This window comes from Apodemus sylvaticus, chromosome 9 (genome assembly GCF_947179515.1).
Source record: "Apodemus sylvaticus chromosome 9, mApoSyl1.1, whole genome shotgun sequence".
Taxonomy (NCBI): domain Eukaryota; kingdom Metazoa; phylum Chordata; class Mammalia; order Rodentia; family Muridae; genus Apodemus; species Apodemus sylvaticus.
The window spans coordinates 93,108,392-93,180,480 of record NC_067480.1 but is presented as its reverse complement, the minus strand read 5'-3'; positions in this window follow the sequence as shown (position 1 = coordinate 93,180,480).

The window sequence follows — 72,089 nt, the reverse complement described above, 5'->3', positions numbered from 1 at the left end:
CACGGGAGAAAATGAAAGGGAGCGGCTGTGCGCGCACGAGCGAGCTGTCTTTCAAACCTGGCTTCCCTGGAGGTCCTTCCGGGCTTGGAGGAACAGTGGGTTCCCTTTTGCAAGGCTCACTGTGTCCCTAGCAACAGTGAAAGCAAGCCTGCCTGTTTATATGAAACTTGAGACATGCAAGGGAAAGGGAGAAGTTGAGTCTGACCCCTACAGATTATTTTCTCCTTAACCGACCTTGTGTAACACTGATACAGCTAATAGCAGGATGGTTAACTTCACTTATATTTATACCTATATATTTCTAGATATAATTTGATTATACAATGGAGGTGATACAATGAGATTTGGGGGACTTGCTGTTAGACTTCTGAATACGATGTGAATTGTAAGTACATAAGTGAATTAAAAACCTTGTGAAATATGAACTCCATAGACTCCTGTGTTAGAATGCTTGGTGGGACCACACTTGGAAATCTCTGGAGTTCTTAGGAGGCAGAGGGTCCCTACAGGAAGGGAGTGATGGAACCACCCTGAGATTTACTAGCTGGATCCACTTCCGGTCCACTGTACTTCCTGCGCTACCAAGATTGAGATGAGGAGTCCCAGTTGTACGTCCCTGTCTCCATGGAGCAGTGACGTCTACTCTTTGGTGATGGACTGTCTCCCAGTTTCGAGACAAAATATGCACCCCGTCCTTTAAGTTGTTTCTCATTTTGGTCACACACAGTTAAAGAAATAAATATACTCTGTAAGATGTTGAATTATTATTTTCTAGGTTTCAAACTCTTGGGTATCTGTGCCATAGCGATATTCACATGTTTTTTTTTTCTTCAAAGGTCAACAAACACAGGAAAAAGAAATATAACTTTGGCATTTCATCTTATACGAATTTAGATTTTCACGCGGTGTCATTCTTAAAATAATAAAAAGGCATTAAGAATTATGGTCTGGTTTTTGCTTGTGCATCTTGAGTGTCTGTGGATTTGTTGCCCGTGTGGGGTCCATGGACGCTGAGGAATGACTGCATTTTCAGGGGTCAACAGAGAAAGATTTTAGCTGTGTCTTCTATTCAATGTCTCATAGGGCTGTGATAAAGAAGCACTACATCCAGCCCCATCTTGAGCTTTATTTAAGAGCAGGCATTGTAGTGGCCAATAAATATTTGGGGAAGGGATACATTATTTTAGACTCCTACCTAAGTAGCAGCTGGCCTGGTAGAAGGGGAACCAGAATTAGACCCATAATCCAGCTGCCACCAGCTCCTGCTTCCCCAGAGGCCTTTCTCCTGTGGGCTGCTATTCTCTTGTGTGAAAAACAAGATGGTTGCCCTGTTCTCTTCCTGTCCTTAAGTGCGTTATTGGGACTAGTCAAAGGAACACTGACGCAGTTCAACAATGCTTTGTTAGACCTGCTTCAACAGGTTAGCTACTCAAAAGCTAGACTTTTAGTGCATAATGTGGGTATGTTTCTGTGTTGGTGAGCATGCACTGAGTGTGTGTGTGTGTGTATGTGTGTGTGTGTATGTGTGTGTGCTTGTGTAAATGTGTGTGGTGTGTGCGACTGTGTGTGTGTAGTATATGAGTGTATATATGAGATATTTGTGTGTTATGTGTGTGTGTGTGAGTGTGTGGGATGTGTGGTGTGCATATATGTGAATGTGTGTGTGGTGTGTGTGAGTGTATATGTGTGTCTTATGTTTATATGAGTATATATGTATGTATGAGGTGGGTGTGGGTGTGTTCATATAAAACGGTGTGTGTGTGATATATGTGTTGTGAGTGTGTGGGGTGTGTATGTGTGAAGTGCATGTATGTGAATGTGTGTGTGGTATGTGTGAGTGTGTATGTGTGTGGTATGTATGTGTGAGTATATATGTGTGTATGTGGTGTATGTGTGTGAGTGTGTATGTATGTGTGAATGTGTGGAATGTGTGGTGGTGGGCATGTATGTGAATGTGTGTGTGGTATGTGTGAGTATGTATGTGTGTGTGGTATGTGTGTATGAATAAATATGTGTATATGAGGTGTGTGCATGTAAATGTGTGTGATATATGTGTGTGTGAGTGTGTGGAGTGTGTATCTGTGAGTGTGTGGGATGTGTGGTGTGCATGTATGTGAATGTGTGTGTGGTGTGTGTGAGTGTGTATATGTGTGTGAGTATATATGTGAGCATGTATGTGTGTGGTGTGTGAGTGTGGTGTGTGTAAGTATGTGTGTGTCCAGGTTGACTCATGACATTTTTGACAAACTTTGCTCATGTGTGAAAGCTATCAAAAGCACCCCGTTAAACAAATAAGCAAAAGTCTTTTATTCTTTTCCTTGCAAAGCTGATCTTTCTCCACCAAGAATCATTTTCAAGGCCATTTCTGGTCATGGGAACATGGATTAGTGTGAGCGTGTGCGAATATTTGAGCGTGTGCTATCAAACCTCTAATCGTGTTAAATTTATGATCAAGAGAATAATCAGCCATTGAACAGTTCAGTCTCGGGGCCTTCCCCTTTTGTGTTTCATGTCTGAGAAGGAGGGCTGTACTAGAGTGGAATTGCCTTCGATTTCCAGCTGCTTTTGTCCTCGGGTAGAAAGCATAACAGGCCTGGAGAGCAAAGGAGGGATGTGAAGGTTCAGAGTGAGAACGAAGAACTCTTTGAAAACTAATAGCAAGTGATGAAAATCAGCTACCGAAAAAGACAGAGCACCTTCGGATTCGGAGCAAGCTTTGATTCTGACAGCTCTGGCTCGCGCTGGAGCAAGAACAGAGAACTGGGAGCTTTGGCTATTTCAGTCCTTACATACCTGCCCAGAAATCCTGTCGGAACCAATTCCCAGGCCTCCTACAAATCTCTGCCATGGGCTCTGCCAAAAATGCCATCTGTTCCTCCCATGTAGCTGCGGTCTGCTGGCTTCCTGACCTGCACAGATACTGGTAGGATGCAGCTGTCTCAGCCAGCCCACCCGCCCACACCCCACGCTTCGGGTTTATCCTGCGATGAGCCGGTTTAGATAGTTAATGGGCTAGATGCATCGTAGTACATCCTGTAAATGAGGTCGTGCAAGTTGCCAGCACTCCAGCCTCTCTTGGGTAATGAGCTGCTGGGAAATTCACTGGATGGGTCCGCCATTAAGGAAAACACAGGCAAATAGATCATCTATTTACATCCGTGGCTGGTGTCTGACCGGGGAGAGAAGCTATCAAAATGAAAAATTATACAACACGATGCTGGTAAAACAGAGCGACAGTTCTTGTGCCATTTGGAATCAGGTCACTGAAGAGAGAGCCCAAGTTACTTCTTAGATAAATTGCTTGAAGGTAAAGGGGTGTTACAAGCTTGGATATTCTAGTCTCAGATCATTTCTCAAATGCAATACATCGATTCTCGTGAAGCCTTTTTTTTTTTCTGAAGAGGACGAGACTGTCTCCTTTAAGAAACTATCTGGGGCCTGGCAGGATTACTCAATGCGTAAAGCACTTGCCATTTAAGTGGGAACACCATAAAAGTCAAAGAGAAAACCAATCTACAGTGCTGTCTTCCGACCTTGGTACACATGCAGCACTGTGTGCACACAAACATGACACATAGATGAATAACAGACTTAAAACAAAAGAAATTATCTGGGAAGGGCTAGAGAAAAAGACATTGGAGTTTTTAAAAAAATGAGTGACTTGTGTGGGCTTAGGACCTATCTGCTTCCAGCCCAGTCACGTGTTGTTAGGTATCAATCTCTATACATCCTTACCTATGAAACGAAGATGAAGGAAAATTTCTTGTCTGCACCGTGGTTTTGGAAATGGAAGAGATCAGATATGTAAAGGCCCTTGAGCATCCTTCCTCAGTGTACTGGAAAGCAAGCCATTAGTCTCGCAGAGCCGTGTGTTCTGTTATGTCTACATCTGTACATTGCCCATGAAAGACTCACGGAACAGTCCCAAGGAACTGACCCAGACTCTACCAGCACCCTGAGAGACAGTCTTGATATGAATGGAAGTCTAGATGAAGCCAAGGAACCCTTGTGCTTCCCTTCACACCTCCTGGCAGCATCTGAGGCACATCCTGTCCTGAGCTCTGAGTGGTGCATTCATTACACCCCCTGCCTTTGAGAAGGTATTTAAAGTTTTTTCTTCAAATGTCCACATTTGGAGATATACAGTATCTTAATGACCTGAGCAGGGAAATATTCTCTTCAACCCAGCCAGTAGTTCAACATTCCAGCCTTTAAGTTCTCCTGAAGTCCTTTTTAATGCTTGTTTTTAAATTACAATCTCTGGTCTCATTACACATTTTTTGAGACAGAATTACCTACATGTTTTGTAACATTGGAGTGTTACAAATATACAGTCCAAATGGGCATTTTGGGGAGGAATAGAATGAAATATGTAGTGGTATAAGTTAAAGTATTTTAGAGACATACTAATGCTTAGATCCCTGTGAGCTAAATTAAGGTTTTCTCCAAGTTAGATTCAGACACTAAGTGAAGAAATTTTACCTTGCAACAGGGAGGACATTAAAAGTCAGAGACACAGTTTGAAGACAGTAAGATTCGGGTGACAGTTTAAAAACCCAAACTCCAAACTGGTTCGAGAGAATGGTCATCTTTGTAGATAATTCTCGTGAAAATAAAATCTTATTTTTTTCAGTAACAATTGAAAACAAGGCTTACCTTATGAAGCTATAGAGTGAGAATATGTCACTCCCCAGGGATGAGCTTAGGAATATATGCCAGGAAAATTGTTGCTTTTGTTTTATGACAGAGTCTAAGGCTGGGTATAATCAACATTTGTTTTATCTACACTTGGTGAGTTTAATGGCTTACAGGAGTTGCTCTCCCCAGAATAGGCAGTGGGCCTTCGGTGTTATTAAAGTGGCTAATCTGCATCATGGCTTTATCACCCATCCCTTCTTGCCAATATGTTTAATGCCATTTCCCCCTGAAGAAACATTTGCATACTCTGAGTACGAAATACAGGCCTTGGCCTATGAAGCTGCAACTGAGGAAAAATATGACTCTGCTCTTCTGCTTTGGAAGTTCACATTTGAGAGGAGCTTGGGTTATTCTCTCGAATTGTCCCCTAGTTGTCCTCCATGCCATCTGGAAAGTGGGATACCCCGCTTCTCAATATGCTCACTGATAGATGTAGAGTCTTGGAAATGATCAGTCTGAGATAATTGCCGAGTTCCCGTTTGGTCCTTTTTCTCATCTGAAAGGATAGAGCTTAGTTACCACTTCCAGGACCCAAGCAGCCCATAAGCGCTCATAAGCACATGTTACCCAGCCCCTGTGCACAGCAAAGGAAGGATGGTGTCCTAGAGACAGGAAATGAGAAATCAGAGTTATGGAAGAAGACACATCTGCTTTCAGGGCTTTCAACAGCAACGAGCCCATCACCAATAAGAAGCGTTATCTATCAGAGAGCTAGAGAGCTCAAGGGAAACATCACAAAGTCCAATGTCTCTTCTTCAACAAGGTGACTGAGGCCCAAAGAACTTAGGTGGAGAACTTGAAGCCAATGGAAGGGTGTCTAGCATTGGCGAGTCTTCCACTTTTAAATTTTCCATAATAATGGCTTACATTACCTGCCTCACAGACTGTATTTGTAAGTTTCTGTGGGGGTAGGAAAGCATTCTATTTAAAACTCATCAGCCAGCCAAACAGCCTAAATGAATCTAAATCCATCTTAATCTTGGTGGACTTGTGAGTATAATACAATGTGTCTCTGGCCTCACTTTTGCTTAGGGATGGGAGAGGCCATGCCTAAGAATCTGTGTGCATCATCACTGCATTGAGTAGGGTCTTGAGCATCTTGTTAAGTGAAGGGTATTTACTACTTCAGACTCCCTGAGCAGTGTAAGTGCAGACAGCTAGAGGGGGTAATCCTTCCAATAATCACGGGATTAGCGATGTGTATTCATAGCTATCCTTCAAGCCTCGGCATCACTGATAACTTTACAGTTATAGAAAATTGTACATTTGTAAAGTTCAACTGGGTCTTGTGATATAACTGATCCCTTATAAAAGAGCTCATGAGACTGAGGCAACCTCTCTAAGAAACTGTCTTTTTGAGTTAAGGATTATATACATACTCACTGTCCTGAGTTAGAAAGTACTGAAATTATTTTTCTTATGGTGCCATACACATCCCAAACTACTTAGTGAAAACGAGCACCATGAGTACTTTTGTGAACAGTGTATCTTAGGCATCTTTTTCTGGCATTTTTGAACTGTCTTGACTGGTGACGATTCATACATAATTTATATACTGTGGGAAAAGCCTTAGGAAAAAAGAACGTCTCTTGCTCCCTCTTTTGCCTCCTTCTCTACCTCCCCCCTTGTTTGTCTGTCTGTATATACTCAGATCAACAGTTAAACTGTCTCAGGAGAGAATATTGATAGGAGAATTTGATCTGATTTACTACCTTCTAGTTGCAAGGTGATTAAGTTTTGAAGAACTCCATAAAGCCACAATTGTGTGTCTTGAACAGCTGTCTGAACAGATGTGTGAATAAGAGAGAATATTCTGCTGGGGGCTGGGGGCTGAAGGGAGGGGGCAGGAGCATCCTAGAAGGAATTTATAACTCGTTAATTCCAATAGGGATTCTGTGATTCTTCCTTTCACACTTCCGGTTTCCCACAAACACTTTTGCTTCTTCCTTTCGCACTTCCGGTTTCCTACAGACACTCTTGATTCTTCCTTTCGCACTTCCGGTTCCCACAAAAACTCTTTTCTCCTTTCTTCGTTCTTCCCCTGAGTTGGAATATTCATTGTGCCAAAGCTTCCTCTCTGTGTAAAGGCAGCTCACATGGTGTAGTTGAATGCCATGTAAGACCCGAGACTGGAAGCAGACATTGCTCGGTGCCTCCAGAATCCTCAGTTTCTTTGTGTTCCCTCAAGAGGAAATGCTGCTTCCTGCTGAAGAGATGTCTGTTCAGGGGTGGGGACGACAATAACGGACATTCTGTTTTAGGGCTCATCTCTAGCCTGCTGGGGAAGCTGACTGGGATGGGGTTGAAGTTGCTCGAGATGCTGAGGACTTCGTCTGACTCAGACACATTCCATCGGAGGAAAGACGGATGGGGGCTGCTGGGGAGGAAGGGGAACAGGGAGATAAACACATTTACTCTCAAGAATTATGATAAAATGTACATTTACTCAGGGGCTATGGCTTCAGCCACAGTGAGACTATCGACCTCCAGCTATTAGGAAGTAAAATAACCAGTCAATTTTCCTCAGCTTGAATCTTAATCTTTCATATGACACTATGTTGTGACAAATGGCAGTGGAAAGGACTCAACTTTGTGTCTGGCTTATTGTATATTTATTACTCCTAAATCATTGGTGAAATGTACTCTTACCCCCCCTCAACTGAAGCACACTTAATATTTCATATATTCTACATTTGAAAATGGGAGGGCTCACACAAGTTCTATGAAAACAAACCCTGGATCATTTCCAAAAGTTGGATAATAACAACATTATGCGATCATTATGGTCATTTGTGAATACAAGTGTGATAAATGCGCAGCTGCCTGCATGGGCTGCAGACTCCGTCTTTTTATTAACCAGGCAAATGGCTCATGGCAGCACTTGTAATAATATAAGCTCTGCCTGGTCATGATCTGTTAATTGATGACAAAATGTAAGTGGAGTAAATCTAAATAACATCTTCCTCCCCTCTAACTTAAGAACAGCTTGATTACCTCTCCTATGAAGTCACCAGTTAATTGACTCCAAGGCAGAAGTGTACGAGACTCATTGGAAAGATGCTCCTTCAGGAATCATTAGTGTCACACCAGGTGCGCATGTTCAACTGGAAACCTCATTCTCCGGAGAGGATTTTGATGCTTCAAGTGTAAAACAGTACACTCCCAAATGGCACTCAGACCTTTTCTTTCTCGAAGCTTGTTTTGGGATTTGTTTTCATCTACTCATTCCCATGCACCTATCATTGTTCTTGGTATTATAACAAAAAATTCAATGTAATTATTTTGCTGGTCCTTATCTCAACATTGTGTTTTAGGTTTGTGAATATTAGTAGGAAACATGAGGCTGGAAACATTTGTCTGTATTGGAAGGCTCCAGAAAAGAGAGTTTCCCATTTTCCCCCAACAGTAGTACTTTGAAATGCTAATAACTGCAAAGGTCTGCAAAAGGTGTTTCTCTTATGCCTGCTTCACAGATGAGAAAGGAGAGGCGGGCAATTTTCTCCTGGAGCATCGATATCTGTCTTCTCTCTTTAGATCCCAAATTGAAAGTTGTCCTCAGCCCTCTTTGAGATGCTTCCTTGCCCGGCCTGGGTGCTGAGGTAAAGGATGGATACAGTGTTTTTCTGGGTCACCATGGTGCTAGGGATTCTGCTGTGAATGATCAACAAGGGCTGTGAGAATCGTACACCTGGTGGAGAAGACAAGGCTGCTTCAGGAAAACAAATCGTTTATCTTTAAATCAGATTGAAGAGGTCAGCTCAGAAACTTTGGAAAATTCCACCAGGTCCCTCCCCTCCTGGAAGAGATAGGTTATAGAGCACATAGGCACCCCTCCCCTCTGGAAGGCAGTTGGCCACCTACAGACAAGGTAAGTCCTTTTCACTTCATTCCCTAAAGACCAATCAGTTTACAAGTCACACTATTCTGCCAATCACATTGTGCGTAATGGCTGCTGCTTTGAGAACTGTATAAAAACGTGCAGAACGGGCTGTGCAGGACCATTCTCTCTCTCCTTCATGTGCAGGTAGACCCCAGCATGCTGGAACAATAAAATTCTGCTTGCTTTTGTACTGATTCCCAGCTCCATGTTGTTCACTTGGGGCTCTCCAGTAAGTTAAGGCTCACCAGAGTCTTATAAGATAGTATGTATATGACTGTATCTTTTCATGAAATTGGGAAATGTATTGCCCACAGATACAGTGATGGTTACTTTTTGTCCACTTGACACAAGTTAGTATCACCTGGGAGTCAGGAAACTCAATAAAAGAATTGCCTTCACCAGATTGGCCTGTGGCATGTCTGTGGGGCACCTTCTTGGCTGATGATTGAAGTGTGAAGGCCTGGCCCACTGTGGGTATTGCCAGCCCCACAGACCGGTTTTGGCTAGCTGAGCAAGCCATGGAAAGAGAGCATGGGAGAGGTGTTTTCATGTGGTCTGGGCTTCTGTTCTTGTCCTGACTTCCCTCAGTAATGAACTGTGACATGGAAGTATAAGTCAAATAAACCCTTTCCTACCCCAACTAGTCATGGTGTTTGCTACAACCTCGTTAAAGAAAGTAGGATGAGAACCTTAAGCAAACCCATCCATCTCTTCAGTACCAAGTCTCCTTGATCCTGGTTATGCCAGTTCTTCATGTGAAGCTGTCAATGGTCCTGTTCAACACAGAAGAGTTTATCGTATCTTCCAGTGTGAAAGGGCTCCTGTAAGTGTGGTAAGCATACTACAGACCGAATCCTAGTAGCAACTTATTGAGGTCTAGTATCCTGACTCCTGTGATATGTGTGAGGAAACCAATGCCAAAGAGTAACATCATCTGTCAAAGGAAACATAACTTGTAGAAACTGAAGTCAGGTGTTCCACCTTAAGCATTATGAAGTCTAAATTCTTTAACATAATATAAAGCCTCTTTCACATTGTGTTAGTCCCACAAAACAAGATAAAAAAACAAAACAAAACAAACCCATAAAAGGCTTTAACCATGAGGTATGAGAGAAGACTGATGCCCACTGTACCCCGATACTGAATTTGTAAGTGTACTTAGACACATTCGGAATATCCAGAGATCCTTTAAGGAATGCCATATGTTTTGTTTCTAATCACATCACCCATGAGTGATTCACTAGAGTCTATGTGATGCTGTTTTATGTACCTTTCCTGGGATGATATCAGCTGGTATCTTCTCACTCCTAATAGGTGATGAAAAGGAGGCTATCCCCAAAGTCCACCTTGGTGAACCAGTGAGTTTTATTTGGGTTTTTTATAGGAATATGGATGAAATATTGTTCATAGGAGCAAAAAAAAAATTCTCAAAGAAAGCTCAGTCACCAAAAATTAACTCTACCATAGGTAATGGTTCACACACACTGGGAACATGGAGTAAGGGGAGTCAGGCTAGCACAAGACTCTCAGAGGCCCTGACCAAAGGACAAAGGGAACTTTATTTGTCCAGGGTTAGATGTGACAAGGCCAGTCGAGCCAGTGCCTCCTCAGAAGAGTCTAGGCTGCAGTGTCTAGAGACCCAACTGTTCCCCCTGGGCTGTGGTTATCAGTCCTAAGCCAGCTCTGTCTGAGATATTCCATGATCTCTTTGGCAGTGTTGTCTATCTTTGCTCTCTGTAGACCTTAGCTATCTGTTCCATCACACTCCACCCAAACGCCGCCCTGTGAATAGTATAATTGATTCTGTACTTTAAAAACAAAATATTTATTTATTTATTGTATGTATATGAATAACACCAGAAGAGGGCATTGGATCCCATCACAGATGGTTGTGAGCCACCATGTGGTTGCTGGGAATTGAACACAGGACCTTTGGAAGAGCAGTCAGTGCTCTTAACCACTGAGCCATCTCTTCAGTCTGATACTGTACTTCTTAATAAACTTGCTGGGCCTAAGTAAGTCTTCAGCTTGGGAAGATCTCTTAGTTCCAGCTATTGATTTTCTCTTCCTTATTTCTTGTCTTCTTCATTTCTCATTCTTCCATTCAGCACATCGCCGTTCCCTTATTCTCACAACATCTTATTCGTGTTGGTGTGGGACTCCAGAGAGAACTGCCCACCCGCGGGCTGTACAAAGTGTCCTCTGTAGACAGCACAGTTGGTCTGAGCCTCTTCCAGGCAGCTTGACCAGTCCGAGAGTGCCTCTCAACAATTGTTATGGCTCAGATAAGCTTCGAGAGAGAGCTGCCTAATGCATCTAGTCAGTTTTAGGGACTTTATATAGCTTCAGAGTTGCTTGCTTCTTGAGTTTTGACAACCTGTCTTAAGATTTCCTTGGGGTAGGATAGGTCACCTCCTTCTAGAAAATCCTATGTTGTCACAAGCTTTCGTGCAAAATGGAATGTTTCCTCTCAGAGAAAAATTGCCACACAACAAACGCACAATCACAAACCTTAATTCAGATCCTTAGTGAGTTCCAACTTAAATCTTCAACCTCTAATCTTATCATAGAGGAACGTGGGGTGGCTTCCTCGCTGCGGCGGCTTCTCATTGTGTTGCTAGCTCCTTTGCCTGGTTCTGTTCTTCTCGCAAGGCAGCTAATCTGAACCACAGCCTTTCCTTTAGTTGCCATCTAAACTGAGCAAGATGGAGAAAGCGAGCTGAGCACAGACATTCATCTCTTTCTCCTTCTTGTACAGTGTGAGCAGCTACCTCACACTTCTACCACCATGTCTTCTCTCCAGTGATGGGTTGTAGCCCCAGACTGTGCTGTATCCTCAGTCTGAGATGTATCTCAGATTGTGTGCTCTCAAACACTGTCTTCTCTAAGTTAGTATCGTCAGACATTTTGTCACAGCCACAAGAATAGCAACAACACACTATCTTAGGCTCTCAGCTAAGAGCCCTATAATAAAGAAAGGACAGTGGAAGAAAACAATTTACATTTCTTTAGCAAAACTTTGACGTGTTGCAGGAGATGGGTCAGTGGTTAAAAGCACGTACTGCTCTTGCACAGGAGCTAAATTCTGTTCCCAAGAACCTGCATTGGTTTGTTACAAACACATCTAACTCCAGTAGCTACATTGGATCGGATACCCTCACCTGACCCTGCAGACACCTTCACTCATGTACAATATACCCACAAATGACCATACACACACATCATTAAAAACACAAATAAATCTTTTTTTAAAAAGCCCAAATGAGGGCCGACCTGGATATGGTACCATGTAACTATAACCTCTCCGACCCCCACATTTGAGAGGTAGAGGCGGGAGGTTTGAGGTCTTCCACAACCTTTCTAGAATAAATGAATGGTTAAGCAAGCAAGTAAACAAACAAACAAACAAACAAACAAATAAATAATAAAACTGAAAAAAAATCAGGTAAATCTGAGCATTATCTTTAAGGGGATTCAATGGAGAGTTGACAGTTCTAGACAAACTAGCCGGAACAAAACAAGTTTGACGTTCTCCTTGCAGAGGAGGACTGTCCTCCATTTCTAGTACAGGGGAGCAAACTCATATGAAAACCAGGGATCTTTCCCAGGCTTTATAACCTGGTTCTGGACAGAAGGGAAGGAGGAAGGTCTGGCTTTGCTCTTTCCTCAAGTTCCTTCAGTTCAAAATATTCTGTCTCCCAGTGTGCTGTACTTCACTGGATAGAATGTCCTGTACTGTCAGTGTTCATAGGATGGTCCCAGTCTCCACCTCCACAGCTGATGTGCATGGCGACAGCATCTCTGTTCTTCCTCATGCATGTTCTGTAACTGATCTCTTGCACTTTTGACAGTAGCTAGAATGACAGTTGATAAATCAACTAAGTTTGCATGTCTCTTCACGTTAAGAGCTATCTTTTGGTAAATAGTCCATTCAGATCCTTTGCCCATTTTTCTATCACAATAATTTTTTTCTCCCTAAATTTGGGACAATTATGAATATAATAGCAAAATGATGTTATTTTATCATTATTATGTAAATGGCAAACATATTTCTTCTTTTTGTCTTTGTGTGTGTAGCATATGCAGATGCAGGACACTCGAGGCCAGAGATTGACATTGAAATATTCTCCCTTTTCACTCTTCTCTTTGTGTTTTGACAGGGCCCCTCCATGCACCTGGAGTTCACTGTTTCATCTACACTGTCTGCCTCTGAGCTCCTTGGATCCACCTTGTGCCAGCGCTGGGATTATAGATGTCACTATGACCTGCCTACTCTTCTTGTTTGTTCAGTTTTACATCTTAGGGATGTCTCAGTTTGTAGCTCAGGCTACCCCTAGAATTTATTGTATAGAGCAGGCAGGCTTTGAACACCTAGCAACCCTTGTACCTCCCTGTGGTGTTTGAATATGCTTGGCCCATAGGGAATGGCATTGTAAGAAGGTGTGGCCTTATTGGAGGAGGCGTGTCACTGTGGGGGTGGGCTTTGCTAAGCATAGGTCTCCTCCTATGCTTATGCTCCACCCAGTGCAGAAGAGTTGGTTTCCTTCTGGCTGCCTTTGGATCAAGATGTAGAACTCTCAGCTCCTCCTGCAGCACCATGTCTGCCTGCACGCTGCCATGGTTCCTGCCATGATGTTAATGGACTGAACCCATGAAACTGTAAGCCAGCTCCAATTAAATATTGTCCCTTATAAGAGTTGCCTTGGTCATGGTGTGTCTTCACAACAATGAAACCGTAAGTAAGACACTCACCGTGAAGCCTCGGATTAAACTGTAACCATAACCTGTACTAGTCTTTGATTCATAGCACTACAGCCTTTCTTAAATGCAAAGTTTGAATGGTGTGTGTGTGTGTGTGTGTGTGTGTGTTGGGGGGTGGGGTGGGCAATCCAAAAACCTGGGGAGAGTACACATAAAACCTGATTTAGTGTGTGATATATTTTCCCCAGAGAGATCGATTTCTGCACAGTGTGGCACCTGGAACTGCCAAGAAAGTTAGTGGCCTGGGCCTGGCTACACAGTAGGATTTAAACCTGTGGAGTTGTATAGACAAGGGATATTTATCACAGGTTTTGGGAAGGTACTTCCTCATCTTGGGAACTATGCTGTATTCTGGCTAAGCTTTCTTCCAAATGTTCATTTTGGGAGAGTAAGAGATGAAGGAGAAAATAAACCAACACAGCTTAGACAGCGATCTGCCAGCAGAAGGCACCCCACTTGATGCAAGAAAAGACTTTGCAAAAGGTTTCAAACAGGGTGGTTTGATTGTTCAAAACCCAAGGTTGCACCCGCCCCCAGATAGCAATCATCATAATAATGATAAAATGCTTTGCCTATATTTAAAATTAAACCCTCATAGCACGTCTGTATTATCAAATTTTCATTCTGTACCCTTGCCGGGCCTGGAAATATATACTCACCCAGGATGATGGGAGAGGGAGGAACATGGTGAAGTCTGTCAGCCCCTTCTGAGTTAAGACCAGGCTCTTTGTCCAATCAGAGCTGTCCCTTCAGTGATAAGAATTAACGGCGTTTCATTTTGCAAAACCACATGCCTTAACCAAGCAATTAACCTCTGAGCAGAAAACAGCAATGCTTCCAAATCCACTGATGATGTCAAAATACCCCGACTGTTTTGTATATTGATTTACAAATAGAAATAAAGAGTCTACTCAGTATGTTTTCTGTCCACATTTGAGTCACACAATGACAAGCTTGTGTCTCTCCATGCTTAGTAGAACACAGGGCATATATAAACAGCCCTTCTTAACCTCAGCCTCCACACTTAGATCTGACAAGGCCATTTTGTTTTTTCTTTGTTTTTAAAGAGAAGCAGGGAACATAAAGTCGGGTGGGTAGGAAGATGAGGAGGACCTGGGGGGAACTGGGAGGACCTGGGGGGAACTGGGGAGGAGGAAAGGGCATCAAAATATATCGTATGGAAATCTTTTCATTCAATAAAAGAAAAGAATCTGAAAAATGATTTTGTACTGACAATTGTAAATCTTTCCTTCTTCCTCCTCTTCTTTCTTCTTCCCCAAATAACAAGCCATGACATTATTTGTAAGCATTTCTACTATATCAGCTATTATATACTACCTAGAGAGGTTTTAGCGCATATGTGGAAGTTATGAATAAATACTATGTCATCCTACACACGAGTTGAACATCCCCGGGTTTTTATAATTATGGGGCCCCATGCCCCTACATGGAGGGGTGCCTCTCGAATAATGAAAGTATAGATATCTGTCTAACATGCAACTTTTATTTCCTTCTGTGTAAACCCTGTAGAGAGATTGCTGGATCATACCACACTGTGGTTCCACGTTGCTTTCGAGGGGGGGGCAGTCAAGCTGTTTCCTCTAAGTGCTGGACTAATTTATATCCTGACAAACAGTGTGGAAGGATTTCCTTCCCCACTCCTTGAAGACACTTCCTATCTTCTCACTTTTTAAGGAGAGTATATTGAGACCTCAAATGGTTTAGGTTCATACTTCCTCTACGTTGGTATTTTTCCATGTATCTATTGATCATTCAGATGACCTAACACAATATTCTAGAGTGGTCTCATTACCAAGCTGTTCTACTACCTTAAATATATAGAGCCATATATCGTGGTGTATTGTCTGAGGTTGGGGTAGTATTCGTTAAGGTCCCTTGGTCACCTAGGCTTATGCTAAACTTAGATCCAATCTCTCCTCTCTCTCTCTCTCTCTCTCTCTCTCTCTCTCTCTCTCTCTCTCTCTGTGTGTGTGTGTGTGTGTATGTGTGTATGTATACAGTGAATGTGTCTCTCTGTATATCTTTACTCATATACGTACTTCTGATACAATTATTTTATTTTTATTATAATTAGAGTCAGTTAATTATCATTCCCATCAATTTTGGGGTGGCTCACTTTAGGACTAGAATTAAAATCCATTCTTGTATAGTCAGAAAAGTGTCCAGGTTGTGGGACTTTAAACACAGTTGTAGAAATACAGACTTAAAGTGGGTAGACAAGGTAGGCAGCAGCCCGGATACATTTAGTTTGGGGACAGCAGAATCATGTCTGGCCACGCCACAAGTGAGGCTGCCACTTCTGAGGTCCTGTGTAGTAAGACTTCTCTTCTAAGTTTCCAGCTTCGATAAATCGAAACTAATATGCTCGGCAGAAAGAGCAAGGTATACTTCTTACTGGAAGTCAACATGTGGAAGATACCCGGGCAGCAAATGCCCAAGAAGGATGTGTAAGCTAATTGCTCTCAACCTCCTAGCCATGGTCCCCAGTCCCCTTGGAACGCTGTTACTGCTGATTTATCTCTATCACATTAGATTAGCAGTAGAGTGAAGGCTGGGAGCCTGTAGGCCTTATTAAAGTGGCTGGCACACAACAAATGACCATCCGGCATTTGTTGACGACATTTCTATGTTTTAAATGAACTAACGTGTGTGTGAAGAGAAGGGGTGGATATCTGTGCAGGAAACCCCTGCACGTGGGAGTCTTTCTGCCTTACCCTCTGTTTTCTGTCCTCTGATTCTTTTGAAATGAGATTCTTTGGGGGCTCCTGTGTGAGTGCCTGAAATTAATTCACTCTGCTCCAATTACCTCTGGAAGGTCAATGTTTCCAAGGAACAGAGTTAATTGCATCACTACCACCCCTGGCAGTCCGGACCCTCTGCCCTGTATCTCCCACCTCCCCCATTTTCCCACCATCTCAGTCCTCTCTGCCTTACCCACAGTTCCACTTTCCTTGGGTTTAGCTCCCCATGGTCCACTGTGATCTGAAAATGTCAAATGGAAAGAGCACAGAAACAATTCACACATCTTAAATATGCTTTATGAAAGTGTGCTATTTGTTGACTACTGTGCTTAACTCACAAGTTTTTTTTTTTCAGAAACAAGTATGAACAGAAAAAAGAAACTATAGTCCACCCAGGGTTCAGTACTATCTGCAGCCTCAGACATCTCTTGAGGTGTTGGAACATATCCACTGTGGAAAGGGACTCCATTTTCATGTCAAAATTGTATTCTGTAGTTGCATTGGACTGGACATGTATTTCCCAAGCAAATATCCCACATTTCCTATCATCACCTGCTGCTGTCTATACTTACTTGATGAAATCCCACAGCCTCTGCCACCTGGAATCCATAAATCATAACTCCACATGGATTGCCTTCCTTCCCACAATAGATACTCTCTCCCTCCTCGGTCTGGCATGTCCCTTCTATGTCTGCCATTCTCCTCTCATGATTCCGAGGTCACTGGATGAAGGGGTCTTGGCTATGCTCACCTCCCTGTATTCTGCAGCAGCACCTTCCAATTTGCCTGGAGGTAGGAATAACATGGGTCTTTGTTACTACCAACTTTCTGACCCAGCCAAGTCTAGAATGGGGCCCAGGTGTTTTACTTTTGAAAATTGTTAATTAGCATGCATACGTTTTGTTCTGGCATTTAAAAATCTGTTTTGTTGATTTTTCCTTTCTTCCTTTCTTCCCCCATCTCCCTGAGCTCCTCCTGGACTCTTCCACACTCCCCACAGACTCCCTCCACTTCTTCATTGTTTGTGTCCTGGTTCTCATCACATCTTTCCATTTCTCATGGCCTCCTTTCTAGTTCTGTAACCCATGTCCTAGATCATCACCCTGTATTTATTATATAGTATGCATTGTATGCTGAGACTCCTATGTGTGAGAACACATTTTTGTCTTTCTGAGTAACCTCATTTAATGACTTCCAACTCCATCCATCTCCCTACAGACATTCCTTTTTCTTTACAGTGGAGTAAAAGCTACTACACATACGTTTATATAGTATCTTTATTCAACTCTTGATGGACATTGGCATGGTTTTTAGCACCATAAGAGTCTGTAAAACCTCCACAGCACTAAGGATACCTCACACATGTGAATGCTCAAGGCAATTTGTTACATAAATCTAGTTCACTGAGTGAGAATCTGTGGCTGGAAAGAGGAGCCAGTGCTTCCATAGTTATAAGGAAGTAGAGCTAGGCTTATGTTGATTTTAGCAACCAGGTACACAGCAGAGATTGTTGTGTGCTAAGAGTCAGGAAGAAGGTAATGACTTGAATGTAGGTCCAGTGAGTCCATTTTAGACAAGCATTTTTATCCCATGTAGAATACGGACACAGTCAGGGAAATTAGAGCAGATACAACACATTCTACTTTTTAACTTTTAACCATTCTTCTCATCTTCTAAAGGCAAGTTTTAAACTAACATAATTTTATAGTCTTATAATGCATAACCTAAAATGCACAAACACTTTATCACATAGAGAGACCTGTCAACAGTGTGTGTCAGAAGGAATGGAAGACAGGACTGAAGGGAAGACTCACCAGAGCTTTCATTTTGTTCCATCCGATTTTACTCATTCTTCTTTGCATATCTCTGACCTTTCCTTTGGATATCTTTTCTTTAGCAGGAATCTGATTTTTGCCTCTGGTTCTCATATGCTTTGACTGCCCCCCACCCCTATTAACTGTCCACCTTCTGTCTGCTAGTTTAGTGCAAATGAGAACTTTTACAGAGAACTTTTTTTAACTGTTGCCTTGTTTATAGTATATGAGGACAGCTTAGACAAGCTCCCTGTACCACATTACTCTGGACTGAACATCATGACCTAGACACTAGGTCATATGGCTTGAATCAGCCTTACCTATGGGTCAGGTGGCCAAAATCTATCATCTTTCTCAAGAATGTGTAAGGAAACAGTTAGAAGGTTATTTAGAGAGAGAGCCTTGACTATTCTGGGATATCTCTTTGTTATACCCTCCGAGTCTTCATTTCTTAAGCTTAATTGTGCAGATGTGTGAGTCTACCTGCGAGCCCCATAGTCTTTCTGCTTAGTTTTTTGGGTAACCCTTTACATGCATCTTCACCCACACGTGCATTATCTCCATCTTAACCTTGTAAATTTGGGTGCAAAGTTCAGTCCTCTCCTCACTTTTCTTTTGTCACGAAACTCGAGACTTTTTTTTTAATTCGATATATTTTTTATTTACATTTCAAATGATTTCCCCTTTCCTAGCCCCCCCACTCCCAAAAAGTCCCGTAAGCCCCCTTCTCTCCCCCTGTCCTCCCACCCACCCCTTCCCACTTCCCTGTTCTGGTTTTGCTGAATACTGCTTCATTGAGTCTTTCCAGAACAAGGGGCCACTCTTCCTTTCTTCTTGTACCTCATTTGATGTGTAGATTATGTTTTGGGTAATCCAGGTTTCTAGGTTAATATCCACTTATTAGTGAGTGCATACCATGATTCATCTTTTGAGTCTGGGTTACCTCACTTAGTATGATGTTCTCTAGCTCCATCCATTTGCCTAAGAATTTCATGAATTCATTGTTTCTAATGGCTGAATAGTACTCCATTGTGTAGATATACCACATTTTTTGCATCCACTCTTCTGTTGAGGGATACCTGGGTTCTTTCCAGCACCTGGCAATTATAAATAGGGCTGCTATGAACATAGTAGAGCATGTATCCTTATTACATGGTGGGGAATCCTCTGGGTATATGCCCAGGAGTGGTATAGCAGGATCTTCTGGAAGTGAGGTGCCCAGTTTTCGGAGGAAACGCCAGACTGATTTCCAGAGTGGCTGTACCAATTTGCAACCCCATTAGCAGTGGAGGAGTGTTCCTCTTTCTCCACACCCTCTCCAACACCTGCTATCTCCTGAATTTTTAATCTTAGCCATTCTGACTGGTGTAAGGTGAAATCTCAGGGTTGTTTTGATTTGCATTTCCCTAATGACTAATGAAGTTGAGCATTTTTTAAGATGCTTCTCTGCCATCTGAAGTTCTTCAGGTGAGAATTCTTTGTTTAACTCTGTACCCCATTTTTTAATAGGGTTGTTTGGTTTTCTGGAGTCTAACTTCTTGAGTTCTTTATATATATTGGATATTAGCCCTCTATCTGATGTAGGATTGGTGAAGATCTTTTCCCAATTTGTTGGTTGCCGATTTGTCCTCTTGATGGTGTCCTTTGCCTTACAGAAACTTTGTAATTTTATGAGGTCCCATTTTAATGATTTGAAGCATTGGATAAATCTTACTAGTTCTTCTGAGAGCCTTGATTATGCATAGTGATCAAATCCGGGTATTGATGGCTCTTCTTCCCGCCCATCTTTGATGCAACCAGGGCATTTCTTCTTCAGTTTTTTCCACCTTCCCTACATTTAACTTAGTCTGACTTGTGCTGCAAAAAAATCACAACTTTCTTCCATTGTTATCTTTCAACCTTCAAAAATTTCTTTTTTTAATTTATAAAATTGCAAGCTTTTTCAGAGATAAATTAAAATTCATACATATTTTCTTTTGGGGAGTTAAAATATAATTACATTGCCTCATCCTTTCCCATTTCTGTCTCTCACATGTATCCTCCACCCCTCCCTTAATCTCTCTCAAATTCATGGCCTGTTTTACTTTAGTTGTTGGTCTATATGTACACACACATTTAGATTTCTAAATATATAAATATAGTTTGCTCAGTGTGTATGCTATTACTTGTGTAGATATGATTTCAAGGCTGACTACTTGGTAGTGATTAACCAACTAGGGATCTTCTTCCTGGGGAGATTATTTCCTGCTCTAGCATTAATTACTTGTCTATTGTTGTAGAAAATATTTAATCTCAATTGGGGTTTCTACCCTGCCTTTAATCATTCAGTTCTCAGATAAAAGACACTCAACTTTTATTATTATATTAAGCCTTAAACAGCACTACAGCTGGGCAGGTATCTACCCTCTATGCTATTAAAATCGATTTCCCCATCACTAACTCTAAATTATAATTTTACCATGTTCAGCCTGGGCTACTGTTAACTTCAATTGGCCATCCCTTATGACCATGATTTCGTGACTCTCCTAATCCATGGCATCCTTCTCTCCATCTTCTCTCCCTCCTTCCTCATTGTTCTCCTCAGACACCAAGCCTGGGAACCCCAGACTTGTCTCTTCTGCCCAGTTATAGGCTGTGAGCATCTTTATTCACCAATCACTGATAGCTTGGGTGGGGGCCATCAAAGCCACATAGTGTCACTTGGGTCTATGTGCAGATTCTCTGGTAATTGAGGGCAACCAGGCATTGGGGGCCAGTATTTAACATTACAACAGACAGCAAAAGTCTATAATTATCCTATGAAATTTTCTATGCTAGCATGTATATTGATATTAGCCTATTTCATGTCATGTTCAGGCAGCCATGTTGATGAGACTTCATGGGTGTGGTTTCTCTGCCATTTCTAAGACGCACAGTCTCACAATAAACTTTCTGTTATTCTGGCTCTTGCAATCTTTCTGCTTCTTCTTCTAATATCATCCCAAGCCTTCTCTGCAGTAGTCGTTTAGATGTATCAGTTGGGAATTAAGCTTTGTATTTCATGATTATCTCTCTGATGCATTTTGATCAGTTATGGTTTGAGTTTTAATTATCTCGGTTGCAAACAAAATTTTTCTTAATGAGGAGTGGGGACTGATGTTATCTGTGCATAAGGGTAAGCATTTAGAATGCAGTTAGTAAAACTATTTAGAATGCTAGTTTAGTAAAGTGGAAGATCCAGGGTGTCCTCCAAGATTCCCAACTTCACTAATTCCAGGAATGTTGCCTGGTTTTCCTGGGACATCATTGGTTTCCCTCTTCTTGAGGGTGTCTTAGTCAAATTATGGAGCTGTGAGTTACTGCCAAGGTATGTGTGCTACAAATTCACCTTTAGGGATGGATATCATGTCGGACTGGTCATTATTGTAGTTCATTTGCATCATAGCTAGAGTGGACTATTCATTGCTTCCATCTCTTGGAAGCTTGCAAGGCACCAATAAATATTTTCTTATATTATGACCTTGGCAGAGACTTTTTATCAGTAGGATAATGAATTTATATAGATATTGACATGCAATACAATCCAGGCATTAAAGAAGATGTGTTCTTGAAATATAAATTGAGCAGAACTGCTAACAGATGGCTTAACAACAGTTGAAGGGATTCAATGCATATTTAATAGGTATTAAATACCTCCCTTGGAGCTGGAGAGATGGCTCAACAGTTAAGAGCACTGGCTGCTCCTGCAGAGGACCCACATTCAGTTCCCAGCATTCACATGGCAGCCCACACAACCCATGACACCAGTTCTAGGCGATCTAGCAGCCTCTCCTGTCTCCTGCTGGTAAGAGATATACAAGTGGTGCGTGTACACACGTGCAAAAAAGCAATCTTACAAATAAAATAAAACAACCTCACCTCCCTCTTATGCAGAGAGTTAAAGAGAAAGGATAACCATAGACACTGAACTGACTCGATTCTCTGAGTATAGTTACTGTGCACTTTTATTTATTGGCTGTCCACTAGATTGTATTGAAATCTGTAAGAGTTCATGCCTGCCCCAAACTGGGACATGGACATAAAAAACACAATATCTCAGAGTCCACCTTCATTTTCTCATCTTTCTTCCACTGATAGTATGATTTTAAGTTCTCATTTGTCACCCTCAAAGGTGTTGTAAGTTTTACCAATGCACAGGTGTAAAACCTGGAGCAGATAACCATAGATCAGTTCCTTGCTCAAGTTTCTTGTTGTAATAGATAGGACATAACACAGAGACCCACAACTGGATCAAGTACAGAGAGCACTAAATGGGATGTCTTCATCAAACTCCTCCCATCAAGGGATGGGGAATCTATGTGGAAGAGGAGGCAGAAAGATTGTAAGAGCCAGAGGTGGTAGGTCATGCCATATAAAGGATGTCTCTCAGACACAATAGGACTGATGCTCATATGAACTTATGGAGACTGTGACAGCATGCATAGTGCCTGGATATACTCAAGCCAGACAGGGTCAGGACTGAGATGGGGATGGGTCCCATCCCTAGCCAAGACGCTCTTGCAATTATTAGCACTGGGGAATGTAAAACTCAGTTTTCTCCATGGAACATCGCCATGCTTATCAACCACATTCCAGGGTAGGCCCTGCAGTCAGGAGATGTTGGCCAACACAAAGTAAACTCCATGGAACCATGTTGTTGTTATCATTGGTGTTTTTGTTTTCTCTTTTTTTGTGGGTTTTCTTTCATGTTGGCATTTTATTTTTGTCTTATTGAATTTTTTGTTTGTTTGATTTCTTTTGATTGGGAGGGAGAGACAGATAGTTAGGCAGACAGATAGGTAGGTAGATGGATAGGTAGGCAGATGGATAGGCAGGTAGATGGATAGGTAGGTAGATGTAGAATGACGTTGAGCAGGAAGCAAGGAGGGGGAGGATCTAGGTGGAGATGGGAGGGAGACAAACCCTGATCAAAGAATACCGTATGAAAACAAACCAAAACCCTAGAGTAGGAAGAGCAAGTGTACTGATCAAAGACCAAGTAGAAGCCACTCTACAAAACCATCTTCCTAGACAGTGATTGAGGGATCTTTGATGTAACTGGCAAACTGAGTCCTGGAAAGTAAAGCCCCAACCTTATTATTGCACATTAATATGAAAAGGATAGTGTACTGGCTGGTTTTGTGTGTCAACTTGACATAGACTGGAGTTATCAGTTGGAAAGGAGCTTCAGTTGGAAAAATGCCTCCATGAGATCCAGCTGTGGGGCATTTTCTCTATTAGCAATCAAGTGGGTAGGGCCCCTTGTGGGTGGTGCCATCGCTGGGCTGGTATTCTTGGGTTCTATAAGAGAGCAGGCTGAGCAAGCCAGGGGAAGCAATCCAGTAAGAAACATTCCTCCATGGTCTCTGCATCAGCTTCTGCTTCCTGACCTGCTTGAGTTCCAGTCCTGACTTCCTTTGGTGATGAACAGCAATGTGGAAGTGTAAGCTGAATAAACCCTTTCCTCCCCAACTTGCTTCTTGTTCATGATGTTTGTGCAGGAATAAAAACCCTGACTAAGACAGATAGGTTTTGGGTTTTAGCTACAAAACATTTGAAAGTACATTATAGTTATACATTTAAGATCAAATAGAAGATTTTGGAAATAAAATGAACAAGAATTTTTAGGCTCTCGGTCTCTTCATTTACCTTTTCAGTTAACTCCTTATTCAGTTCTGCACTTCAGCTAGAGTCTTGCCCTAAAAGTCGCCTTTCCCTGTGTAAGGCAACTCTGGCAGTTGACCATGGGCTGCGAAGGTTCAATGTTTGCCAGGGGAGTATGATTTGGATCTTGTTGCTTTGCTACAACAAATCTCAGATTAAATAGATTGAATCACTATTATAATCATCCTAAGAGGTCTAGAGCACTGAAAAAAGTTTAATTAAATAAAATGCTTTAACTAAAAGAAAATCAGATAATATATTTTCAGGGAAGAAATTCTCAGTAGAAGGACTTTAATTTAAGTAACAGGAACATTAATCTATAGGAAGCAAATGGCAAAAATAATTAACTTATTTTTAACGATTATGTTTTTGAGCTCTTAAGATAATTACTGAGCAAGAAGTGGAATTTGCTTTTGCTAAAGAACAGACATAATCCACCTTTTATTATTTAATGTTGCGCTTGATAGTGTATTTAGAAATAAGCAATCTGTCATCGAACAGGTGCTGGCAGCAAAATTGCATTTCTGCTAGTTTGCAAATATTAAACTATGGATTAGAAAATGATCTGCAACATTATTTTCTCATAAAGATCATTTGAAGGAATAAATGAGCATTCTATTTAAATACAAACCAATGGGCTCTAGGAACACCTGCCTAGACATGAGATTACCAAGGGAAGTACCACTTAGGGGTTTATTACCTTGCTCTGCAGAAACCCGCCTCATCTGCCACCTCTAACGTTCAGGGAGAGACTTTCAACAAAGTCAAGTGAAATATGAGATATATAGAAGCACACAGTAGGTGAGACAGAAGGTGTAGTAACCCCCTTCTCCACCCAGATTTAGAGATATCAAGGAACAGTGGACAGAAACAATCTAAGCCAGGGAGATAAGCAGGAGTGCTGGGAAATTCTGTCTCCTGGGTCCAATATGGCTGTAAGACTCAGGAAATCAGAGTAGCTGTGTATACCGAACAAGGTCCATGCAAGATCTGGCCAGCCCACATCTTAGCAAAGATGAGGCAGACAATCTCAATGTCCCACTCCTGAGGAGCTATTTGCAGTTTCTCATCAGGGAGGAGACAGAATCATTCTCTTTTGAGAGCGGGGCTACAGGTAGGTGGTCCATGTTCTTCTGGGTCCCCTAGAACCATGTTTGTCTACAACACTCACTGGACTTAATTTAATAATGCATAAAGTTGCGAGGGTGTCATTTTGGTGGAGACATGGAGGGAGTTGGATTGGGTAATGGAGGTGCTAAATACGACATTTCATTACATACTTGTACAAAATTCTAAAAAATAGAGAAAAATGTTAAAAGCAACACCCAGAAGCAGCTGAACAATAATAGAAAGAGAATGAAGAGTTCTTACCAAAATAGAAGCAAACATTTGGGCTTTGGACCGTTTGGTCCTTCATTATCTAACTCTATAATGAAGGTAGCATTTAGTTTATGGATTCCCTTCAGTTCCTATGTAAGTGCACATAAAGAACAGCCGTCAAGTCACAGAGCACCAGACACAGGAGACCATGGAGAATTTAAATACCACCATTAAGCTACAAACGGATTTGGAAGCAATTTTTCAGGTGAATATTTTCATTGAAGTTTTTTTTTGAAAGATTTGTTTATTTTTATTTAAATGAGAACACTATAGCTGTTTTCAAACACACACTGGAAGAGTGCATCGGATCCCATTACAGATGATTGTGAACCACCATTTGGTTGCTGCACGTTAAACTCAGGACCTCTGGAAGAGCAGTCACTGCCTTAACTGCTGAGCCATCTCTTCAGCCATTCATTGAAGTTTCAATCTCTCCCTCTCCCTCTCTCCCTTTCCCTCTCCCTCTCTCCCTCTCTCCCTCTCTCCCTCACTTTCCCTTCCCCCTCTCCCTCTCTCTCTCCCTTTCTCTATCCCTCTTCCCCCCTCCCCCACGAACAAACTGTATCAGCAGGAGCACAGTATGCCCTGTAAGAGATGAACCATTTGCATGTAATAGTCTTTGACATAGGCTCAAAAATATTAGAAAATTACACTGGTATTTCTTTAATTAATTTGTAAGGAACATAGGCCCTGTGAGTGGAATCTCACGTAATAGATCAAATATTTGTGATTTATAATTTGTATTTTTTGGTAGCTTTTTGGAAAGCTAAAAGCTAAATACAGACAACCATTAGTGGGACTTCTCACAACCTTTGGTTGGATAAAAATTGAATGCTAAAGCACTAGGATATATTTGGGATTATTCAGGGCAAATTTCTCCTCTGTTCACGCTCTGCTTTTTCTTTTCCCCAAAGTGAATACACCAAGACTCAAAGGGATTAAAGAGCCAACAACTTTATCAAGATTACAGGAGCTATTGATGCAGGGCAGAATCTAAGGCTATGGCATTCTGGGGGCGGGCTCATCTTTATGGTCTCTGCCTCAGTAATGTAGGTCACAGAGCGCAGGGCAAGGATGCTCAGCAGGGTTTCTGCATGCATCGCCCACATTCATTTGTACCATTCCCCAGAGTGTGCAGAGCCATTTCAGGAAAAGCTCTGTTTTCTCTTTTCATGGACCGTAGCTCAGATGTGGGTAGGCATATGTGATCATAAGAGGATAAGGGAACTGTGGTATCTTCCATCATCTTATTCTTTTTTTATTCTTAACCAGGACCTCTCCAGCTATCTACAAAGAGGTGTCAGTTCTTAAAACTCTTGTTTAAATTTATGATGTTCTTGTATGTCCTGGTTCTATACTGATTGAGCTTATCTGTATTGATTTAAGGGAAGTCTCTTCTTTGCTACCATCAGTTTGCTCTAAAACAGTCTAAATGTTGATTCTCAAATCTGTCCTTAGGTCAGGAAGAGGCAACTCACGTCAGCCCTCATTTATGGACCCATACTGACAGTCAGATCTAAGACACAGAGATGTCCCCATAAAACAGTAGCGACTCCGGCATGTTGGTCGTGTGCCCTTCACTGTGTCTGTTGCTATGTTCTGTTTTTCTGTGCTCCTGACACAATAGATAACATTGAGAGCTAGAAAGAGGGCAAAGACATGTACTCTCTTCCCTTTCCCTTCACCCCTAGATAATCTTTTGGAGAAACACCCTCCCTTCTGAGCTATGCAGGCAGATATCTCCTTAGAGCCAGTTTCCTTAAGGGCAGCAGGCTTAGACCACTTTCTTGAGAGACAAGACTGCCTAGATTTAGGTCATGACTTTTCAATTACAAATAGTTTAAAGCAATTCTTCTGTGTAATCTTGTGCCTTTGTTTCTTCATTTACAAAGACCTTAAAATATCACTCGGTTTAGAGGAAGCAGTGGCTTTTATGACTGAGCTCTTGGTCTGTTCCCTCCCCCACCCTAAGGGACATGACATCATCACCTCTAGCCTTGTTCTTGCTAAGTTCAATCTTCTGGACTGAATGTCTCACATTTATTCTTAATACTCTTTCATCCTTTATAACCCCCTGCCCAATTTGGAAGAGAGAACCTACACTACGTGCCTCTGTTTTCCCGCCACCCACGTCTCTCCTGCTCATTTATATAATTCAGTGTAATAAAGGAGTAACATGGTTCTATAGGGGGACTTTATGGGATCCAAAGCAGATTAGGAGTTCTGTGGAAAACTTCCTGGAGCAGACAAAAGTCAAAAGTCCAGGCTCTGAGTACAAGGATTCTTCAGACCGATGAAACTATGGAGTTTTTGAGGAGTCAAAAGGCAACTGAGTATAGATAAGACATAGAGGACAGTTAGTGGAGAAACCAAGATAGGCCAAGGGTCAATTCTGGAAGGGAAAGTAGGAGTGTGTGTGGCAAAAAACTGCACCTTAACCTGGGGTCCTGGGAGGGCAGGTACTGAGTGGCGTCTGGGTCCATTGAGATGCTGGCTTAAGGAAGAGCAACCCGGAAAGCTTTCAGGTCAATGAAAACATATCATTTGCCTTAAAGAAAGATCACTAGAGTATCGTAGCAAACAAAGTGTCAAGTTGTAGGGATCTGGGCAGGGGGCACTGAGAGTATTTTTAAGTGTCAGCGCAGTATTTGTAAGGTCGAAGACTAATATTATAAGGGTGTGGGTGAGATGGCAGGTCCCTAGGAGCACACCCAGCTGTGTCACACAGTCTTTTGTCAGATCTCAAAATCTCGTATGACTTCAAGGTCTGACTTGAGCAAATGGGTTATCTCCAGGCTCAGCAGATCAGTGCAGCCTGGGACAAGGAATGTTCTAAATTCTGGGAAGAAGCCTATAGGTGTGGGGGAAGCTTGTGACAAACCCTTAGCCACAGGGATGGTCTCTGAAGATTACTAAAGATGTCCTTGACTTCCTACGAATACAAGATGTGAATGACTGTCCGAGGGATGTTCTCATCATCTTCCAGAGTGACTAGACACCCACACAGCTTATGGTTCAAAGAGTATATGTATACGTCATGGTCACAAATGCTGCTTAGACTCCAAGGAGGCAAGGGATGAATAGGAAAAGAATCTATGGACTGAGTGGGGAGAATAAGCACATGCAGGGGCTATCGATGGTGGAAATAAATTTTGAGAAAGCTTCTGAGAAGCAGATAGAGGCAGAGATGCAATACTGGAAGGAAGAGGGGTGAGTTAACCCCCAGTATCTACTAATGGGTGCTGGGGCTGCAGAATGAAGGAGACCAGATGTATCAGGTAGAGGTCTAAGTAAGCCAGCAAAGAGAACTGATGTTAAGTAAATCAGCAAAGAAAACCAACATTTTTAGTAGGGAACATATTGTGAAGCATCCTGGCCTCTTAGGCATCACTAGTAGGTTTGGTCCTCTTGATCCAGTGACCAGAACTAGATCAATTCACTGGGAGGCACACAAGTGATAAAATAGAACCAGAAATGCAGAGTTTTTGACTACTTCCCCCGTGAAGGCGATTCTTATTTGAGTCTCCACCACAGAGCTTCCCTTAAGTCATCCAGGAGACGGCACATTTTTCATGGATGCACATGTGTGCCTTTGATGGAGGCTTTACTGGACAGCACAGTGAAGTTCAAAGGTCAGTTTGGGAAAGTTGCGCTTGGCTTTTTCCTGAGCCCTCGACAATGATGAGCAGAGAGGCATGCCTGAGAATTCAGGAAGAAGAAGAAATGCATCTTATCCCAATGAAACCTCTTAAATATATTTGTTGGTTTTCACTATGGTTCTGTTTATAGCTTCAGTCTTTGTAGAAAGGGGTTAAATTTTACCATGCCTGAAGTTCAGAGTTAACATCTTATGCTATACAGGGATGAAAATTTTCTGCTCTTGTTTCCCTTGAAATATTTTCATCTTACATCTATTCTGGAGAACTGTTTTACAGCATCTGGAATTATACGTTTGTAGTTATTGTCTTTCAGCATTTAAATACATTGTTTCATTCTCTCCTATTTCCACTTCCTGTGTTAGGAACTAAGCTGTCTGGTATAATTGTGGCTTTTTAAAAGACAGTTCCCCCCAAATGCTCTAAGCATTTTTCTCTTGTCATTTTAATGTGAGGTGATGCAAATTGAGTTTGTTCTTTGGAGTTTTTGTCTTGACTTTTTAAAAACCTTTTAGGAGCATTCATTGAGTCACTATCTCTTCAAATACCATTTTAAAGATTTTTTTTTACTTGAGATCATAACATAATCACATCACTTCCCTTTTGCCTTTCTTCCCTCTGAAGCAGTCTTATATACTTTCTTTTGTTAAAATTCACGACCTCTTTTTCTTTAATTGTTACATATATGTGTGTGTGATTCCTAGATGTATAGATACAGTCTATTCAGTCCATATTCAAATACTGTTTGCACCCTACACTGTTTTTTTAAAATTGAATTCTCTTAAATATTTTGTTTTGTATAGCTAAACATTGGACAGAGTCTTATGAGAGAGTTGAGGGAAGGATTAAGGGCCCTGAAGTGGATAGGAACTCTATAGGAAGAACAACAGAGTCAACTAATATGATCTCTTGGGGGCTCTCAGAGACTGATCCACCAAAGAGGAAGTTGAGGCTGGGCCTAGGCTCCTCCCCTCTATATGTAGCAGATGTGCAGTTTAGTCATCATGTGGGCCCCCCAACAACTGAAGCAGGGGCTGCCCCTAAATCTATTGCCTAAATCTATTGTGGATCCCTTTACCCTAGCTGGGTTGACTTGTCTGACGTCAACAGGAGAGGATGCACCTATTCCTGCAGAGAGTTGATGTAACAAGGTAGGGAAATAACCAGTGGGGGCCTTTCCCCTCTGTGGGAAGGGGAGGAGGGATGAGGGAGGGACTGTGTGATGGGGGGGACCAAAGGGAGGGGGGATGAGGGAGGGACTGTGTGATGGGGGAACCAAGGGGAGGGGGGAAGTGATCAGGATGTAAAATGAGTGAGTGAATGAATGAATAAATAAATATATAAATAAATGGACTTTTATTTTCTATTATGGTATACTCACCATTACAGGGAAGAGGTGCACACCACAGGAACTCATGAACTTCATAGGACAACCCGTGTGTGTTTGTTTTCTCCTTATTCCCCTTGGGTCCTAGGAATTGAACTCAGGTGGCCAGCTAAACCACCGTGCTGGCTGTGAGCCCTCTTTACATCCATATTAGAACGTCTCAGGATTTCTAAGGTGCACCTTTCCTTTCCTCTGTATTTTTTCATATATTTTTAGCTCACCAGTTATCTCCTCTATTGCTTTTTATCTTCTGACCAATCCATTTATTGAATTCATTTTTATTTTAGTCTTTTTAAGACATCATTACAATTTGATGTTTTATAAAACCAGTTTCTAAAACTCCACACAAATTCTCATTTTTTTCCCTTTTATCTTCCTCAACATAAAATCTTGGTTATTTCAGTCGAAGTTTGATTAAAAAAATATTTGGAGCCTTTGTGTATATAAATATTCTCCTTTGAAAAGTTTTACCCATTGCTATTCCTCTGTGTAGTTAGCTATTCTTAAAATAAAATCATAAACCAAACATTTATTAAGAAAAAGTTCACTGGTCTATGTACAGCAGGATGCATATCTGTAAACAAGTTTCTGTGTTTCTATGCAACGTCCATACTTTGAACTTTCCTAGTCCTCCATCCCTTTCTTTCCACCCCCACTGAAAACTATCAAGGGTGCTTCCCCCCCACACACAGGTGGGCTTTTGTTTCTGATGTTTTCATTTGATTTGATTGAAACAATAAAGTATTTAGTCCAGTTTTATAAAAAATGAGAAATAAAATTGAATTTTATTCTCCTGCATGCCTCTAGCTAGTGTGACTAGCACCATATTTTAAAGGTGGTGTCTCTTCTCCAATGTATATTGTCAGCTTCTTTGTTAAAGACCAGGTGGCTGTATGAGTGTGCATTTATATGTGGTTCCCAGTTCTATTCCACTGATCAACACATTTGCAATTATGTCAATACCATGCTGTTTTCATTACTATAGCTTTGTACTTTAACTTGAAATATGGGACGGTGATACCTCCTACATAAAGCTCAACTCCAGATGCATCTGTGACCTCAATATAAAGCTTGATAGAGGAGAAAGTAGGGAATACACCTGAATTCATCTGCATAGGAACGGACTTTCTGAACAGGCCTCAGGTAAGACCAACAATAAACAATATCTCATGAAACCTAAAAAGTTTCTGTACAGCAAAAGACACCATCACTAGAGTGAAAGAGAAGCCTTCAGGAAGATCAAAAATCTTTACCAGCTCTCACAAATGGTTAATATCTACAATATACAAAAAACTCAAAAAAATTAAACAAGAAAACAGACAACTCAATTAAAACAATGGTTCATATAATCAAACTGAGTGTTTGTAAATATGAAGTACAAATGGCTGAGGAACATTTAAAGGTGTTTAACATCCTTAGCTATCAGGGGAAAATTCAGATTAACATTTTTCTGTAGCTTCATTTTATCCAAACAAATGGCAAAGATAATAATGAAAAATGACAAGAAATGGTAGAATAGATGTGGAGGAAGAGGAACACTTATTTACTGCTGGTGGGGATGCAGACTGGTGTAGTCCTGTAGAAATTAGCATTGAGGTTCATCAAAAAATATCATCATAAAAATACACCTATGATTTGATCCAGTTATTACACTCTTGGGTATATACCCAGAGGACTCCATAGCCTACTCTTGAGACACCTGCCCATCCATATTCATTGCTGCTCTATTCACTGTAGCTAAGAAATGGAAAGAGTTTAGATGTCTACCAACTGATGAATGGAAAATGAAGATATGATATAGCTATACAACATTTATTTAGATATTAAAAATGAAATTATAAAATTTACTGGTAAATGGATAGAGCTTTAAACATTCCTTCTGAGTGTGGTAACCCAGACCCAGAAAAATAAAGTTCTATGTTTTCTCCCATCTATGGATTTTAGCTTTAAATACTCTGACACGTGTGTTTCATTTGGCATACCAGTAAAGGTTGGGAAATAAATAAAGGACCATGAGGAGAGACATTCATGGTGGAGAGATAGAATAAATATTCAAATGGGAATAATGGAACAGAAAGGGTTAAGGGAGAGGTGAGGAGTAGAGAGTTGGATAGAGGAGAGAGTAAGAAGAGGAAGAAGTAAGACCAAAGACCTTTTGAAAAAGATATTAAAATCTACTATTATAGACATTTTATATATGTATATGTATATATATGTATAGGTATAGGTATAGGTTTAGGTATAGGTTTAGGTATAGGTTTAGGTATAAGTATATGAGAGAGAATGTGTATGTGTGTGTGTGTGTGTGTTTAAAATGCAGCAACCCTATAATAGATCCACAATGTTCATACTACATACCACATGCTAACAAAATGTTCAGGGCCAGGTATGAGCTACATCTTTTGAACTTGCTGGTCAATGTCATCCTAGAACTCTCAAATATTACAGGTTATTGCCATTGTTCTTGTTACCTTTCAGAGCTCTATGGTAATATCCTGTTGCTAAAGACACCACAAGCATGAGTCATAGAACACAGAGAAATCAAGCTGGTGTGGATCAGGAAGCTTCATCCCAACTGGCTATCTTTCATAGTGCGAGAAGGTGCTACTAAAGTAGAAAAGTAAACATCAATCACACCCATCTGTGACCCCTTAAGGTTATTCTAAGGACTGTCTTGGAAAGGCATGCCCAACTGGTGTAATAGTGGTGTGAACATCATTTGAGTAACCAACCACTTTCTGATTGGATGTAAGTCCCACTCTACAGAATAAAATCCATGGCACCAGTATCAGCCTAGATAGTTCATGGGCCCAAGAAGATAGTTTTCGAATATTATTCTTCTAATAGACACAATATTAATTGGATCCCTAATGGCTTATCATTATAATTAGAAATTGGTGCATCTCTCAGCCTTCAACTGAGAAACGTCTCTTTACAGTAGATGGAGATTAATAAAAAGATCCAAAAGTGACCAAGGCACAGAGAAGAGACCACAGAATGCCCAGACCTAAAGGAAACATATATACAACAGCTCCCCTTCCTAAGGCTCAGGGATTATTTAAGAAAGAGTACAGAGACTGAGGTGAAAGATGACTACAAGGAAACATTATCTTTTGACACAACAGGGAAAACAGGCATATGAACACACACTGATTGTAACAGAATGTACAAAACCCTGTGTAAGCCCAAGCCAAAGCATAGCAAGACAAAAGAAGCTGGGTACACAATTCCACTCCAAGATGTGGAACTATTGGCAATTATTAACTACTTGGAAAGTGAGAGACAGATTTCTTTAAGAGTATAACTCCTGGTAAGTCAAGATCGCTTATCCAGTAATATCTGGGTAGCACAAATTGGTCTCTAGTGATTAAAAAGGATAAAAAATTGGGTGGGTAGGAAATGGGTTAATTGAAGAATAGTTGAGAAAGGGAGGTAAATATAGTCAAAAATCAAAACACGTTGCATGAAACTCTCAAAACACTAATAAAAGATGCAGTATATGGGATTTTTGCTTTTTAATTAAACACTATTACTATTATTATTATTATTATTATTATTCATGGTTTATGGTTTCAGTCCATAATCACTATGGTAAGAGAAGGCACCATTTTCTAAGCCTATCTATACTACTTTAGTTATTATCTGTGGTTTACTCTCTCTTATTTTTATGATTTTGCATGTCCATATGTATGTGTGTCCATATGAAGAGGCCAGAGGTCAGTGTCAAAGACTTTCTCTCTCAAAGACTTCCAGTCTGCCCAGGGAAGGATACTCCTCAGGCTGAGAAGCAAACACCCTGATATAAATCTTTTGGTAACAGAGCCTAGATGTTGTTGACTGAGTGCTATGTACCACGTTAGCAAAATTGTAGGAAAAAGTTGACATTGAGGGTGATACTATCTTTCTCTAGAGGAAACTGACATTTACTTCTGCCTAGCACATCCTTATTCAGCAGATTATGATGATTCTAATGTGAGTAGTCATTCTTTCAAAGGCTGGTGTCAGATTCACCCTTGTTCTGCCAGTGTTAGCACTGTGAGGCTTTAACTCAAGATACCCCTGGCCACACATTTAGTATTCATCCCCTTATCTTCTCAGGGTCATAAATTCTGCCCAGTGGTCTAGAGGGGTGGGTGGCTCAGTGGTTAAGCGTACTAGCTGCTTTTCCAGAAGAACCAGGTTAAATTCTTAGTACCAGCATGACAGTTTACAATCATCTTGAACTCCAGTCCCAGGGGATCTACTGTCCTCTGCTGTCCTCCAAAGTCACCAGGTAAACACATGGTACACAGACTCTGTGCAGACAATACACCCATACACAAAATCAACAAACAAAACCTTTACTCAGACCCTTGTTTTTTCCATGCCTCTAAGAGTAAAAATAGCTGTAGGAAAGAGTGACTCCAAATGCTGTTGGGAATTCTCTGAAGTCTGTCTTTCCTTAGGCATTCCCCATTGTATCCCGCCATTTTGTAGATTTCCCTAGTACCTTCAAAGTCATTTTGGCTCCCTTTATTCGGGTTAGCTAGTATTCCCTGGAAAGCTGGTCTGAATTTCTAGTCTTCATTCACTGCGTGATTTTCCCATCCTCACTCTGCATAAACTGTTCATGTCAAGGTCACCAATCATTCATCTTGCTTCTTATCCAGACAGTGGATGGTTAAACCCTGGCTCTTTCTTAGTCTTCTGTGGGTTTGATTTTGTAGATTGTAGATGGATTTCCTTTGTTGTTAAACCCTTTCCACCCCATCTTTATTCCCCACTTTGCTCCTTCTCATTGACCGCCCCATTCCGGTTTATCTTATTTTGGTTTTCTCTTCCAGTTCCTGCCCCTTCATATGTCATTCTTTAAAATCTACTCTTACACACTTTCCAAGGGTATGCCATGCTCATGATTTCAGGTGCCACTTGTGTGCTGATATGTTCAGACCCTTCTCTTGAACTGCAAGGTAGCATTTCTTTCTCTTCTGTCTCCACTGTATGCTAAAGGCATACCAAACTATGTGTGTCCACAACAGAGCTCTCAGCCATCCATCACCTTTTCAGCCACACCCCGTTTTAGAAAACAGTCCCACTTTCTCCTTACTTTTCCAGTCCACTTGATAACATGGAGTGCCATTTTCCTCTCACTTCTTTGTTTCTGGGATGGCATGCCCTGGCAAAAGCAACTTTGGGGAGGAAAGGTCTGTTTGGGCTTATAATCCCAGAGAGTACATAGCCCAGCCTCGTGGGGAAGAAATGGCAGCAGGAGTGCGAGGTTCTTCTGGCAGTTAAGAAGAAGCATGATCACATTTTATCCATACACAGGGAGCAGAGGCGAGAACAGGAAATGGGGCAAGACTATAAAACCCCAGAGCCCATCCTTAGTGTCATGTGCGCTTCCTTCCCTAATTCTCTACGTCCTAAAGGTTCCATAACCCTTCCAAAACAGAGCCACCATCCAGGGAACAAATGCTCACACACACAAGCCTATTGAGGACATTTCACAGTCATGTCACAGCAACAATGCCCTCATTTTCTCCTCTGTAAAATGGTGGTGCAATGACATCTGTCTCACAGATGTACTACAAAGCTCAAACAAGTCAACACATCAAAGTACTCTTAGCATTGGGCTCATGAATTTTCCTTATTCTTCGCTCTTTCCAATTTCATTCATGGTCTAAAAAGCCAGGCCATTTGACATATTCTTGATACATGGGTAAAACAACTGGCCCAAGAAGAGGATAATGCAGCCAATTCCTTTTCCAAGCTATATGCTCCCATCTCTGGAATAAATGCAAACCCCTGTCTTCCTGAATGACTGTTTTAATAGTGTTCCAAGAATCCACCAGGGAAATGGCATAACCCAATCCATTTGGATGGTGCTGCAAACACAGAACACCATGATTTGGTGCCTGAAGTCCAGAGGCCAGGGAAGGCTGCTTAGAGCAGTGGTTCTCAACCTTCCTAATGCTGTGACCCTTCAATACAGTTCCTCATATTGTGCCCCCCCATTATATAACTATTTCCCTTGCTGCCTCATAACTGTAATTTGCTACTGTTATGAATCATAATATAAACATCTGATATGAAGGATATCTGGTATGTGAATTCTTAGAATCATTCAACCCCCAAAGGGGTTGTGACCCAAGGGTTGAGAACCATTGGATTAACGAGTGGGATCTCTATGCTAAAGCCTGAGTCATGCAGTATAGCCTGTTGTTAGAAGACTGCAGGAGGAGGATGCTGAGGTGGAAATCTGAGGAAGGGACAGGGCTTCCAGAACTGGGAAGAGAGGGTTGACTCAGCTATGAAAGGGGAAGGTAGACACTTCATGAAGTTAGATTTTATTCTATAAATATGAAAAAAACCATGAAAGTGTTAGTTCAGGAAGGGAATCAGATAAAACAACATAGAATCTTCATGTTTTTGCTCTTAAAGCCCTTTCAGAATTAAAAGTGGGTCCAAGAGATGAAAAATAGCTGCAATATATCCTTTCGCCCAGTTAGCAGAGTTTGGTAAGAGTTTGGTAGATGATAGCAAGATATTGAAAAAGTTGTAACCCTGAGGAATGATTTAAGTGTTGAGGACTTCGCTGTGGGAATCAAATGATCTTAAGTCCAAACTCTTGGTGTAGATTGACATCGCCATATTGTTTATGTTGTCCCAACACAGCATTCAAGCTCATTGTTACTCTGCAAACACTCCAGAGAGAATCGTGTGCCCTCCAGGGATGGTTAAAAACTTTCTAGATTTAAAAGTGAATGGTTGCCTTTGACTGTAAGCAATACAAAGCACACTGATTAAAGAGTAAATGTTCTTTGCCTCATGCAACAAATTCAGATTGTGGTCTAGAGATGGAGTTGTGTCCAAGGTCACCTCTTTGCAGTTACTTTTCTCTGTTCCTCACAGCTCCAAGAGTGATGCTGTGTCACCTTAGAGTGCTTCTGTAATCCAGGTACAGAGAGAAGGAGGAGCAGAAAGAGGGATACTAGAAACTCATCCAGGTCTCCACAGAGACCTTCTTGTACTTCATTGTCTTAACTGTGGCATAGAGCTTGTTTTTGCTGTTGTTCAGAGTAATCCAAGAAGGAAAAGTTTTAGTACATAAGGACAGGGAAGGTTTACGCAGGGTTGAAACTGTTATTTTATTTTTCATATTAGGACGCCTTGGGGGTTTCAATGATGCTTGACTAGAACGGATACCAAACTTCTGTAAAGTCTAAGAAATTGTATCTGGAGACGGCTAGCATGGAAGATGGCTGAAAACATTCTTACACTGACTAAGAAATCTTAAAGTGGAGATAAACCTCAGTGTTCAGGAAATAAGTAAAATGTGAAGACTGACGAACTTTCGCAGTTGGTCTTGGGTTGAATGATGAGAGCGGTGCACACGGAGTTCATTTAAATGATCTTCGCACTCCAGATGCTGTGATGCTTGACTCTGCTTAGCTGGAGATAAAGCACCTGGACCCAGAAGCACCACTGAACTCGGAGAGAGTTGGGCTCTTTGGAAGAAGCTTAGAATGCGCATTTAAACAACACTTTAGGCTAGAGGGTTGTCCCTGTGGTTCGCTCTCTGGTAGAAAAGGAGATGTAGACTCGCAGATTTGATCATTTCTGAAAATGCCTTTAAAGGGGGAAAAGAAAAGCAGTTAAGTGTCCGGATGAGCCAGAACAACTGTACAGCTTAGACAAATGTCTGGGAACAATGAAAGTGATTTGGTGGGAGACGCTACAGCTAATCAGTTTCAAAAATGAAACTTGATTAGTGAGCGATTGCAGTGAGCAGTCAAGGTGTTCTCAGCGCATTTCCTAAAGAGGAAGCGTCACACATCCAAAGGGCCAACTGGATTCGCCTAGGTACTCTTATTCCTCAGTTCTGAACGACCTTCAAGATAGGTGGAGACTTGGTTCTCTTTGTTTGTCTTATTTTCATTTTGTGGATATCAGAACCCCTGACAGATAATAGACTGTTGAAAAATAATCTCAGGGTGCTTCCCAAGAACACACCGGGGGTTATGAGTGTGGCGCGCACAGAAGCGTGGCCGGGCAGTGGCTGGGACTTCCCATCAGGGTGCCTCTGTCATAGCATGGTCTGCACTGAGCCTTTTCTGGCTTGTCTTCACCCCAGCACCTAGAGTTTCCTCCCGAACACGCTTGCGCCCTCTCAACAGACAGCGTTCCTGGCGTTTGCAGCTGTAGCTGAACAGGGGCAAAGGCTGTAGTGGCTGTGTGGCTATGCCGCCCAGATCCTCCCTCCAGGTAGGACTTGTACTCTTTGGTGTCTGCTGTCTCCTGCTTTGCCTCAGTGGTCCCTGGAGCATCTTGTGCTAGCTGCCAGATCTTGGCTCCTCATTGTTGTTGTCTCTGCTCCTCACATCTACCCTTAAGTGCCTAACAACTCACTCCACTGCGCTGTTCAGTTTTGTAAACATTTAAAAACACTGCCTGAGCAGGGCGGTGGTGGCGCACACCTTTATTCCCAGCACTTGGGAGGCAGAGGCAGGCAGATTTCTGAGTTCGAGGGCAGCCTGGTCTCCAGGACAGCCAGGGCTACACAGGGAAAATCTGTCTCAGAAAAACAAAACAAAACAAAACAGAACAAAAACACTGCCTGGGAATCCTTAGTCTTTATGTTGAAGGCTCCTTTGGGATGAGCCTCCACCGAGTGGGTTAAGTGGTCCAAACAAACGGTAGTTCTTCGTAGAAGCTTTAACTGCTGGTATCTTCAGCCTTGTTGTGTGTTAGGTTGTTATTTCTTCAGCCAATAAATTAGCATACTACTTGAAAGTGTCAAATATGGCATTACACTCCCATTTAGATTAGCCATGGCTAGTGAGAATATGCCTTGTTTATTTTAATTATTATTATTATTTTAGTAAAATTGGATGAGACGTGCTCTTTAGTTTCTTTTATATCTGGTACAAATTTTCTAGAAGAAGCAAGCAGCATTTATTAAATTCCAACACGGCACAGTGGCAGGTACTTCCATAAACTTCAAAAATACTTGAAGCTTATTTTATTTGTATTTTTTATTATTGAAGCCTTTTTATTTTTTGAGAATTTCTCTTATATTGTGTGTGTGTGTCACTATGTTCAAATAGTTCTGCTGGTATGAGTTTGCCTGTGGGACCCTCCACTGGAGCCTGAAAAGATGGTCATATCCTCAATGAACAATGTTGGCTCCCCCCTCTTCCTCAGTAGACAGATCCTCAGTAAAGGACGGGACCTGGAGACCCTTTCCCCTATCCACGCTTGGGTTTTTGCTGGCTTGATCTTGTATGGATCCTATGCAGATAGCCATAGCTGCTGTGAGTTCACAAGATGTGTCCTGTCCACAGGACGGCATTTCCTAACCATTCTTTGTATTCTGCAGTTCTTACTTTCTTTCTGCCTCCTCTTCTGAGACGTTCCCCGTGCCTGAGCAGGAGTGGGAAGGTTGACAAACATAGTCCATTTAGGACTGAGCATGCACTCTCTTTGCATTGTTTTTGCCTTGACCGATGCCTATGACCAAAAGAAGCTTCTTGGACTAGCGTTAAGAGCAGCTTAGGTCTTCTTTGATTTCCTTCTTCAGAGATTTGAAGTTCTTGTTGTATAGGTCTTTCACTTGTTTGACATCACTTCCGGAGGACCCTGCTATACTTCTCCTGGGCATATACCCAGAGGATTCCCCGGCATGCAATAAGGACACATGCTCCATTACATTCATAGCAGCCTTATTTATAATAGCCAGAAGTTGGAAAGAACCCAGATGTCCCTCAATGGAGGAGTGGATACAGAAAATGTGGTATATTTACACAATGGAATACTACTAAGCAATTAAAAACAATGAATTCATTACATTCTTAGGCAAATGGTTGGAACTGGAAAATATCATCCTAAGTGAGGTAACTCATTTACAAAAGAATACACATGGAATGCAATCACTGATAAGTGGATATTAATTAGCCCAGAAGCTCTGAATTCTCAAGACACAGTTAGCATATTAAATGATATCCAAGAAGAGGGAAAGAGAGGGTCCTGGTTCTGAAAAGAGTTGGTCCACCATTGTAGGGGAGTACCAGGACAGTGAAATGGGCAGGGGTTGGGAGGGTGATTAGGAAATAGGTGAAGGGAAGAGGGCTTATGAGACCCATGGGGAGGGAACCAGGAAAGGGGAAAGCATTCAGAATGTAAACAAAGAATATAGAAAAAAAAGAGCAGGTGAGGTCTATGGCATAACCATAAATATTTAGACGGTAATTTGACAACATAACTACTGAGCAAAGATACTAAAGCAGGTAACTCCCCAGCTGTAGCCTTTTGATTAGAATATGTTCTGTGAAATATTTAAAAAGTGGACCCTGCACATTCCCGCACTTGTGCCTCTGCCCTGGGTGGCCATGCACTGGCAAGCAATGGCCGACCTGGTTTTATCTCATGGAGATTCACTGGTCTAGAGCTCCCGAAATGTCTCCCCCCAGCTCCCTAGGTTCCCACTGGTGAGTCACTACCACACCAGCCCTGTGCTTCAAATCTCCCACAGCCTTTGTGGTGCACATCAGGCAAACCCACTCTTGGCCACCTTTCCTTTCTCTCTTGAAACCAGACAAGCCGCTGTGTAAAGGAAAGCAACACAAGCTTGGTTCAGAAACAATGGTAACTCAATCTCTGGGCGCAACAACTAAAACGTAATCTTGTAAGCCTTATTAAAATCTGATCCCTCTGGTGGCGGATCCTTGTGGATCCACCATGACACTAGGAAACTACAGCTGCTACATCTTACCCTTCTGCTGTTCCAGCTTCAGAGCAAAGTACTGGCCTCCTGCTTCCTCTCTTCCTCCATACAACCCAGAAGTCCCGCCTATTGGCCCAGTGATTGGCCCCTTTATTCATTAGGGGATTGGTTCACAAGAACATCCACAACAAGAATTACAATACCAGGCACAAACTTACCTCCTGCGGCACAGGCCTCAAATCCAATCAGAAAGTAGTTGGTTTTCCATTAAACCACTACTGCACTGTTAACCTGGCAGGTCAACAGTATAGAATGCATTGTCCAGCCCTGGGTAAGACCATTAATGTCTTTTCTCATCCAGCAGCCTATAGAGTACCTTTGGGCACTATGAAACCTAGTGTCCTGGCTGGTTTTGTGTGTCAACTTGACTCAGGCTGGAGTTACCACAGAGAAAGGAGCTTCAGTTGGAGAAGTGCCTCTATGAGATCCATCTGTGGGGCATTTTCTCAATTAGTGATCAAGGGGGAGGGCCCTTGTGGGTGGTGCCATCCCTGGGCTGTTAATCTTGGGTTCTATAAGAGAGCAGGCTGAGCAAGCTAGGGGAAGCAAGCCAGTAAGTAACACCCCTCCATGGCCTCTGCATCAGCTTCTGCTTCCTGACCTGCTTGAGTTCCAGTCCTGACTTCCTTTGGTGATGAACAGCAATATGGAAGTGTAAGCTGAATAAACCCTTTCCTCCACAACTTGCTTCTTGGTTGTGATGTTTGTGCAGGAATAGAAACCCTGACTAAGACACCTAGTTAACATGGAACAAGTTCCCTTGTCAGTTTGCACTGATCCCTCAGTGTCAAATAACTAAAGTATATGTTGTATTCAGTAATAAGATCTTACCCTGTGGTCATGGTGGGTAACTACGAGTAATGGCATTAGTTTCTGCTGTTAGGGGAGACCCCCCATAGCCTCCCTGACAATATCTCAAAGGAAGGCAGCCCATGCTTGCACTGTGTTTTTTTGTTTAATAACCCATGTCATCTTGGAGTGGTATTGTCCACCCACACAGGTTACCTCCTAGAACTCATTTTTTGAAAAGCAGTATTTTGAAGTTATCTTACTAACTAGCAATTTTCCATATGGCTTTCATGCGTCGTTAGTTGAGGTTAGCTCACCCACTCTCCCCAATCTCTGCCTCCTCCACTCCTCATCTTTGATTAATCCTTTAACCTCTACTAAGTTCCTCTATTCTTTTATATATCACGTATGCTATTACCTCCTCTATGTTTTTCAATTGGGTTGTGAGAAGTGGGTGTCTTAGGGTTTTATTGCTGTGAATAGACACTACAGCCATGGCGATTCTTATAAAGGAAAACATTTCATTGTGATTGATTTATGGTTCAGAGGTTTGATTCACTGCTGTCATGAGCTTCTGAACCCTCACAGCCCATTCCCAGTGAAACACTTCCTCCCACAAGGCCACACTCTCTCATACTGTCACTCCTGTGAGCCTAGGGAGCCGTTTTCATGCAAATCGTCACAGGAGGCTTCCATGTGACTTTTTCAAATGCCCCCCATTCTGGGTTGGTCAACCACTATTCCTGATTTCTCCCTATGCTTCAATGGTCTTCTATACTTAAAAATATTATCTTGTGTGAGTTAACTCAGGTCTGAAAAGATAAAGACAATGTGCTCTCTCTCATATAGAGATTCCAGTTTCAAACCTTTTGCTCAGTTTACTGAACACAAGTTAAGGCAGGAATCTAGAACAGTGCCATTGGCAGAGATGCACTCAGAGTTGGGGATGATAGATTATAAACTCTCTCTTTAAAAGAATTATTTGTTTTATGTATATTAGTACACTGTAGCTGTTTTCAGATGCACCAGAAGAGGGGAGGGCATCAGATCCCATTACAGATGGTCGTGAGCCACCATCATGTGGTTGCTGGGAATTAAACTCAGGACCTCTGGAAGAGCAGTCAGCGCTCTTAACTGCTGAGTCATTTCTCCAGCCCTGGATTATCAACTCCTAATGTTCTCAAAAGCTTTAAACTTAGGCAGCGGTATCTGTGCATATAAGAGTATGAGTTTCAGATTAGTTTAAAAACTGAAATTAGTTTGGGGTCACATTGCTACACTTATTTGTCTAATTCATATCTTTTCTTTCATCTAGTCGTCAAATTTTATACGGTGTACCTAACCTGTACTAGAGTTATAACTACTATCTTCATCCTAAAACTACAATATAGCCAAGTACCTAATATTTAACCAAACGGGGAGATATACCTAGTAATCTAGTGTGTGTGTGTGTGTGTGTGTGAGAGAGAGAGAGAGAGAAAGAGAGAGAGAGAGAGAGAGAGAGAGAGAGAGAGAGAGAGAGAGAGAGAGAGGAAGGGAGGGATGGAAGAAGGGAGGGAGGGAGGGAGTGAGAGATTAGAGATAATTCAGAAGACTAGGAGTGGGAGGTAGGGGGTTGGGGGGAAGGCATTATCTATATCATCTATCTTTTCCTTCTTCCATTTATTTATATCTATCTATCAATCATCTAATAATCATTTAATGACCATTGATTTATAATCTATTTACTTAACCTTTTAGCATCTATCTTAACCATGTGTGTATCTCTCACAGTTTTGGTTGACTTGACACATCCTAGACATTCCTGGGAAGAGGTAATCTCATCTGAGGAAGTATCTCCATCAGACTGGCTTATAGGTATGTCTTTGAAGCATATTTTCTTGATTTCTGATTGATATGGTAGAACCCAGGTCACCATGGGTAATGCCTTACTGAGTAGGGCAGGCCTAGGCTATGTAAGAAAGGTTGCTAAACAAATGAGGGGATCGAGCCTGTACACAGCATCCCTTCAAGATTCCTTATGTTTCTGACTTTATGCTATTGAGCTCTCTGATCCTGTTTTTCCCCAATGATGGGCTACAAGCTGTATATTGAAAGACACACATCTCAAGTCCTTTGGGTCACAGTTTTATCACAGCAAAAGAAACAAAGCTAAGATTAACTAATCATCTATCATCTTTCTGTACATGACTCCTGTGTTTATATATCTAGCATGTGCCAATCTTGTACAGATGTATGTAAGCATCTATCATATTTACTGTTATCTATTATTATCTATCATTAATTTATTTACCTATCATCTTATTTATAAGTCATCTGTCTGTCCATCTGTCTGTCTGTACGAGTACTTGAAGCATGATAGGTTAATGATGAGACCAGATAGGAACCAAGTAGTAAGGAATCATATATATTTATATTTTGACTTTCCCTTTTGAGGTGTTAGAGAGCACAGTTTAGACATACATTAGAAAGAGATGATGAAATTTTTTATTTCTAACCTTCACAAATAGCTTCATGATCATGAACAATGTCTAATGCTCTAGCCTCAACTTCAAATAATCAATGGGATTAGTGGTCTCTTGTAGTGACTTAAAATCCTTAAAATGGTTTCTGAACAAGGAGTTCCTCACTTTAACCTTTTACAAGGACTTATAAATTATATAACTAATCTTGATAACATCTTCTATGATGGTGATGAACAATATAGGTTAGCACAAAGTAGAAAATTCTACTAATTTATATTTATTAAGGTCTTAATAAATTGAATTAATTAAGGTAATTAAGGTGGAAAGTGTCCCAGGCCCACTGCACAGAGGGCCAAGGAGAAAAAGGTTCTTGAGTAAAAATTCAACAAGAGTCTTGAATGATAAGGAAGGATTTAGGGTCCACTAGACAAACAACTTGAGTGTCCTTGTAGCATCTGTGATTATTGATATATATAATCAACACATACCCTGATTATCCCTAGATTCTCCTATCAAAATAGCTTTAAATTGAGCCAGGGGGCCATGATGTAGTGCATAAAGAATGGCTGTATAATGAGTTTGTAGTATTTTAGCTTTTTAAAAAGTTAAAGTATTACTTTTCACACCATTTTACAAACTATCTTATAAGAAACAACCTAAGGGAGGGCAGGTAATTTTGGCTCACAGTTTCGGGGGATGTGGTCCATGGTGGTGGTGGGGGGCAAGGCATGGTTACACTCTGCTGGTACTGCATCTGCAGTGAGGAAGAAGGGAGACAAAGGTTACTTCTCAGTCACTTTATCCTTTCTATTCAGCCTTAGATCCCAGCCCTTTGAAGGAAGCTAGCTGTATTTAAAGTGAGTCTTCCCACTTCAACGGACGCAGTCTAGAAACTTCCTCACAGATCTATCCTGAGGTCAGTTTCCATGGAGATGCCAAACCCCCGTCATGTCCTCACACATTCTCGTTTGTTGCTGCTGTGTTCACAGGAGCAAAAAAGGGAACCAGCCTAGATGTTGATCAATAGAGGGACACAAAAGGTGAAGATGACATAGACACACAACAGAATTATACCTAGCTGTTAAGAAGGATAAAATTATGGTCTACATAAGAAAGTGGTTGTAACTTCAAAGTATTCATGAAGCAACCGAGACTTGGAGAGATAAAAATCTCTTCTCTTTTGTATGGGGACTCTAACATTTAATGTTTGAGTGTATATAAACAAACGTGTGTGGAAGTGAGGATGAATAGACTATGAAAACAGACAGAATTCAATGAGGGGAACAGAAAGTGTTGGAGGTGGGTTGGCAAATGGTTGTATGTGACATGAAATGTGGCTTCAAGTACAAAGGAGGGGGCTTGGATTGGGAAGAAGACATGTGGGAGAAAAACAAACACCTTTTCTTTGAAGGATGTCACAGTGAAACCCAATTTGTTGCAAGCTGACAGAAAACTTAGAAATGGGGTTGGTGAGATGGATCAGCGCGTTTGAGTAAATATAATTACTGCACAGTCTTGTGGCTTGATTTCAATTCTTGGGACCCACAAAAAGGCTAACAGAGAGAACAAACTCTACAAATTTACCTTCTGATCTCCACATACACTCCATGGCATGCCTGTGGCCAAACTCACGTACAGATACACACAAACACATACTATATAGCAACGAATCAATTAAAAATTTTGTACTTAGGAAAAAAGATACATACAGTAAGTCCCATCAAGTTGACAATTAAGATTAACTGTCATGATTGAAACTATGGATTCAATGTGTATGGTTTATTACTTCACATTTTTGTATCAAAGAGAGAGAACTAAGTTCCTTAAGTTCCACAAGGGTCTTCACAGATTTTTCTTGTTGTGTTTGGGTTTTTTTTTGTTTGTTTGTTTTTTGTAGCTGGAGAATTATTTTAAAGTTTGATATGGACACATGGCTGGATGAATGTAGAGTTAGATTGTTAACTAGTTAACGGAGAAATTCATCCACTGGTTTTTTTAAAGGGACCTCCATTTCTGTTCTCGTTATGGAATGTGGGGGTGGTCAATGGTTTGTTCTTGCATAGACTATAAGTTAAATGTATTCCATCTGATCATCTGTGCTTAGCATAGTTAGCCAAAGGTGAGGACCTCCAGATAGAAAATCCTGGCATGAAGGTGACATTTCACATTGGCCTACAGGAAAGAAGAAAGTGAACATTTAAGTGAGATCTAATCATGGTTTTTAAATTTTGAAGTTACAAATAATGATGGCCAAGCTTTGATTTAGTACAACTCATGAAATGTTCCAAGCCTATCTTCCGTCCCACCCTGCCAATCTCATGGATAGCATAGGCATCTACTAAGGGAATCTGTGCAAAATAATTTTCTACTCAAAATATTTTGTGTCATACGGATAAAGGAACTTTTTTTTTTGGATGTGTAGAGTAATTTTGCTCTTAGTGAATTAAGAAAGTGTGACTAAGTGGACCATGGGGGTAACTCTCCAATGCATGGGTGATGGAGTCACTCCCTCCTGTGTGGGAAAGGAGTGAAAAGCCCTGGGGTAAGGTCTGAGAACACTTCTCCCAGGGATCAAGGAAGCAGGCGCATGAGCTGAAGATGCCTCGGAGTTGCTGTTAGTTTTGTCTGTAGGACTGACGTTCTGACAAACTCAGACCCAGAAAATAAAACCTGCTCCTTGCTGGAGACCCTCACCAAATTCACCCACTGTGCTGACTAATTTTTTTTTATTCGGTATATTATTTATTTACATTTCAAATGATTTCTCCTTTCCTGGCTCCCCACTCCCGGCAAGTCCCATAAGCCCTCTTCCCTCCCCTTGTTCCCCCATCCACTCCTTCCCACTTCCTTGTTCTGGTATTGCCCTATACTGAGCCTTTCCAGAACCAGGGGCCACTCCTCCATTCTTCTTGTACATCATTTGATGTGTGAATTATGTCTTGGGTATTCCAAGTTTCTAGGCTAATATCCTCTTATCAGTGAGTACATACCATGACTGATCTTTTGAGCCTGGGTTACCTCACTTAGTATGATGGTCTCCAGCTCCATCCATTTGTCTAAAAATTTCATGAATTCATTGTTTCTAATGGCTGAATATACCACATTTCTTTAATCCATTCCTCCATTGAGGGACACCTGGGTTTTTTCCAGCTTCTGGCTATTACAAATAGGGCTGCTATGAACATAGTGGAGCATGTATCCTTATTACATGCTGGGGAATTCTCTGGGTATATGCCCAGGAGTGGTATAGCAGGCTCCTCTGGACGTGACGTGCCCAGTTTTCTGAGGAACCACCAGACTGATTTCCAGAGTGGTTGTACCGGCTTGCAATCCCACCAGAAGTGGAGGAGTGTGCCTCTTTCTCCACATCCTCCCCAACACCTATTTTTCTCCTGAGTTTTTTATCTTAGCCATTCTGACTGGTATGAGGTGAAATCTCAGGGTTGTTTTGATTTGCCTTTCCCTAATGACTAATGATGTTGAACATTTTTTAAAGATGCTTCTCAGCCATCCGGAAGTTCTTCAGGTGAAAATTCTTTGTTTAGCTCTGTACCCCATTTTTAATAGGGTTAATTGGGAAAAGATCTTCACCAACGCTGCATCTGACAGAGGGCTAATATCCAATATATACAAAGAACTCGAGAAGTTAGACCCCAGAAAACCAAATAACCCTATTAAAAATGGGGTGCTGACTAATTTTATGTCAACTTGATACAGCTTAGAGTCATCTGTGAGGCAGGAACCCCAATTGAGAGACGCCTCCATTAAGATTGGGCTGTAGCTGTGCCTGTAGAACATAGTCTTAATTATTGATTGATGAAGAAGGTCCCAGCCCACTATGGGTAAGGTTATCCCTGTGCTGGTGGTTCTGGATTCTATAAGAAAGCAGGCTGTGCAAGCCATGAAGAAAAATCCAGCAAGCAGTGTCCATTTCTCTAGGTTGCAGTCTTGCTTGAGTTCCTTCTATGGTGAATTACAGTGCTTTTGATCATGGTGTTTCATCACAGCAATAGAAGCCCTGACTAAGACACCCACAAAATGAAGGTCCCACTGTAGTAAAAAGTATTTCAAACAATACCATCCGTGTGATTACTTCCTGTCTCTGACCATTTATGTTCTTGGATGAAAGACACACACATGGCTTCTATGTTTTAAAATATGCCTTATGCCAGTACAATCACTAGGCAACTGCCTAGTTAGACTCCATGCTGTTAGAATCTACTTTCCTATTGATAACTCCAAATGTTTACTATGATCCATCTTGGTTGCTCTTAATTAGGAAGTCATTGTCCTAATAATTTTAAAAAAAAAGCAACCATTTTGTCTTGTTACAGCCTTTGCTGCATTTTTGTTCCTCTCTGTATGTTTTGGTAGATTTCAAATCTCTATTTCAAAACGATGCCTTCAAGCTCTTTCTGGACAAGTGGTAAGACTTTTTGAATGGCTGTGTCTCTGTGCTGCTGTTTTCTCTTGAATGAAAGTAGAGCAAAAAATAGGTCATGTTAGTTTAGATTTTGCTACTCAGAACCTTTAAAATCTTTCTATGACAACCCCCACAAAGTCACAGCTGAAATAGGCCTTGCAGATCGAGTAATTAAGTGGCCTCATTTTGTAGATGGAATGGCCCATAAATGATAGCTGATTAATTTAAGCTCCTGGTAGAGACACAGAGAGAGAACCCCATGTTCCACACTCTGAGCTAGTGCTTTATGGATCGCAGTTGGTAGAGCCAGGGCCCGAGGTGTCTCTATCCAGGCCACATACCAGACCTTCCAGAACAGAGGCTCTCAACTTTCCTAATGCTGTGGCCCTTTAACCCAGTTCCTCATGTCGTAGTGACTCCCAACCATAAAATTATTTTTGTTGCTACCTCACAACTGTAATTTTTTTACTGTTATGAATCATAATATAAATATCTGTGTTTTCTTATTATCTTAGAAGACCTTGTGAAAGCATTGTCAGATCCCAGGTTGAGATCCACCATTCTAGGAAATGTTTTCCTAGCTACTGAGAAAAAGACTATATCCCTTTCTTCGAGGCTTTATAGGAAATAATCTTTCTTATGTCAGTGGCATTTGATATATATTTTCATGACTCTAGATTTAAAATCAATATCTTTAAAAAAGCATGTTTTCTTAAAACTTGCAATTCTTGAGTTTTCTTTGTAAGCATATTTTTCTACAATGACATTCTTTTTTTTTTCCTTCAAACCCTGCTACAAACATCTCTTTCTCTTTTTTTAGACATATTTTTAACAGTGGGGTCTGCTCTTAGGAATTTAATTATTCACTTGCATGCATATGAAAGGCCATGACTCTTATTTCTTGAGGTATCTCCTAAGTATCAAGAGAAGAAAAAATAAATTGCATCTGCTATAAAACTGGCTGAATGGATCACAGGCAGTTTAAGCTTTCAATGCTCACAGCCATAACCTCTCGTAACATTGAGGGGTAGGTTCAGGGACCAGAGGATTCTGGGAAGGAGAAGGAACTCATGTTATGATCTGTGGTAGCTCTCTTCCACCTGCCCTTCTGCATATTTCACCCCATCTGCCTGGGCTCGCCAAGTTCAGGAGAAGTCACATCCTTCTGGCAACCAGTGGCTAACTTTAATGTGAAGAAGCAGCCTTCAGCTTTACTGGTTCTGTACAGAGAAGTTGATTGAACATCTACCATAATTGAAAGCAAGCAAGACTAAAGCATGTGGGTTGGCAAAGAGGAAACCTGCCCAGTGTTACTTAACCAAGGAGAAAAAAAAATCTGCTCTAAATCAGAATTAATGGAGATGCATTAATGAGATATTAATGAAGACTTTTCCTGGATCCCACAGGACCTTGTTCCAACTGCTGAGTGTGTCAGAGCATGGATAGAACTCTGCTGGGGAAGCCAAAGAGAACGAACAACTGAAAATGGAAACCAAGGGAACAAATGGCTCTTGTGCCTCTTCAGAGTCTGTTCCTTATGTTGGAGGAGTCTGCATCACCTGTATTTCTTCATAGCATTTACTATACTCTAAAGCACTGCCTCTGCCTGCCTCTGTTTCAGTCCTGATGCTGCCCCTTCCTAAACCATGGACCAAACATAACACAGTTTTGCCTTCTCATCTATAACATGGAATAAGAAGGCTACTTAGCTCACAGGGTACTAGGCACAAAAAGCTTAGGAGATTTCCAGGGGTTAGACCAGCGAAGAGGGGATTGGTTTGGCTTTCCCTTTGAGTTGTTTTCTCAGCACCATTCCTGCCTCATTACAGAGCATTGATAGATAGTATCTGCCAAAGACTTCAGGCTCAGTTGCTCTCTGAAGTGGCATTCATCTGAAAGGCAACTCAAGATGGTGGTCATGTGCACTTACTTCTGTAACATTCTGCTTGCTAAACTCAAAAATATTTAGAGAGAATAGTGTCCTTTGTTTGAAAGTTCTCAAGGGGATGTTCTCAGCTCCTGGTGCAGAATGTGTGCCTCTTAACACCCCCCCCCCCACTCCCCCAGGATGACTCTGTTTATCAAAGGAAGGTCATAGCTCACATCGAATGTATGCATTTATTATGTTATTTTTGCTGTATTTTTAATTATGTGTATGCTATCGGTATGGGCACTTGAGTGCTTGGGTCCATAGAAGCTAGCAGCATCCGATCCCCTCAGGACTGGAATTTCAAGTAGTTGTGAGCCATTCAGTATAGGTGCTGGGAGCTGAATCTGGGTTCTCCACTAGGGCGGCAAGTGCTCTTGACTACAGAGCCATTTGTCCAGCACCACCCTTGGATTTCCTGTACCATGCTGGCATTTTGTGTTGACCTCAGAAGTATCCCTTTGTACAGAGTGCTTTGTTAATTGAAAAAAGAGAGAACGCTAACCCACACGAGTAATGTGAAGGAAAGGAGTGTCTTGTCCCACTCTCTCGGCTTTGAATCCCATTCTAGAGAGGTAGCTCTGCTTTCAACTCACCTTGTTTTAGAAATCTGTACTTATCCTTTAGGAGCTTCTTTGAAGCTTCTAGCAGGTACATTTAGTCATGTACCCTTGACTGAAGAACGGTTCTGTGTAACACAATTTGGTCTTCTTTGACTGAGCACATAGCTTCCAGAGTGACATACATAGAAAGGGGACACTAGCTTAGCCTAATAAACTCTGGCAATCAGTGAAGCCATAGATTTTAATTCCATCTATCTATCTATCTATCTATCTATCTATCTATCTATCTCTCTATCTCTCTATCTCTCTATCTCTCTACCTCTCTCTCTATCTATCTATCTATCTATCTATCTATCTATCTATCTATCTATCTATCTATCTCTCTATCTCTATCTAACTATCTATCTATCTATCTATCTATCTATCTATCTATTATCTATCTATCTATCTATCTATCTATCTATCTATCCTCTATCCTTTTTACACTCTAGTCTTTATCCCCCTCCTGGTCTGCCCTCTGACTGTTCCTCATCCCATACCTACTCCCCTATCTCCAAGAGGATGTCCCCACCCCACCCCAACCAGACATCCCCAATACTTAGGGCCTCTAGTCTCTCAAGGTTTAGGTTCATCTTCTTTCACTGAGGCCAGACCCAGAAGTCTTCTGCTGTATATGTGTCAGATGCCTCATATCTGCTGGTGTATGTTGCCTGGTTAGTAGCTCAGTGTCTGAGAGATCTCAGGGGTCCAGGTTAGTTGAGACTGTTGGTCTTTCTACGGGGTCACCTTCCTCCTCAGTTTCTTCCAGCTTTTCCCTAATTCCCACAGGGGTCCCTGGCATCTGTCCATTGGTTGCTCAGAAGTATCTGCATCTGACTTTCAGCTGCTTGTTGGGGCCTCTCAGAGGGCAGTCATGCTAGGCTCCTGTTTGTAAGCACACCATAGCATCAGTGACAGTGTCAGGCCTTGGGGCTTCCCCTTGAGCTGGATCTCAATTTGGGCCTGTCACTGAACCTCCTTACCCTCAGTTCTTCTCCATTTTTGTCCCTAAAGTTCTTTCAGACAGGAACAATTATGGGTCAGAGATTTTGACTGTGGGATGGCAACCTCGTTCTTCCACTTGTTGCCCTGTCTTTCTGCTGGAGGTGGGCTCTACGAGTTCCCTCTCCTCACTGTAGGGCATTTCATCTAAGGTCCCTCCCTTTGAGTCCTGAGAGTCTCTCATCTCCCAGGTTTTCGGTACATACTTGAGGGGTTCCCTCACCCCCTATCTCCAGAGGCTGCCTGTTTCCATTCTCTCTGCTGGCCCTTAGTACTGTTTAATAGACAGTTTTCTATTCTCTAGTCACCCCTCAGGTGGGAGACTAAGACCAGTCTTTTTTTTTTTCCTTTTTTTAAATGCTGATTATTTTTATCTGCATGAATTTGTGTTGCTGTTTTTCTGTACCATATGTGTTCAGGTGCTCTCAAAGGCCGAAGAGGGTGTTAGACCCCCTGGAACGGCAGTTACATGTGTTATGAGCTACCTCATGTAAGTGACGCGTACTTAACCTGAGTCTTCTGCAAGAGTAGCAAATGCTCCTAACTGCTGAGCTAACTCTCTAGTCCCTTCTTTTCTGAGAAATAAAATAAATGCCTGAGAAATTTAATTGTACATGTGCGCATGCATGGGGGTATGTAGAGGTGAATCCAGTTTCCTTCTCGGGCAAGGAGAAAGTGTTGGATTCTTTGGAACTATAGGCAGAGAAGCCACCTGATGCGCAGACTTGAAGTCAAAGTCAAGTTTTCTACAACAAGTACTCTTATCTGCTGAGACATCTCTCTACCATGCTTCCTCCATAAAGGTGGGGCTTAGCTTTCCTTATAGCCTCTTCTGCCTCCTAATGCCTTATTACAGTGTTGGGCATGTGGATGGTTTAGGTAATTTCTCCTTCGTGACATTTCCTTTTGAGCCGTTTTTATGATCACTTACCTCGGTTTTGTTCTGAATGTTGATTCCAGGTGATCCCCATTGCTATGTGACAGCAGGTGAGTTTTCCTTGGCAGGACAGTGTACACTGTGTCCACACAGATCATGAGATGCCAGATCATAGAGGTGCCTGGTCATAATCTTTAATTATGAGGAAGCTTGTGGTTACCCAAGTGCCAGGAAGGATAGCTTCTCTTTGAAGGCTAGATATTTTCAAATGAGCCTTAAGCCTTCCCAAATGTTCACTTAAATTCTTTGCAAAAGCAGCCTCTTGCTTTACCTAAGGATAAAATGTCCCCACTCTGTTTTTAGAGATGCCAAGGAACAGGGTATGAAGACTGGGCTGGAAAATGTGGAGTTTGTGGGGTTTCCTATGCAGATTGCCATGAAACTCATGCCCAACCCATTTCAACTCCATCTTCCTCTTGTCTTGCAGGAGCAGAGAACCTGCACATGTTCAAAACCTTACGTGCGTCAAGAAGCTAACGTGAAGAGCTTTGAATCATAGAATAGGCAACTTAGGGAAACAAGTTGGGTCAGTTTGAGTGTAGTTCCTAGTTAAGGCTCTGGCGGCCGTTTGTGAAATATGAGTTGTACAGACACAGGCTGGGGAATGAGTGCATCTGAGCTGCTGAAAGAGGAGAAGCCTCATAGCGTTGAAAATAAGAGTTTTAAGTCACAAATGCAGGCTTCAAGACATAAGCATGGTGAGTTAAAAAAAATTGGGTTGAAATCAAAAGAATATTACATAGCTATTACTGACAAACATCACGTTCAACTCTAGAAGTGTAAGAAATGTAGAGCCCACTTAGTCAGGCCCTTTATTGCACAAAGGGGAAGATGAGATATAAAAAGGTTAGTGACACCAACCTTTAAGCCATATCTTAATCCCAGCAAGTCCATTAGACCATAAGTGCAGGCAGCCTGAAGTCATTTCACCTTGTCCCTGCTCTGGGTTTCCTCATTACACGTCTGATTCATTTCCAGGGATGAAAGTGAAAATGTGCTTCTAGGATGTTGGCTTCAATAATTTATGTAAGGCTGTAAACACATTTCAGCACATTTAGAAAGCAGATTTTCCTTAACTTTTTTTTCTTATGGCGCAGTCTCTAAACCATTTCCACTCGTTTGACATCCCTTGTGGTGGTGAATGGTTTCGACACCCTGCATTGGCTCGTCAGCTTTGGAAGGAATCCGAATGTGTGCACCTCACCCAACAGTTGCGTGTGAGGAATACCATCCTATTACTTTGGTCTATATTTCAGATTTCCAAAATCTGTTTCCTGTGGTTGGTCAGAGCTCCTAATATCATCATTTTTTTCCTCATAAAATATCATGGCATCCATCAGCATTAGTATCAACCCTCTTGTCTTTTATACTTATATCTCTCCTACATACACAGCTCGTCAGTGCCTTCAGTCCTTCCTGGGCAGGTTCCTGTTTGAACTGTATCTCTGTAATACTAGGACAGAGGTACATTCTTGTTTTCCACTAATGGACACGAATCCATCTTAATAAATAGATTTTTTAATAATGTTACCTCAGGAGGCATTTCATGTTCTCCTTTCTTTCCACTCCCTGTCTTGACCTTTCCTTTTTCCCTTCACATTGGTCTGTAAATATATTCCTAGCATCTGGGTTCTGTTTGTAGTTTTCCTTATATGTGCCATCAATACAATAAAGGCAATGTAATTATTTTCTAGGATAATTTAATAGAAGGTTTGTGCTGAAGGAAAACAAAGATACTTGGCCGGAGGCTTGATTCTCCTTGACAACATGCAAACATTTATGCTAACCTTATTTCCTCAGTGGCTAACTCCCATTTGTTTCCCAGACACACAACTCAATTTTTAGACAATCGTTTCTTCTATTGAGCAAAATATAATATCAAATTGCTTCCTGGCCCACCTCATTCCGCTCTCATTTCGTACTGGCTTTCTTTCCTTAGTATTTAATGTATTGATCCATCAATGATGTGATCAGCATGGCTTGCTTTTAATTCCATTCTTGTAACAGGCACTTTCATAATTTCAAAACTCCCCTCATTAAACATTATAGCATTTTATTTCTTTAACAAATTAGGATTACAGACAAAGTTATATAAAGCCTTTTAAGATTTCCATTTCACAAAGACTCTGTGTTAGGAATAACCTAAGAGTTTGGATGGAAAAGGTTACATATGAACAGCCATGATTTTCTAAGTCAGCATGCGTGACTTGTTTCTGCCACAGAGATAACCACCAATTTAGTAGCTTAGATGACACAAATTATAGATCTCTGGTCAGAGTATTATCAGAACTCTCATAGGACTGAGGAGATTGCTCTAAGGGTAAGAGTTTGTTCTACATGGGCTTAAGAACTTGAGTTTAAATTCTCAGCTCCCAGATAGCAAACATGTTAAATATGGCTGCACATACCTGTTACTCCAGCACTACAGGAGGCAGAGAGAGGAGGGTGGCATGGGACTGGCTAGTCACTAGCCTAGTTCCACATTCAGTGAGGACTCTGTCTCAAAGGAATAGGTGAAGAGCAATTGTGAAGAACACCTCACATCATCTTCTGTCCTCAAATGTGCCCATGAGTATGTACTTGCATGCACACATGCACACATACAAACATACACACATGTACACACACACACACACATACATGCATGCACACACACAAGTGCATACAGCACCCACATATACTACATACATATTGTTTCACAAACATACTTAATATAGTGGTAACTTTTTTATCTTAAACATGATCAACACAGGATGGGGGTGAGGCTCAGCAGCAGAGCGGGTATTTAGTGTATGCATTGTTCAAGGTCCAGCATGCAAAAACCAAAACCAAAACCAGGGCAAGACACATATTCAGGATGTAGGAAGATTTGTATTGTTAAATAAATAAATAAATAAATAAATAAATAAATAACAGATTCATACTATTTGTATTAGTTCCTTTCCTTCCTTCTTTTCTGCTTCCCTCCATCCCTTCCTCCTTCCTTCTTTTTTTTTTTTAGTTTATTTTGATTTCTCTTTTTTGGAGAGAGAGAGAGAGATAGATAAAGAGAGAGAGAGAGAGAGAGAGAGAGAACAAGTATGAAATAGGATGCACAGGTTGATGAGGAGAATCTGGAAGAATCGGGAAGGGGAAAGAATATGATCAAACGATATTGTCTCAAAATGTCTTAATTAAAAATAAAGTAATTAAAAAGAACAGTTGCACAATGAAGAAAATGTGTGAAGTGCCGTCCCTGCCTCTTCCCGATCCCCTCGCTCACTCTTGTATGGGATTTCACTGTTTGACCTGCTTCTTGCCTGTTGATTTATGGGGATGAAAGTCTTCATTGCCCTGTGTATTGTGAAGAAAATGACAAGAGAATTCACTTCCAAATACTGAATTATTCTTTTGCCATTGTAATCTTTCCAAGCAGTTAAAGAACCTTGAACTGGGATTGAGAGCCTGGATCCTGACTTCCAGATTGTAAATGGAAGAATTGTTGTCTGGGTGTAGGTGAGGAAATCATACCAGGAGACTTTAGCCAGCACAAGAGAAAAAAAAAAAACAGGTTTGGGCTTTTTGCTTATTAGAAAATAAAAATTTCATATAAGACTTACCTTACAGAGCCTTGCACCAGTTTCTAAAATGTCATCTATAAGTACGTTATTGGACTGACTTATTTGGACTCAAGGCTCAAATTTCAACCCAGGTTGAAAGGGTTTATGGGCAGGGTATCTCTTAGCATTTTTGATACCCCCCCCAAAGATTCAACAGAGTTTGGTATAAATAGTATACCATGTACATGTGTTTGTATGTGTGTGTATTATTTTTTTGTGTGTCTGCCAGAAATTACTAGCAATGAATACCCTAAGATACTGAATGTCAACTGAGACATTGTCTCTGCCTGGACAGCGAGAGCAACAGACGAAGATGTTTTCTGGGTTGGAAACTTTTCTATTCAGTTCTGAAAGTCCTCTGGTCAAGAACATGCTTAGAAACATGCTTTAGCATAAACCTGCCTGTCTAGGACATTCGGAGGACTCTCTCTATTCCTGCACCCAGCGTTAGAGAGAGCAGAGGAGCCGTGTGAGTTGCTGAAGGGGGGTAGTTAGTTTGCCCTCTGGTTACTTTATATGAGTCCCTTCAGAGACCCTCCCTTTGCTTGAAGAACCAAGCAGAATATGCATCTGACATTTTTATTTCACAGAACTAGCATTTAAATCATGTTATTCTCAGGTGATATTTATCTTGGTTAAAGCATGCATTTTAAAGCAGATAATTTTCTTCTAGTCAAAGTGGGATTGATAGTTTTAAAAATAGGGGAATCAGCCCAAGCTGCACATCAAGCTATAAAAATAGAAACCAGGTTTATGTTTGACAGATTCCAAAGATAGTCTTTCTTATGATTAGCTAATACAATACTGTAGACCTCTTTAATATTGATGAACCACTAATGTCAACGTGAGAAACTGTCTAAAGAATGTGAAACTTTTAAATATAACCATCCAGACAGTGGTGAGATTTACATTTTGAGATTTTGAAATACTTAGCAAGATGACTATGGATACACATATGTTAAAATACTTCCACTTTATAGAATATACTATTGTATGTATAATACTGTAAGGAAGAAAGGTGATAGTTACAAATTGAGTCATTTCCATGGGCTTGCTTCTCGGTCAATAGATGGGAAACACATCTATCTATTTTAAGGCATTCAATAACTCCTATATTAAGTTCTTGAATCTGGTTAAACTCTCTTCATTGATCCAGAGATGCCCTTCCAAAAGATGTAACAGGATAATGTATTCAGATTCGAAGATGTATTCACTGCTATCAAGATCCAAAGAGGAAAGCTTTCTCTTCAGTTCCCCCTCTCTGCCCCCACCTCTCTCCCTCTCCCCCTCACTCTGTGTGTGTTGTCTGTCTGCCTATCTGTCTGACTCTGTCTCTCTCTCCCTTTCATAATACTTCACAACCATTCTCAGTCCTTCTGCAGAAGTTACTCACTTTCTCTTCTATGATTCTGAAAATGTCTACATTATTCCAATTTCTGTTAACAAATCTCTGAGGGGGTGGTGAGAGGGGAAAGGGCTGCACACTTAGGTTAGTCATCTCCCAAATAGTCTTTTTATGTTCCACCATAGCATTGTTCTACATTATAATGTCATACTTATTTGTCTCTCTCCCCCACTGAACTAAAACACTTAATTATTGAAGTCATGAATGGATATTGACATATGTTCTTCCTGTAAGAATTTTAGTTGCTAAAAAAAAATCTCATCTTTGTTATGATTATATATAAAAAGAAGATTACATAACCTTGCCAGTGTTGAGAAATAGTAGTGAGAATATTGAGAACATTTAGAAAAGTGGGACTAATATTCATCTAAAGTAGTCACACTATCTCACTGCTGGTGTTACTATAGCCAGTGAAATCTTAAAATCCAGTTGACAATGTCCTCTGGTTCATATTCGCTAGTACATAGCATGTGGCTGGGTTTGGAGACATCAAGATACTTCCAATATCTTGATAAGATTTTCCCTGATAATAAACATATTTTCGAGTCTTAAGAAAGTCATTGTTGTAAGTGTTCCTGCTCAGAAGGGAAGGTGTTCTGGGACTTGGAAGTCCAAGAACCACACAGCTCTAAGGGGAGAAGGCATCCTATTGGAAGAGTATGATCAATCATGGGAGCCTGGGAACCACACAGCTCTGAGAGGAAGCATCCTCAGCAGAGGAGTTGCAGCTTCCAAGGGAGGGTCTCCCCAGCTGAGCTGAGGCACTCAGAGGCCTCAACCCTGATCCTTCTCTTCTCTTCTTCCCTTCATCTCCTCATTGTTTTTTGGGTTCTTTTGATGAGAGAGTCACATAGCAAATCTCATAACAGAGATTTATTGGAGGGTCCAGTATATGGAGGGACAGCAGAGACTTGGGCAAAGGGTGGCACTTACATGGGATTTCTTAGGGGGTGGAACTTTTCAGGGCAGAGACTTCTAGATTGTGGATTGGTTAGATTTCAAGTCCTAGGCTTGGGAAGTTCAGGGATTGGTGGTTATTGTTTTTGTTTGGTTTGTTTGGTTTTTGTTTGTGTGTGTGTGTTGTGGGGGGGGGGGGGCGGCGGTTCAGAGATTGGTGGGATTTTCCTGCTCAGGTATTGGTGGAGTCTTTTTGCCTCTGATTCCCTGAATCAGGCTCATGGGATATGAAGTCCTTCCCGGATGCAGGCTGAGGCACCATCTCTGTGGAGCTGCTCAGGGAAGCTGGAGGGGATATGCTGCCACCATGCCCACGCAACTCCTGAGGGACAGCGCCTGAAAGCCATAGGCTGAGGTGGAAAGGAGATATACCACATGGCCAGCTCCTCATGACCAAGGCAGGCCAAAGTTTCATGATGCTGCCATTTTGACAGGAGCAGCCATTTTGACAATTCCTGTGCGGTTATCTTATGGTGGCTGTAGGCTGGGACAGGAAGGAGGAAAGGAGGGGAGGCCAAGTCCTAATAATGTGAACCTGATAGTTGATATTCCATGGCAGTTATGCAGACTAGAGGGGAGTTACAGAAAACTCACTGTGAGATAACTGTGTATTTTCTGTTCTTTTTGCTTTCTTGGTGTTAGTGAATGCCTCATGTAGTCTTAGACAAGAAAAAAACATCCACCTTACTTATTTTGCATTGTTCTTAGATTTGTTGTTTGCCTTCTTAAATCTATTGTATTCAGCTTTCTTTATGAGCAAAACAGTCTGTATCTATCTATCTACCTACCTACTTACCTACCTACCTACCCATCATCTAGCTATATATAATAATTTGTAATAGTTGCAATGACTAATCTTGGTTGTCAATTTGACACACCCAGTCTGAGGGAGTTTCGGTTGAGGAATTGCCCCATCATATTGGCCCATGGGGGCTTTTTATTTTTATTTTTGGTTGCTGGTTATTGTGGAAGGGCCCAGACTAATTTGGGAAGTCCTATTCTTGGACAGACAGGCATAGACTGTATAAAAAAAGTAGATAATAAAAAAGCTGAGTGAGCTAGAGGGAGCTAACCAGTAATTTTTTAAATTAATTAAAGTAAAGCCTTGGCTTCGGTTTCTGCCTCCAGGTGGCTGCCTTGATTTGTTGCTGTGGCTTTCCCTAATTATGGGCTCTATTCTGTGAGATGAAATGAAGCATTTCAGTATCTATCTACCTAACCATTTCCTGCCCAAAGTTGCCTTTGGTCAGTGTTTAATTGCAGCAAAGAGAAACAAATAAAAATGGTGGTTACTGAGGTAATCGTTTTTAATTTTGTCCTGTTGCTGTGATAAAAAACAAAAACAAGAACAAAATGAAACAAACAAACAATAGCAACCCTTTGATCAAAAGCAGCTTAAAGGAGGAAAAGGTCTATCACTGAGAGAAGAGTAGAAACCCAGGATAGGAACCTTAAACAAAAGCTGCAGAAGAACGCTGCTTACTGGCTCACTCAGAGCCTCGTGCCTAGCTAGCTTTCTGACATAGCCCAAGTCCGCCTGTCTTGGAAATGGTATATGCAGTGAGAGGGAGCTTCAGTTAGGGAATTGCCTCCGTTAATTGACCCATGGCAGAAGCATATTTTTATTTTTGGTTGCAGGTTATTGTGGTAGGGCCTTCCACAAGGATCTTCCAGAAGGGGCTATGTACTTCTACATCAATTAATATTTAAGACAATCCCTTATAGACACACTCACTAGCCAACCTGACAAAGTCAACCACTCAATTAAGATTCTGTTTTCAGGTGATTCCAGGCTGTGTCAAGTTGAACAGTTAATGCTAACCGAATGTATAACATACTGATTTTTATGAAAACACACATGGATTAATTCACAGCTTCCATAACTGACTATTTACTGAGTCTTGTCTTAAAATATTTATAGTCATTATATAAATAAAATTAAAATTGAAAAATAATTTCGTAATTTAAAATACCATCTTAAATTTAGACATGTGGTGTTTTCGTGCTTCTATTTTTTTTTAATCAGCATCTAACAGAATGTAATAGTTACATTGTGGTGTACTTGAACTCCAATGCATTAGTTACCATTATGGTGTATTTGAACTATGTGCATTTCTGTGGCCCTCATTCTTGTGCATCTCCCCCACTTAGGACCTCTCACCAGATTCCTTTCTTCTTTCACATCTCATGTGCTCTTTTACCTCCTCTCCATCTTCATCATCACCTGATACTTCTTTTTGGTTTCCTTTCTAGATCTTTCCAACACTTTACATGGTCTTTACTTTAAGAAGATTATATATATATATATATATATATATATTATTATTAGTATATCATATATCAGACATCATATATTGTATATTATATGTAGTATTAGTATATACACACATTTATCCAGTAATCTATACTCACCTCTCAAATGGAATATGTACACATATCATATCCATTTCCTATGATCTTTTTCTTTAAATAGGCATAATTATTATCTTGCTCCATTTCTGTTTGATAAGTGAAAAAGGTCCTTCTGGTTTAATTTTCCTTTTTTACTTAATTATAAGGCTGAACTTTTATTCTCATGATTTTAGACTACTGAAGTCTTGTTTGAAAACTGTCTTTTTACACCTTTAAACCTTCATTAATTTTGTGCATGGGTGATTTGTCTGGAACTAAAATGATAGTTGCAAGCTGTCCTGTGGGTGCTGAGAATGGAAACTGGGTCTCAGAAGAAAGTCAGACCGACAGAACGCTAACACTAAACTTGACTTATAAATGAATACTGAAATTTTAAAATCTGTTGTCTATGGTTAACAGAGACTACGAGCCATCATTTGAATGAAAAATTAAGTAAAAATCAAGGCTTATTCTTAATATAACAAGGAAGTAAAAAAGAGAATTGAGAAGGGTATCTTTCTTCATGGTTTGGATTTAATTCTGTATTTCTTACTATCTAAAATGATTTGAAGGATCAGAAATCGGGGCTGGAAAGATGGTTCAGAGATAGGGAACCCTTACTGCTATTGAAGAGAACCTGGTTCAGTGGCCGGCACCCATCTTTGCATCATCTCTAACCCCAGTTCTAGGAGCTCTGGCATCTCTGGACTCCATACTCTCATAAAGGCACACACATATGTACGCACCCATAAGAAGTTTTTTTATATAATCTTTAAAACAAACCCAGGAATAGGATGTGACCATACCTATAAGATACCAGTACTGCTCTGAGGATGTCAGGGGATCTAAGAGTTTTAAAATCCAGTTTTTATTACCCATTGTGAGTGAGTGTGAAGAAAATCCAGCCCTGCGGCCCTCAATCCTGTCTCGTGTGCAAATGAAGTCTGTAAGGCATGATTGCTGATGCCTCTTCTCATCCTTAGCACCCAGGATCTCAGGTGCACTCAACCCCAGGCATAATTAGCAGCACTGTTTACCATCTGAGCACGGACCTGGACAACTCACAAGAACCAGTTTGTCGAACTTCTCGGTATGCACACATATCAGAAGATATTTTAATGTGTTTTCATTATAAGACTTGTTCATTTGAGACTTGAAAAAATAACTTTGCTCACATGATATAAATGAGAGACAAGTCTTCATACCGTACACCAACCCCATTGGCTCTTTCACAGAGAAAAGGAATGAAGAGGTCCTTTTGCATAACCAAATTTAAAAGTCTTATGCAAAGTTGAATTCTACAAGATTATTACAAATACAATAACATAGGTTGGTAAGTTTGACTAAAGTTGTGACGGGATTTATAAATATCCATTCAGTCTTAAATATCATATTTGAAGAATTATTTTGATATTTTATTATTTGGTGCTTGAGTGTTTTGCCTGCATTGGGTCTCCTGGAACTAGAGTTCCAGATGATTGTGAATTGCTATGTGGGTGCTAATCATTGAGTCTGGGTCCTCTGGAAGAGCAGCCAGTATTCTTGCCACTCAATCATCTTTTGATATTTATATATTTATTCCTAAAATTGTTGGGCTTGCTTATGTACCCAAAGTCCAGGGTTTGATTGACAGACTCTCAAAAGGAATATATATTTCTAAACATGTCCATGAACATACAGAGTCCAAAGTCATTTTCAGCGTGTTCTCTAGAAGGATTAGGGCCAGCTGTGGTGGCTCACACCTGCAATTCCAGTGTCTGGCGATAGAAGCAAGAAAAGCAGGAGTCCAAGGCTAGCCTCAACTATATAGCAAGTTGGAGGTCAATCTGGGCTAAATGTGGTCCCACCTCTAAAATAAACAAAGGGCGACAGAAAAAGAAAAAGGTGCTACCAATCTATTTTGGAGGACTGAATAGGGAAGCAGAACAAGGAAGTTTTCCTAGAAAGTTACAAATCCCGAGTTCTCATTCTCCTGGCAGCTGCCAGTGCAGACGCAGGAGTGAGCAGACGGAGCTGTAAGTGGTGCACAGTGCCACAAAGGAAATGACCTAAATGGGAGGCAGGGGACTGACTGTCAGCAGTCCCTGCCACTGGAAGCGAGAAGGGCTTGGCCTGTGGTTTTAAACCCCTCTCTTCTACCAGCTAAAGTGGCACCTTCTGGGCTTAAGGACCCAAACCATTTCTGATTGGAGGACTAAGGCTGTAAGGGATCCTGCTATGGCCATATGAGTAAGGCACAGTTGGAGCAAGCAGCCTGCCAAAGGTTGAGATTTGAATTTCAAATGCAGGGACTTCTGACAGAAAAACCATCTTAGGGAAACATAAATTGCTTCCAAGCACTCAAAGACGCAGCAGAAAGGGCCGCGGAAAGCCGCGTGAAGCAAAACAATTTTGATAAACTGTTAGGAAAATCTGTTCTCTTTTTTTCTGCATCCTTCTCTTCTCCTTCTGCCCCCAAGTAGCCAAAAAAAGAAGTAGTAAAATTAATTGAAACTTCACGGGACATTTTCAAGAAACTCTAAGGAGGGAAGCTCATTTGAAAGCTGATACATGGCCGAGCCGCCAGTCTGCATCAGGGGAAATATCGCCCAGAGAGATAGAGAAATCTGTGACTGAGTGTGAAGTCGGGCAGTCAGTTGGCATATATTTAACTCGTAAAGGGAAGCGGTGTTCCACTAGCTGGCTCTAATTCTATTTCTAAAGGCCCATCAAGGTGCATGCATGGCAGTTAATCACCACGCATTTTGTTAGGAAGCGGTTTCAAACCCCCTCAACCGAAAGAACCTTCATTTTATGCCTGGATAAAGAGGTCATTGAAGCATCCTCCATGGTACAGCTAGAGTGCAATAAATGCCATATATATATATATGATATATATGTATATATCATATATATATACATACACACACATACATTTATGTATGTGTGTATATGTGTATGTATATTATGCATATATATGATGTATGTGTATGTGTATGAATATGTATATATGTATGTATGTATGATGTATGTGTATGAATATGTATATATGTATGTATGTATATATGTATGTGTGTATGTATGTATGATGTATGTATATATGTATGTGTGTATGTATGTATGTATGTATGTATGTATTACTTGACCAGAAATGACAAGAAGGCTAAGTCACAGAAAGGAAACTATAATTTGTAAGCTACATCTGAAGTGCCAGGTAAAATAAGCTGGGGGGGGGGGGCGGATAGCTTTTGAATAAACCAGAAATGCGTAAGCAGAGAGCTGTTCTTCCACATCTGTCCTCTTTATGATCCATGCATCCTACTGGTGACCCAGTCAAAGCGCCAATGTTGGATTTCTGCATTTTAGACTGTAGACATATCATTCTGCCAGCGGGAAGTAAGGTTCCCACAGTCTTATTGTGGGAAGCCAAATTGCTTCATCCCCAGTAGCCAGAGGATTACACTAGCTAGCAGTAGGGCGCCTATACAAAGCTGTAATTTGCAATCTGAATCTAATTTCAAACCCCATCCAAGAAAAAAGAGAAAAAAAAAAGAAAGAAAATTAGCATGTTGAGCGGACTCCCTGTACTATGAACAGGCTGATTCTCAAAATCTTTACAATTCATTGGTAATCATTTCTTGAAGAAAATTAGTCATAGTTTAATCATTTTCCACATATTTTCCTTGAATATCCTAATTATTATAAATATAGATGAAGACCCATTGGGCCCATTAAGAAACAGTTCATTAGGCAGTGAGTAACATTCAGGTATCACTAGCTTAAAATAATCTTGCCTTTTAATAAAAGTGAGACAGTTATGTGAATCCAGCCTTAACAAGAGTTATAGACGAGCATTCTACCAAAGGGAGAGTGAATTTAAGGGCTGGCTCTCCCATGTAGGGAAAGAACAACAGACAAGGAGAGTCTCAGAGACCTAAGCTAATGCTCTGCCTACCTGTACCCACCCCTTCCTGAAGCTCAATTAATGAGCAGTCTTCGGACTTTGCAATCCTAGCAGGCTCTCAGAGAAAAGGAACAAAGGAAATTCGCGGCAGAGAATCATCTTCCCATCACTTGGAAGGAGCTCAGTAAGGAAGACCAGGTTATCATTAGTATCATTAGTCAGGTAAACACACCACCCCGTGGATGCAGAGGTGGGAAATGGAAGGATTGAGTCCCTTCTGAAACAATGCGAACAGTACTCCGATCCCCTCCTGTTCAATGACTCAGCGTCCTGTTTGATCTACAGAACTCTTAGCAAATGACAGGAGTGGGTAAAGTTATATTTTTTTCAACCTCTTTCTTCTTTTCAGCGTCTTTGAACATAAGAAAACTGAGAAGCTGGCAAACTGAAAAATGAGGCGGACAGGAAAAGGGAAATCCGTATCGCGGCTCGCAGCCCTTAACTCCGTTCTGCATAGCAGAAGCCCGAAGGACCTGCCCCGCGGTGGAGGTGTCATAGAATTTCGTGGTCACACAACTCCAGGGGCTTTTTGTTTTTTAAACAAAGAAAGACCCACGTATGAAGTCGGCATTACATATAAAAGTGCACGATTATTCAGAATGAGAAATCACAGATAATCATAAATTTTAGAAAGCTGAGAAAGAGTTCCACAGCCAAGGCTGAAGTTTCTTGCTTTGTTCATACGCAGCCTTTCCCACCCTCACCATCACAGGAAAAGCTGCTGCTAGGACCAGCTACATCATTGGAGGAACTTAGGACGAAATAAAACTATAGCATCTCCTCTACAAAATGTATCACTGCTGTCAGTAGAGAAGTCTCTCCATTTCCCCAAACAGGCTTAGATTCTTGTGAACATGGCTTTTCCCAGCTATATCGGTCGCACATTCATGAAACTGGCTCTTTTTGCAGGATAAAATGCAAAAAATACAATATTTTAATTAAGTGGTGACCTCAGATATTGTATACTATATATTCCTACTGTATACTTTCTGTGCAGATTTCGGAAGCCTATATTTTGATTGACATTTTACTTGATGAGTATTTTGTTGTGTCTTTTTCAGTAAGGAAACTGGAAAAACATTGCTTTTTTTTCACCATATTTGAGATCTATCCATTTTTTTTTTAAATGTCACTAGCTGCTTCAACAGTTTTTCTTTTCTCATCGTAATCCATTGTTGTTCATGTTATGTGAGCGTTAGGATTGTTGTCAAATATGGAGAAATACACGGTCAACTATTTCTCTTGAAGTTTTGTTACATTTATTTATTTGAACACGTGTGGGTCAGTGGATATGTGTGTGTCATATCACGTGTATGGCCAGAGGTCAGATGTCAGAGGTCAGAGGACTAGTTAGACGCCTCAGTCTTCTCCTTCCCTTGTGTGTATCCCAGGGATCGAACTCGGGTTATTAGACTTGGCAACTAGCAAATCGTGAGGTGTGTTTTACAGGTTTTACAGGCTGTGGCTTTACGCATAATACAGGGTGGCCTCTGGGCCTGTTTCCTCATGGGGAATTTGTACAAAGGCGGTCGATGGAATTGTTTCCCGAAACTATTCCTTTGCAAGAATAACTGACAATGACACCAAAGTCATTTCTTAAATCCAATGAGTCTACAACTTAAATTCTCCTCAGCTAGACCCAAAGATGCCCAAGGCCTCAGTACCAACAGACAGGGGGAAAATGTGGTTTAGGATGAGGCGAGCATTGGAAAAGCAGGAGGAATTCGACTCTGCTCAATAGTATTCATAACTAAGATATTGTGTCTCTGAACATCGTAGAGCAACGCGTGATATGAGAAGAGTCTACACAAACCTCAGAGCAAATCTAGCTCCGTGCAGAAAACACAGCCCATGGATGTCTAGGAATCTACCCACGTGAAGCAAAATATTATGGCAACCACACAGTAGAGCCGTGGGGTATCTGTGGCAAGTCAGGCCATTGCCTTTGGTAGAAGACACGTGATTTCAAGATTCCACAGAGCGAGGGCTGTTGGCTTCCTTTTGGCGTTTTGTTGTTGTTGTTTTGTTTTGTTTTGTTTTTTGTCTTGTATTTCCAGGCAGATAATAGAGTAGACGGGAATGGCCCGGTGGGCAACGGTATTTATTGTAGGGGAAGATAAATGAAAAGAGACTTCTGGGTTATCTGACCTCCGTGATTAGAGCAGGTCATTATTATCTGACTCCAGAAAAGTAACCCCATGTTTCTGATGAAGAACGTTTTCCAGAAAGACAAATCTGTCCTCTGACATGAAACAGTTTATTCATTTCTCCATAGGACTGGAATTACAAAGACCCGGGACTGCACCCTAGAAATGATTTAGCTCTACGCACATCTACCTCACATCATCTAGACACCAGGTACCCAGCATTTCAAAGACGATGAGAGTAAACGGGGTTCTCAGAGATGGGTTGATGGTCCAAGCTCAAAAGATGGATAGAAATTAGAAAAGAGAGCGAGAGAACAGACAATACCCATCTGTGCCGAATGGATCTTCAGTGTTACCCACAATGCCTCAGAACAGACGAAAGCTGTGGTATGGAAGATCGGGACTTGGGTGATCAACCTCTCCTGGTGGTCAGAGAGATCCTTTTGGCAGACTCAGGGGTGCTCCTTTGTTCTAGGGCTATCTTTGAGAATGCCAGCTTGTCTCCTCTCCGTAGTCCTCTCTCCTGTGGGTCTGAAGTCTTTCTGCTGAATTCTCTGATTTCTCCCATACTGTGATCTTGGTTGGGTGCCCTCCCCGCTGCTTCATCCATTCAAATAACGTATTTTTTTTTCCTGTCTTGTTTGTCCCTCATCTTAAACCATTCCAAGAATTTGCTTTAAGTAAACTTAAATAGTTTGACTATAGTGTACAGATGCCTCTATCCTTCTTTAAGTGTGAATTCCACCCCGCTCCCAATCTAGCATCTGAGGTGTTCTACATTCTGATTTGAACACACTGTTTCAGCATCATACAGCTCTCAGAGGAAAGGACGGTGGACAAGAGAGTCCTCACGTGGACCATCAAGACTTGATTAAAAGTTCTATTACCTTGTAAGCATCCACACCCACTAAGACTGAGATTTAATGAGGAAGGACATGCTACTTAGGCTGATGGCTAAGGGATGAGCAAAGAGACCAAGACATTAAATAAGCAATGGATTAAGATGCTCTTATGTGGATGAGGCTGGACACAGATGCTTGTTACATGTAGAATGTTTAACACCCAGGAAGAAATGCACTGGAATGCTTCTGTGAGTAAAGGCAGATTTTGCAAATGTCCCCAGTCCTTTCCCAGACTGCCATGATCTTATAAAGACCATTAATGGACTGATAATGTCTACCTCTATGGGAAAGAGAAGAAAGCCAGGGTGAGTTGTTACAGGGGTCGAGGGGAGGGGAGAAGAGGGGGGGCTGAGGAGAGAGGAAGAAGGAGGCTGTGATCAGGGTGTAAAGTGAATAAATAAATTAATGAAAAAATTGTGTATTTTATATTTTAAAAAGAAAGATAAATGACAGGGAATGCTCTGGGAAACCCACCGGCATGCTTCCTTCAGTGTCCTCTTTGCACTTATATTTTATGTCATTTCCTGTGGAAAGATAATTTTGAGGCAGTTTTCTACATGTTACCTTGTCTCAGAAGGAAACCTGATCATTTGGGGACATAAAAGGAATCCAGGGAAACGCATTAGGTAGAAATAAGGCCAGCATAATAGGAGGCAGTGTCTTTATGGTAAAATGCAGGCAATGGTTACTTTTCTTCAATTTTTCACTTGTTACATCCTTGAGAGAAAAGGAACGTGGCAATCTGCATCTCCCTTCCTAAGCACCTAACTACTGATCTGGCTCGCTTTAATCTGTTTCCATTGACTACACATCTGTAATGAAGTTCATCTTCACTGCCCACTTACTAAGACTATCTCTCACATTTCACACCTCACCAGATTAACACATAAACACCCTCACATATCCATACTATATCTGAAGGAACAAGAACCGATTTAAGGCCAGCATTAAAATATCACTTAAGTATAACAATATGTATATATTTATATGGCATTGCATATTCTTAGTTTCATCAATTATTTTAATGTTTAATAAAATTAGAAACAGAAATAATACATATAAGAAATGAGAGATAGCTTTATGCCCAGGAGAGACTTCCTACTATAATTTGACTAATTGACTGTAAGTTTATATCTCTGAAAACCCAAATATATGCTTTAAAAAATAAAATATCTTGTGATTAATTAAATTAAAATGAAGGCCATTTAAAAGTTTGTAGATTTAATCATTTAAACATCTTAAACTACTTTGGAAATTAGGAAGACTATAGTAATGCATAATTATCTCCAACCAAAGAAAATTAGTTCACTGACATTAATTAAGTTTCCTACTGACATTAGCAGTAAATTAAGAATATTATTAAATTGGTTTTATAAATGCCTAAATTGAGACAGAACCATCAAATGAATTTCCCAGGGTTGTAGTCAAGTTGATAGAAATTGAAGTTGTAGGTTTTAATTTATTTTTGTAAGGCTCTAATGATTATTAAAGTGTGTGCTCGCCTAAGCATTCAAGCTAATGACATCAGCTGCATATAAAAAACTTTTTAAAAATCCCCTGCTCTTTTGAGAACCATGTTTATTTTTTTCTGGTTAATTCTCACAAAATATTAAGGAGAGCATAAATTAGAAATGTTCCTCATACAAAGTAACAAGACAGACCTCTGAAATTATTGGAGTATATGGAAACTTAAAGATGGCTTCAGTGGTGAGCATAAAAGCTAGGGATTTTCACGAGGAGAGCTAAAGTATAAGACAAACATGAGAGAAACCCAGCTGGGTCTCTTGATTATCAGAGTTCCTAACATCATCTGCTTATGTTTTCCTTTTTGGTTTGGGGGAATTTTTTCCCTCTGTTTCCCACCTAAGCTCTGTGATAATAATTGTGACATCGTTTCCTGTCATGTTGTCATCATTAACGCATGTGACAGTTATTAATATATATAATGTACACATATGTATCAATGACTTTTACTGTAGCATCCTATACATGCTTTGCTTGTGTCTGTCTTCCCTAAAGATACCACTCTGACCATATCCTCTTTTACTCTCTCTTTTCTCTCCACTTCCCACAGCCTCCCTATCCTTCCCTGACACCCTTCCTTGCTTTCCGGTTGCTCTACTTCCGCAGCTTCATGCATGAGGGGAGACATGGGATCTATCCGTTTGTGCCTTTGTTTAGCATGGTCACCTTTTGACCTTTTGTTCTATTCCTTTTCATGCAAATGATAAAAATTTGCCCTTCATCGTGGTGGGAAAGAATTCTATTGTCTACATACACACACACACACACACACACACAACATGTATATACAGGTTTCGCTAGCATGATGATTTTTGTGTCTTTTAGGAACAAACTTGGGAGTGGAACAGCTGGATGACATGGTAGTTCTACTTTTAGCTTTTGAAGACAGGGCCATAATGGCTATTTTCCATAATGTGAATTGTAATTCACATCTTTGACAACAATGTAACCTACCCACCAACAATTCTTCTATTTTTTTCTTCATACCCTCTCCAGAATTTGCTGTACTTGAATGTGGTAAATGGAATCTCAGCTGCTTTTTGCATTTCCTGATGGATAAGATATATTAATGTTCGTATGTTTATTTGGCCATTTATTTCTTTTGAGGAATGTCTGTTTGGGCCATCTATTGACTGGATCACACACTCTCTGGTTGGTAACTCTTTGGAGTTCTTTGCAGACTCTGGATATTAGTCCTCTGTCAGGTGAATCATGGGTAAATTTCTTGTTCTCACTCTGTAAGTCGTCTCTTTAGTTCTTTTGCTTTGCAGTATATACTCTGATGTCAGTTCTTGCCTTTAATTCTAGAGCCATTTGGAGTCCTGCCCAGAGAATCATTGCCTGCTCCAGTGTGTTGGCCTTGCTATCCATTCCCTGTTCTTTTCAGCTCTGACATTTACATTAAGGTTTTTGCGAGTCCATTTCTTTTAAAATGGGTTGAGAGATAGGGATATAGCTTTAGCATTTTACAGGTAGATATGCAGTTTGCTCATTGCCACTTGCCAAAGTGGATGTCGTTTCTCCAACATTGCCACCTGTGTTGAGGTTCAGTTTGCTGTATTTGCTACCCTTGAATGCCTTTGGTTTATGTGCCTACTTTCCCTGTAATCCTGTGTTGTGTGCCTGGGAAGTATAACTCAAGACAGACATTCTGAAATGTCCAACATTACCTTTTCTGCTCAGAATTACTTTGGTTCTTGATTGCCCTTTTGGGCTTCACAAGAATTAAAGTTTGTAAATATCTTACCACCCAACCCAGATTAACCCTAAACTCACTATCTTTTCTCTTCTGTCTTCTGAATGCTGGGATTACAGATACGCACAAACAAACAAAGTGTCTATATGGATTTTAGGATTGTTTCAACTTAGTTTTATAAAGAGTTTCACTGGTATTTTGATAGGAAGTGAATTAAATCTAAGGGTCACTTTTGGTAATATTTCTATTTTAGCAACATTAATTATCCTTATCCATGAACTTGGAAGATCTGTCCAACTGCCAGTGTCTTATTTCACATCATTCTTTAATACATTAGAATGATCATTGAAAAGGGCTTTATTTCATCAGATATATTTTTAACCATTTATATATTTCGAATCTCCTATGAATGAAATTGTTCCACTAAACTCTTAATGTGTTTGATATTAGAGAGTAGAAAAGCTTATGTCTGCCTGTATGTTGGTTTTAAATATTACTACAGATTGCATATTGGATTGGAGAATTGTCTTGTGAAGTCTGTGACATTTAAAATCAAACCATCTGCACTCAGGGGTAACTTGCCTTCCAAGTTTCCTAT